The sequence below is a fragment of the Tachysurus vachellii genome, chromosome 26 (assembly GCF_030014155.1).
Source record: "Tachysurus vachellii isolate PV-2020 chromosome 26, HZAU_Pvac_v1, whole genome shotgun sequence".
Classification (NCBI taxonomy): Eukaryota; Metazoa; Chordata; class Actinopteri; order Siluriformes; family Bagridae; genus Tachysurus; species Tachysurus vachellii.
This window is the reverse complement of record NC_083485.1, coordinates 16,109,759-16,181,543: the sequence shown is the minus strand read 5'-3', so window position 1 is coordinate 16,181,543 and position 71,785 is coordinate 16,109,759. Positions and strand designations below refer to the sequence as shown.

The 71,785-nt window shown below is 41.0% G+C and overlaps 5 protein-coding genes across 7 annotated transcripts in view; 4 read left to right on the top strand and 1 right to left on the bottom strand.

Annotated features, from left to right (window-relative positions):
- Positions 1 to 2,781, bottom strand: part of zgc:175280 (cationic amino acid transporter 2 family protein) — a 10,854-nt gene extending 8,073 nt beyond the window's left edge. The window contains exons 1-2 of one of the 2 annotated variants that reach the window (XM_060862417.1): positions 2,653 to 2,781; positions 28 to 398 (exon numbers count right to left, since the gene is read on the bottom strand). In XM_060862417.1, coding sequence (XP_060718400.1) covers positions 28 to 397 — 370 coding nt within the window. In that variant the 5' untranslated portion in view covers position 398; positions 2,653 to 2,781. The remainder of the gene's footprint in view (positions 1 to 27; positions 399 to 2,652) is intronic. The other variant, XM_060862416.1, reaches the window with a different exon arrangement.
- A 4,037-nt stretch (positions 2,782 to 6,818) lies between these two features.
- eif4e1b (eukaryotic translation initiation factor 4E family member 1B) lies at positions 6,819 to 11,955 on the top strand. 2 transcript variants are annotated; one of them, XM_060863007.1, is made up of 7 exons: positions 6,819 to 6,910; positions 7,123 to 7,217; positions 7,340 to 7,435; positions 9,780 to 9,843; positions 10,078 to 10,191; positions 10,670 to 10,809; positions 11,685 to 11,954. In XM_060863007.1, exons 1-7 carry the CDS (start codon positions 6,887 to 6,889, stop codon positions 11,797 to 11,799), a joined length of 648 nt encoding a protein of 215 aa, XP_060718990.1. In that variant the 5' UTR covers positions 6,819 to 6,886; the 3' UTR covers positions 11,800 to 11,954. The 2 variants fall into 2 exon arrangements, with proteins under 2 accessions (XP_060718990.1, XP_060718991.1); XM_060863008.1 differs by lacking the exon at positions 7,123 to 7,217 and having other exon boundaries at positions 6,877 to 6,910; positions 11,685 to 11,955.
- Positions 11,956 to 15,828: 3,873 nt separating this feature from the next.
- Positions 15,829 to 21,119, top strand: casr (calcium-sensing receptor). Its single transcript, XM_060863190.1, has 6 exons — positions 15,829 to 16,016; positions 16,260 to 16,566; positions 16,652 to 17,491; positions 17,880 to 18,110; positions 18,727 to 18,850; positions 19,984 to 21,119. The coding sequence occupies exons 1-6, from the start codon at positions 15,829 to 15,831 to the stop codon at positions 21,117 to 21,119; spliced, it is 2,826 nt and encodes a 941-aa protein (XP_060719173.1).
- A 1,123-nt stretch (positions 21,120 to 22,242) lies between these two features.
- b4galt4 (UDP-Gal:betaGlcNAc beta 1,4- galactosyltransferase, polypeptide 4) lies at positions 22,243 to 28,821 on the top strand. The gene is made up of 7 exons (XM_060863189.1): positions 22,243 to 22,334; positions 22,739 to 23,193; positions 24,030 to 24,262; positions 25,328 to 25,515; positions 25,764 to 25,886; positions 26,590 to 26,694; positions 27,934 to 28,821. The coding sequence occupies exons 2-7, from the start codon at positions 22,926 to 22,928 to the stop codon at positions 28,073 to 28,075; spliced, it is 1,059 nt and encodes a 352-aa protein (XP_060719172.1). The 5' UTR covers positions 22,243 to 22,334; positions 22,739 to 22,925; the 3' UTR covers positions 28,076 to 28,821.
- A 4,177-nt stretch (positions 28,822 to 32,998) lies between these two features.
- On the top strand, positions 32,999 to 61,062 carry arhgap31 (Rho GTPase activating protein 31). The gene is made up of 12 exons (XM_060862524.1): positions 32,999 to 33,846; positions 45,374 to 45,476; positions 46,494 to 46,638; positions 47,659 to 47,741; positions 47,853 to 47,960; positions 48,432 to 48,577; positions 50,266 to 50,473; positions 51,897 to 52,021; positions 54,033 to 54,089; positions 54,504 to 55,253; positions 55,498 to 55,658; positions 56,941 to 61,062. The coding sequence occupies exons 1-12, from the start codon at positions 33,747 to 33,749 to the stop codon at positions 59,158 to 59,160; spliced, it is 4,206 nt and encodes a 1,401-aa protein (XP_060718507.1). The 5' UTR covers positions 32,999 to 33,746; the 3' UTR covers positions 59,161 to 61,062.
- Positions 61,063 to 71,785: the final 10,723 nt, after the last annotated feature.

Below are 71,785 nucleotides of genomic sequence, written 5' to 3'. Positions count from 1 at the left end.
AAGCAAGATGAGATCCTGATTTCTTGCCTATGACGTAAGACAGCAGCAGGTTCCATCCTGTAATGAAGGCCCAGACTTCACCCACAGTCACGTAGCTGTACAGATACGCAGAACCTGTTTTGGGCACACGGGCGCCGAACTCGGCGTAACACAGACCGGCGAACACGGACGCCACAGCGGCGATGAAGAAGGAGATGATGATGCTGGGGCCAGACACGGTGCGCGCCACCTCACCCGAGAGCACGTAGACGCCAGCACCCAGCGTGCTGCCCACTCCCAGTGCCACCAGGTCCAGCGTGGTCAAGCAGCGGCGGAATTCAGAGCTCTCATCATCCGGCTCCAACGGCTTCACCCGAGACAGACTCTTCAGGAAGGAGAGCAGCTTAGAGCAAGGCATCCTAGGAGAAAGAAAAACAATTCATCTGTCATTCCGTCAATAAAAAGATTGAAGTGACATAAAGCAACGAGCTGAATGAAAACGTGAAGGAAGAAGATGAGTGACGGTGTGATGTGATGAAGCAGAGATACTGTAACCACCATCAAGTGATTATTTCTCTCATAAAACTTTGAAGTAAATTTCAATATTTCAATATTCTTCAAAAAAATAAATCCCAGGTGCTTTTACTTTTTAACTTTAAATACTTTGAAGACACAAACTTTGATAAATGGTATTGCTATTACCAAGTGTTCAGGATTCATTAGTGAGCCATCATTATGACCTGCGCAGGACAAACCAGCACAAATCTTTAAATTCGAGTGTGATTTTGTGAATATCTTCATTACTATTAACTGTTCAGATGTCAGATGACAATTAAATATTTATAGTTTAATCCCAGATTGTTTCTTAATGTTATATACAGTTCTAATGTTATTAATGTCAACTAAAATCTTTTAAAGACCCCATAAGAAACGGCTTCCTTCACCTGTCCTCCACCCACCCACACACACACACACACACACACACACACACACACACACACACACACACACACACACACACACACACACACACACACACACACACACACACACACAGATTATCGTCAGGATCTTGACTTTGCAGCCGTCATTTCTGAGGCAGTAATAAAACTGAATAGATTGTGTATTAAAGATTAGAATATCTTCAATAAAACTACGCATTGATTTAAACAATTAAACCATAAAAACTGGAATAAATTTGTCCAGATAACGTCACTGACTTCCAAATCCAACATCTCTATGTTTAATGTGAAATAACACGATGAATAAATGTGAGTTCAGCCTTTGTTAATGAAATTTCGGTTCTTAGGATTTTACATGTTTTTATTTAATTATGTTTAAAAATCGGTCTAATTCTGATTATAATATTAATTATTAATATTTGGCTCAAGTTTTTATAATTTATTTATATAAATATTTGCATAGATAAACCTCTCAGATACTCTACATCCCTGTCACATCTCTTAAGTCTGAATCATAGACCCTCATCTTCTCATTTCTGTCTAGTCTTCAGTCACTGACATTAATAACACACTGACTGATTAATAACACACTGACTGATTAATAACACACTGACATTAATAACACACTGACATTAATAACACACTGACTGATTAATAACACACTGACTGATTCATAACACACTGACATTAATAACACACTGACTGATTAATAACACACTGACATTAATAACACACTGACTGATTAATAACACACTGACATTAATAACACTGACTGATTAATAACACACTGACTGATTCATAACACACTGACATTAATAACACACTGGCATTAATTAACACTGATATTAATAACACTCTGACATTAATAACACACTGACAGACTAATAACACACTGACATTAATAACACACTGACTGATTAATAAAACACTGACATTAATAACACACTGACTGATTAATAACACACTGACATTAATAACACTGACATTAATAACACACTGACTGATTAATAACACACTGACTGATTCATAACACACTGACATTAATAACACTGACATTAATAACACACTGACTGATTAATAACACACTGACTGATTCATAACACACTGACATTAATAACACACTGACTGATTAATAACACACTCTTACATTAATAACACACTGACATTAATAACACACTGACATTAATAACACACTGACAGACTAATAACACACTGACATTAATTAACACTGATATTAATAACACTCTGACATTAATAACACTCTGACATTAATTAACACTGATATTAATAACACTCTGACATTAATAACACACTGACAGACTAATAACACACTGACATTAATAACACACTGACATTAATAACACACTGACATTAATTAACACTGATATTAATAACACTCTGACATTAATTAACACTGATATTAATAACACTCTGACATTAATAACACACTGACAGACTAATAACACACTGACATTAATAACACACTGACATTAATAACACACTGACATTAATTAACACTGACTGATCCACATGTGTAGATTTATCTCTCTATATAGAGAGTAAAAGAAATGAGAATTCACTTTTACAGACGTCCCACACATTAGACAGTAAATTACTGTGTACTGATGTGATCGTTTAAAGCTAATTAGTATTTTGTTGATTATAAAGCGGTCTGAATAAATAGTGAAGCTTTAAGTGTGAGTTGTCTTACCTGAGGGCTCAGAGTGCAGTGTGGGCTGCGTCTGAAGGTGTGGCTGTGTGTGTGTGTGTGTGTGTGAGTGTGTGTGTGCGCGCCAACCTGATTCGACCACAGTCCATCTTCAGTGGCCCCGCCTGTCTTAGTTCACATGTTTAAAAATGTTCATGTGGAGTTTTTGACAGATTCTGTTACATTTAGGAGAAATGTGTGATTTCTGGGAACATGGACAAGGTCCTCTGCTTGTGTGAGTGTGTGTATGTGTGAGAGAGTGTGAGTGTGTGTGCGTGTGAGTGACTGTGTGTGTGTGTGTGTGAGTGTGTGTGTGTGAGTGGGTGTGAGTGTGTGAATGTGAGTGTGTGTGATAGTGCGTGTGTGTATGTGTGAGAGAGTGTGAGTGTGTGTGCGTGTGAGTGACTGTGTGTGTGTGAGTGTGTGTGTGTGTGTGTGAGAGGGTGTGAGTGTGTGAATGTGAGTGCGTGTGTGTATGTGTGAGAGAGTGTGAGTGTGTGCGTGTGAGTGTGTGTGATAGTGTGTGTGTGTATGTGTGTGTGAGTGTTTGTGTGTGTGTGTGTGTGTGTATGTGTGTGTATGTATGTGTGTGTGTGTGTGTGTGTGTGTGTGTGTGTGTGTGTGTGTGTGTATGTATGTGTGTGTGTGTCTTCTCTTTCTCATATTTAATCTGTGTGGAGTTTAGTTCAGTTTTCAGTAGGAACATAAATGAAATTCAGCTTAATTGCTGCTTATCGACACTTAGTGAGTGATAAAGTCCAGACTCTGATCCCACTCTGACTCCGTATCTCTTATCACACTGCTGTCTTCTGCAACCTGCCTATAAGAGACCTGCAGTTCCTAGAAGTTTCTGCTAACAGGATGTAATGAAGCTGCACCATGTTCTGTTTGGTCAGAAGGTTCTGATTACACCATCAGACCAGCAGCTCTGACAGTAGCGCAGGATTCAGTGACGTTTACATCGGACGTGTTTTGGCCTGAGAAAAGAGACACTGGTGAAGGAACGAGCTTCTGACCACAAAACCTGCATCTGCAACCTGTATTACCTGCTCACTCCTCTTCCTCCTCTATCTCCTCTCACTCCTCTTCCTCCTCTATCTCCTCTCACTCCTCTTCCTCCTCTATCTCCTCTCACTCCTCTTCCTCCTCTATCTCCTCTCACTCCTCTATCTCCTCTCACTCCTCTTCCTCCTCTATCTCCTCTCACTCCTCTTCCTCCTCTATCTCCTCTCACTCCTCTTCCTCCGCTCACTGCTCTTCCTCCTCTATCTCCTCACTCCTCTTCCTCCTCTATCTCCTCTCACTCCTCTTCCTCCTCTCACTCCTCTTACTCCTCTATCTCCCCTCCCTCCTCTCCCTCCGCTCCCTCCTCTATCTCCTCTCACTCCTCTCCCTCCCCTCCCTCCTCTCCCTCCTTTCACTCCTCTCACTCCCCCCTTTCCTCTCCTCTACACTATTTATTGTCTTGTGTATATATTGTTCTGTTCTGCTTGTTCTTTGTCCTTCACTCGTCTCACACTCGTCTCACACTCTTGTGCACTGTTTTGTGTTGCCCCGTGCTCCTGGAGAAACAACATTTTGGTCCATAAACTCTCTGGTTCTGTTGTTATTTTATTTTTTATATGTATTTTAAAGACATTTTCTCTTTATTCTGGGTGAAACTAATCAGTAACTCATGGAGTTTGTGTTGTACCGGGACACTCTGGGATCTCTGTATAATAACCATCATCAGATCTGAGAGCAGATGTACTTTACACAGGGTGAGCGAGATTTGGCTGATGTGACAAACTGACAGTCTCCAGACACTTGAGCTGACTACAATGACCATTAATTATTAATCTTTTAGCTTGCAATAAAGAAACTGGATCACGGGATCATTATCAGTGAAATATCTTTATTGTGTGCTGTAAATAAGAAACAGGTCTGAATTGCAGGTCTGAAATGTACCAGGATGTTAATGACTTTATTGTGGTTTAATAATGGAAGAGAACGTTGTGTGTTAATATGACCAACAATCACTGCTGCAGCACATTCCAGCAGAACTCCTTATTTCCTGATAGTCAAGGAATAAACCCCCATTTATCCTTCTGCTGTAGTAAAATCCTGAGTGACAGATGGAGTTAATGTTCTGTAAGAGCTATAAGAACATGTGCAGAATGTAATCCTCATGAGCTTTCTTCCTTTTCCTCAGTGTTTATTAAATAACAAGATGTTATCAGGAAGTCCGTTCCTGTTCTCACTTCCGTTATAGCATCAGTGACAGTCATTCCGTCACCAGCCTCAAAGCTCGTCATGTTACTGCTCTGTAACATGTCAGAAAGCTCCAGCTTTCCCTCTGACTCTTACAAAGTGCTGACGCTGGAGACTCCTTCCACACATGTTAAATAAAGATTTGCTTCATATCATCCATTATAGACGTTTTTAAGTTTATGTGAAACCTCCATCGTACAAGTCCCTGTATATTAGTTACTATGGAGACAATAATTAATTAGAGCAGGTTTACATAAACCTTAATCTACATCCTCTGACCAGTCCTGAACTCCTCAGTCCCATGCTATGTATAATGATAACTGCTGATATATGTACGGTACACGTGAGGTGGCAGAACGTGATAAATGCTGGAAGAGACATTCATTCATTCATTCATTCATTCATTTTCTACCACTTATCCGAACTACCTCGAGTCACGGGGAGCCTGTGACTATCTCAGGCGTCATCGGGCATCAAGACCGAAGGCAGGATACACCCTGGACGGAGTGCCAACCCATCACAGGGCACACACACACACACTCTCATTCACTCACACACTCACACACTACGGACAATTTTCCAGAGATGCCAATCAACCTACCATGCATGTCTTTGGACCGGGGGAGGAAACCGGAGTACCCGGAGGAAACCCCCGAGGCACGGGGAGAACATGCAAACTCCACACACACAAGGCGGAGGCGGGAATCGAACCCCCAACCCTGGAGGTGTGAGGAGAACGTGATAACCACTAAGACACCGTGCCCCCCTCCGGAAGAGACAAATCTGTAAAAAAACGCTGATGACAGATTAAAGGTCGAAGTGTTCAGTACATGAAGGAATTCACACTCAGCCCCTTTTAATGAAAGTTCATGACCTCTTTACTCATCAGACCAAAGAACCCGTGAGTTCCTGCTGCTGGTTTGATCATTACATTACGAGCTCACTCTGTTCCTGCTCCAATTCGGTCGACAATTTTAGAATATTTGTAATTTTATGTCTTCTGAATTCTGTGAGAAACAGTGAATAAATAAATAAATAAATAAATAAATAAATAAATAAATAAATAAATAAATAAATAAAAAGAATTCTTATAAACATATTTATATTTTTATAAGTTGAGGGGAGTGTATAAGACTCATTATTCATTATATGGATGTATGGAGCTGTAAAATTGACTGTGTTGATAATGAATGAGGAGATAAAGAGAAACCAGAAACAGTAAATTAAAGAGACACTTTCTATATTAATGAATAATTGTTGAACTGTAAATCACCAGGTTTTTCATATATATATATATATATATATATGTATATATACACACACTATATACCTTAACTTGTTGCTCTGCATTAAATGTTTTAAATGTTATTTGTCAGGTGAATAAATATATTATGTTTAAATGTCTCCACCTGGTGGTGGATTGAGGAAGTAACGCGATAAGGTCGTCACAGGCCATTGGAAACGTTACGGGTTTTTTTCTTCCGAATATAGTAAATAAAATGTGGTTATTTTAGCGTATGAACAATAGAATAATATAATTGTTTATTTATGATCTATTTTGTTTAGTTTTACATATTTATATCAAACGTAATGACTTTTCACATTAAATTACTTTAACATATTAACGTAAAAACAAGAAAACTCTGCTAAATATTATTGTCCTTGACACACAGATTAATTACAATAACTGTTTATTGTGCTGTAATGTATTTAAAACGTATGTAAACGCTTTATCACAGCCCTGCTGAGGTAAATAGCCTGTTAGCATGCTAACTAGCGGCTAAGCATTTCTGTCATTATAACGAGCCCAGTGGGCGACGTCCCAATCCGTGTGAAGTGACTATGTAGCGCGGACAAACCGCAGGTGGCGTCTGTGCGCTATTTAACGCGCTTTATGCGGTTTGGGACGCACCCCGTCACGAGCGCCTAAATGGAGGCGAATGGCGGGCTTTTGCAGGTGTGCGCGCGCCACGCTGTGTGATTCAACATGGCGACTTGTGCTGTTCACTTGGTAAGGTTTGGGGTCAATGGTGTCATTTATCACTAAAAAACTCACGACGTGTCCAATTTAATCATCAATTTTTAACTTTAGACACACAAATACGCTCTTTGTATCGTGTTTGGGCTTCTTTGTGGCCAATAGGCTGCAAAATAAGACAATAAACAACAACAACAAACAACAACAAAGTCTAATTGGAGTTAATTATTTTTCCCTTCTGACAGATTGACAAACGTCCCAGAAAAGTGATCGAGCCCAGAGAGATTTCTGTGGTAGTTGTGAGGACAGAACTGCATGTAAAGCATCCGTTACAAAACCGGTTTGTTAAACTGGAGACGTTTTCACACCAATTATTTCCTGACGTTTTGGTGTCTTTTGCGTGCACATATAAAGTGTTTTCTGGTGTTGTGACGTGTGTTTTTGTGTGTTTGTTTCACCAAGGTGGGCCTTGTGGTTCTACAAGAACGATAAAAGCAAAATGTGGCAAGATAATTTGAGACTCATCACCAAGTTTGATACCGTTGAGGATTTCTGGGGGTGAGTTTGTGGTGTCTTCACGTCCGAGACGTCTTCGTCTGCCGAATCCGCTCTGTTTCATAAGAAATGCTGATGTTCTGAGGTTTGTGTTGTGACTGGACACTGAGATGAACTTATTGAAGCAGAATTCAGTTGAAGTTTGGTTGTAATGAGACTTTAATGACGTGAGAGTTTTGCATCTGATCTCTGATTATTCCCCAAATTTGAAGCACATTTACTGCAGTTATAATGCAAAGTTTAACAAATTGGCGCAGGGAATTTTGGACACCAACAACATGGCATATGGATCTAAAAACAACACCCGCTGTTGATATTCATATATACATCGTTGTGATTAATTCAGATACCTTCACAGTTTACTCAGTAAAATATAAACTGAAACAACTCTGCAGCAGTAAAACGCATCATTTGTCTATGGGAAATGGTATCTCAGAGGTTAAGCTTTGGGCTGCTGATCAGAAGGTCGTGAGCTCTAACCCCAGGGCCGCCAAACTGCCCCTCCTGGGCCCCTGCGCACGGCCCTTAACCCTCAACGTCTCAGCTGTATTATTACGAGATAAATGTAAGTTGCTCTGGATAAGGGCATCTGCCAAATGCTGTAAGTGTTTTATGTAGAAACAGACCTTCTAATGATCTTCTAATTATGTAACCTTCTAATGAGGCCGCGTTCACACTGCAAGTCTTAATGTTCAATTCGGATATTTTGCTCAGATTTTTTTTGTTCGTTCACATTACCTTTTAAAATGTGGCCTATATCAGATACCAGTGTGAACTGTTTGCTGTTTCGAACTGACCCGCATGCGCAAACGAACAATAACAACGATGTCACACGCAGCACGCCGTTGTGCTAAAGTTCGTGAGGTTATGGAGGAAGTAAGCGTTTTCGCATTTCTTTCTAAATGTTAGTGTGATGGCAGCACAGAGACGCAGTGTTTTGAAAATTTTGGGATGTCGAGGGCAACTTTTGATTATTTGATCCATTTTGTAGGCGTAGTCACGTTTGTGTGCGAACTCGCCGGCGCATAATTGTGACGAATGTCGATGTAGATTGACGTAAAAGTCGCATCAAATCTGCCTCGGTTGTTCACACTGCGGCCACATTGGAAAAAAATCAGATTTGGGTCTGAATCAGGACCACATATGGAAGTGGTCTGAATCTGATTTGAAAAAATCAGATCTGGGCCAGATTTGAGTGTTCACACTACTCCTGAAGAAGTCTGACCTGGTCACATGACCCCAAAAAAATCAGATTTGGGCCACTTTTACCTGCAGTGTGAACGTGGCCTTTTACCTGCAGTGTGAACGTGGCCTTTTACCTGCAGTGTGAACGTGGCCTTTTACCTGCAGTGTGAACGTGGCCTTTTACCTGCAGTGTGAACGTGGCCTTTTACCTGCAGTGTGAACGTGGCCTTTTACCTGCAGTGTGAACGTGGCCTTTTACCTGCAGTGTGAACGTGGCCAATGTTAAATCTGAACTGAATGTCTGTCAACCAGCAGTAAGTTATTTTGAGATGTGGCTCAGTGACTGCTGAAGACTTTGTTGATGGGTTTACACACAATAAGGATGTTCATGTCCCCCAGTGAAGGAGACATACTCTCCAGAACTAGTGCTAATGGTGATTGAGTTGGGTTCAATAGATCAAACCAGTTTCCTGTGGCTTTGGAGAAGGAACTTAAAGTTTATTATTTGCTCAACCGCTCGCTCTGTACAAGTTTAGTGATGATTGACTTGGCAACTAGTGATGGATCTGACTGATTCGCTTGGAGTTTTTTGTTCTCTTAGTCGAATGCAATGGACAGTTCGTAATGTATGAGTTCGTTAATTGGCTCTGGACCCAACACACAGATTGATAATGCTAACACTGCTAACAATTTTGATTTACATGGATGTCTGACCAATTAATTACTGTTTGACCAATTAATTAAAATGAATCTGTTCATCCGAGTCTCGTCGGACGTCACAAACGCATTGAGCATGGCATTGAGCCAGCTCCTTCTCAGATCAGATCGAGATGTTGGCTGCTTCAGATGTAGCGTTCGTTCGTCGTTTCTTTCATCACGTGTCGAGTTCACACATGCTCAACTTCCACATTCAACAAGAGCGTGTCCCTTCATGTGGAGGTGGTGTAGCACCATAAGGCAGGAGTGAGTTGGCACGTTAATGCCAGCAGTCTGGCACCAGTGCGGGTGTTTAGAGCACTTGTTCCTGGCATTAAACATGGTGTCAGGTTTTAGTTTACACTTCATGGAGGAGGTAAAGAGAAAACCTTAAGGTTTTTAATTCTCAGCGTGAAGCGAGCGCCGAAATTCTCGGCTTTTATTCATTTGTTTTTCTTTTCTGCAGGTTGTACCATAACATTCAGACGGCTAGCAAACTCTCGTCAGGATGCGACTACGCAGTGTTCAAGGTGAATGGCGATTACAGTACGATTGCTCAAAACTTTATAAAATACAACTAAACCTCCTTGCTAAATTTTATAGCGTTATGTTAATGAAGGTGGAAGCTTTTACGTTATTAAACTGCTTTAGATGCTATGAATGTTTGTTTGTTTAGACTGTGAGGGTTTATATTACTCTTGACTCTTATGTTATGACATTGTTTATTATAAAGCAGGTGTGTGGCTTTTACCTTTATGATGCAGGATGGAATTGAGCCCATGTGGGAGGACAGGAGCAATAAATGTGGCGGCCGATGGCTCATTACACTCTCTAAACAGCAGAGACACTCGGAGCTCGACCGCTTTTGGCTGGAGACGGTCTGAGATGCATAACACACACACACACACACACACACACACACACACTTTTGACAATTTATTTGGACACAAAGTTTAGGAAATGTTTTGATGGATGCTAAGTGACTAAAAGTAGATCATGGATCGTACACGAATGTTTTTATGGCGCTTATTTTTATTTGAAATCAAATTTGTCTCCAAATTTGAGTTCAAACTTCACAGATGAAATGAATAAAACTAAGTATAAAACCAACCAGACAAACATCTGTGATATTATTGTTTATAGAGTGTGTAGAGTTCATGTCGGTGATCTGCCTGAGGTTTAAAAACATGTTGGTGGAGTTTATTAGCACATCCATATGTAACAGTCTGTCAGATGCATGAAGTCAGTGATGCAACCAACAGAAGATGCGTTAAAAATAAAATTTTTTTTTTTTTAGGCTGAACTTTGACCCCAACACTTGTAGTGATATTTTGGTTTAAACTGCTCCTCCTGCAGCTGTTGTGTCTCATCGGTGAGGGTTTTGGTCCCTTCAGTAGAGACGTCTGTGGAGCCGTCATTAACGTTCGCGCCAAAGGAGACAAAATCGCCATCTGGACCACGAACACCGAGAACGCCGAGGCTGTAACGTACATCGGGTGAGTTGGCTTCGGATTTAGAGTGCAGTCTCGTTAATGCTGCATTTTTTAAAATAGAAAACCCATCACACACTTTTTCCTTGTGCTATTCCGTGTTTCTGGATTCTGTGAGGTTTAGGTTTGAGCTTCAGCCAGATGTGTGCAGTTCATCGCTCATTCTGCTGTAAATAATGATCATGGAAAACAGATTTACTCTTAGCAACCTTAACAAAGCTAATTACCCATCAAAGCGGAGAGTGTAGGACACTTTACACACTCCAGCGCTGCTTGGAGATGTGATCTGGCCTTGGACTTCATCATGTGACCTCATGTGTTATTGCGTAGTATCAAAATCCCCTCGGACGCAAATGAAGGAAAGTTTCTGGGCCACGGGACCTCCTGTTTAAAACTGTTTAAAAAGGTTAGTGTGTAGGTGAATAAATGAATCAGTGGTGCATATGTGAGGCTGATGGTATGTGATACCCAGAGTAGCCCAGAATCCAAGCAGGAAGTAGGACATATGTCCTATAAAGTAGGACATCACTCAGATATGTACAGGTGATGTTGGGCCATAAAGGTGACGTCACTGAAACTCAGCTAAAGTCCATAAGTGATTCTGATATGTTTATCGTTTCCATAGTAACAGCTCAGTACTCAGTATGCGTGTGGAAGGAGTCTCCAGTGTCAGAGGTGAAGCCGTAACTTTAAGTTCTGCCGAGTTCTTCACGCTATTGTGTGGTTTTTCAGTAACGTGACGACTTATTTTATTTTTTTTTTTATAAACATTGAGTGAAAAACAGAAGTCGATAAAGGAACAACTGGACGGGGGCAAATGAATAAAACGATTGAACCATTGTTTACTGTAGTGTGTGTTTATCTTTTGTTTTATTTTTAAGCCGGAAGTATAAAGAGTGTCTCGGGCTTCCGGCGAAGCTCGTGATTGGATACCAGGCCCACGCTGACACGGCAACCAAGAGCAACTCCATCACCAAGAACAAGTTTATTGTCTGAACAGAAACCTCGCTGTATGTGGTTCTCACACTGAGCACTGACTTTCTCACAGTTTATTTTCTTTTGAATGCATTCGGTCTATGAAGTTTGTAAGTCGTGTGTGTTTGTTTTGTATTTTTGAGCATGTCGTCATTTCTGTTTGACTTTCGTTGCCCTTTTTTTTTTTTTTTTTTTCTTTTTTTTGTTCCCACAATAAAAGCTGCTCATGTTCTTGATGTACTCGTGGTCATCTTTTCACACGGACTGAGACGAACGGGATTCTTAAATCTGACGTTCTTGCAAGTAGATAATTTTAAGCAGTTGTTTTAAAAGTGAGTTCTTAATTACACAAGTAGTTGAAAATCCAGCGTTACAGAGTTTAGAATGCACTAATACACCATGGAAATAAAATAATATTAAAAATTTTGAAATTTCTCTGCATTATTAAACATGGGTTCTCTTTAGAGTTGAATCCTCAGTAGGTTTATGTTGCACTGCTTTAGGAAGCAAGAACCCAGGGTTGGGGTTTAAGGAGAACATGGTGGACTCCTCATTTACATATCATGCATATTCATGGTTCATAATTTCATTATTTCTTTCAAAGACTGTTTTTTTGGTCAGTTTTTTTTTTTTTTTTTTTTTTAATTTTATAAATAAGTATTTTGATTGTTTTGGACCCAGACGTCGAGCCGTGTTTACAGGCTCGGAGGTCGAGTTGTACTCGTCCCTCAGATTAGGAGGTGTGTAAGGAGTAAGTTTCATGGTGAGGTGAAACCGGAGCATGCAGAGGAAATAACCTGAGCAGCTCTGGTTAATGTACCACTAACACACGAAGAGCGAGATGCATTCATCCAACCTGCTCACAACGAATTCAACAACACAATAGATTTCAATTTGTGTCGAAGTTGAGATGAGCACAGAGAGAAACATGCTGCTGAGATGATTCTTCACACCGATTCTTCTTCCTAACGAGTTCTCAGAATCGATCTGTTCACCTTTTGTCTGTTCACGTTTGATGGTTGTTTGAGAAGGTAAGACTTCGGGTTATTCTCTCGTTCGTCGTGTGGTTTTAAACGATCTCAACTAGCTACAATTTCTAATTTGTTTGAACGGATCAGGAAGTTCTAAGTTTGTTCTCCGGTTCCTTATAGTGCATGTTGTCAGAAATGCTGCCGTTTTATTCTTTGTAGTTTTTGCTCAGAATTTGAGCGTAAATGTGAAACTACAAATGTAAGTCGTATAGACGCTAAAAAAAAAAAACAACTTTTGTTCCTTTTATGAGAAACAGATTAGAACTGTTGACTAATTACAAATCTGGATTAGATCGATATTTAATCCACTAAGACTTAGACTGAAAGTGTGCAGCCCTGTTTATAGATTAGATCTTCAAGCTGCTTTTTAAAAGAACTCACAACATTTTCTAAGCGTTTTATAGACACATGACCTACAGAAGTCATACATTTTATAGATGAACCCTTGTTTAGTGTGGTGTTGACGGCACTGTGCTGAAGTATTGGGACGATCTTGCATTTATTTGTATGATTTTTAATTCAGAAGCAGGGAAACTTTTTGTCCCCGCTGTATAATCAGCTCTCCATCTTTTTCCAGGGAATTGACCGGGGCTTTGCAGTGGAATAGCTCGACCCTGCTGCCGCATATTTCCAGGGTTAATTAGCGTGATGTTGGAGTGTTATTGCGGTGCAGTTAGATGAAGGAAGGCTGCTGTGACCCACGGCGTCGTACTCAGCGCTCGCAGTCAGGAGGTCAGTGATGTGGAACAAACCACTTTTTAACACAGATTTTCATCATTTTTTGTCGCAAGTGTCACTGTGGTCAACAGCATCAACAAATCCTCACGTCTGATTATTTCCCTTATTGTTTAATTATTAATACCACGTTCTATCCAGGATTTGTGTTCTTTTATGATGTCGCTTTGTAGAAGCCAACATTCTGTTTTCCTATTTAAGCTTAGACAAAAATTTATCAAGAGTAAATCCTCCTAGAGCTTTCGAGTAACATGCACCAAATTGTTGTATATGATATGTTGTAGACGCTGGTCTGAAGTTTGTTGCTATTACTTTTCTAAGCGATCCGAGTACCAGTACTTCCGGTACCGGGTCTCAAAGTGGCCTTTTTCCCCATAGACTCCCATTATAAACTTTGGAGGTTTATAACTCGGCAAGCTTTCGATCTATCTACACCAAACCCGACCAGCTCCTTTAGGGTGAGACTCTGAACAAAGGTTTAAATCGGTGTACCGACTGGCCTTTCGGTTGTCCCGCAGCCCCGCCCCCAATATATGCAAAATCAAAAAACTTTTTACAACATGGACATGTGACATATCAAAATACTCAGAACAATGAAGGGAACTGTCTCGCGGGTATTCTGATGACGTCACATGACGTCATGTGAAAATAAAAAAATTTGCTCAACATGGACATGTGACATATCAAAACACTCAGTCCAATGAGGGGAACTTCCTCAGGAGTATTCGGATGACGTCTCATGCTTGTCTCCACTTACCTCCAAATATTTTGCCACCCTAGCTTTCTGTCCACTTGCCTCCAAAAGTAACACTAACCCTTATGTCCACTTGCCTCCAAAAAGCACCGGCCTTTGCAAATACTTGCATCGTCAAAGCCAACATCAAAGTTTGTCGCGACAAACTTTACAAATCTAGTTCGTTATTGATATTTTAAGTGTCAGACCTACTGTAGTATCTGATGTTTCCTGAGGTAAAGTCTTGTCTCTGTCACTGTTGATCATGATATTTCAGTAGACGTACTTAAACCTGGAAACAAGTGAATAACAAAACTTATCCACTCGAGATAAAACATTACAGAATCTTGTCTTTCAAGGTTCTACTTTAGGTTCTTTTATATTCCTATTTATATTGTTTGTACGATGATAATTAGTACCGTTATAATTAATATCATTTTCCAATCATGTTTTTTGTGCTGCTTGATGCTGCTACTGATAAGGAAATGATTAACCAGTTGAGTTTTCGTCAGTCAGGAGAGCCACAGTACAGATGACCACCTCTGTTGATGCTAGTTGCTGTTATACGGTGTTCCTGATGAAGGTTTTGATGTTTAATCCGTACGGTGCTCACGTCTCAGTGCTCGCTGAACTGAAGTGCTCCCTGTCGCACACTTTTTTTTTGTTCTTACGCTTCTCTGAATGCTTAGGTCACAGTCTTTATCACACTGTTTTTACAGACTGTAAAGAAGATTTACAAGGTTATGTATAATGTTGAAGGTGCTGTAGTTTATCCTCTTTAGGATTTTAAAGAGCAAAGATGAATGTGAACGTGTCCAAGTTGCTGTCATGTAAAAAGCATTCCATGATTTAATTTCATTGTCGTTAACCTTCATTATATCATTAGATGTTCTGCATTGGTTCATTATTGTGCTTTATTTTTTTCATTTCATTCTTTAATCTCTGCGGTGAAGATGTAGTTTTTTTTTTTTTTGTGTGTGTGAAAATGTTGGGACAGGAAATTAAGGGTGTGTATTATTCAGGCCTAGATCATCATCATCATCATTATCATCAGCATCATCAACACTAAGTGTTTAAAGCCTGAAGGATTGTGTTAATGTAAAAGGTAAATGCTCTGAAGATCAAAGGTATAATTATCACATCCATGTTGTTTTTCTGTGTTTTTTAGGAATACACAGCTTTAGATTAACCCTCACTGTTCTGAAATTAACACGTCTTATTACTTCATGGAACGTTCTGTATTTAAAGCATCCCGCAGAACACAGACAGCATCAGAGATGAAGATGAGACTGACTGAAGACAGGACAAAGAGATCCATCGCTCCTCAGATAGACCCCTGGTGAAAGAAAAAAAACACAACAACAATTGCATCTTGTACCTTATTAGATAATGTCTAGGCTCTTCGGTTTCCTGAATTTATACTGAGAGCAAAAACCTTTCTGTTTATTTACCAGATAGTTTTTATTCAAAGTTTGGATTCCAGAGAGTCCTGGGAATCGAACTGTGGACCCTTTCCGTCTATGACCTAGAAACCTTCAAAACACTGAGACGATGAGGTTGTATTTAAAAGTCCACTTGGTGCTGTTGGCTTTAAACTGTGGAGTTTTATCGTACGGTCCTCGTCAGAGAGCTCAGAAGACCGGGGACATTCTGCTGGGCGGTTTGTTTCCGATACACTTCAGAGTAGCTTCCAATGACCAGGACTTGGCTGCTAAACCAGAATCCACCGAGTGTGTGAGGTACGTGGGGGTAAATACAGAAAATAAACTGAACTTTTCCAGCTTTGTCCCACAGAGATGTGTTCAGACTTGGAGATATCTGAGATGTAATCAACATTCAATAATGGATAAATTCTTTTGAAAATATGAAAAGCTTCATGTCTGTGATTAGATCCGAAATAGATTCTGTCCTGTAAATACGAGTGCATTGGGGTAGAGCAGCTTCAGAAACATTTCTTTCCTCTGTGCCGTCTCATTTCTCAGGTATAACTTCCGTGGATTTCGTTGGCTCCAGGCCATGATTTTTGCCATTGAGGAAATCAACAACAGTTCTACACTTTTACCCAACATCACTCTGGGGTACAGTATATTCGATACCTGTAACACTGTCTCCAAAGCCCTGGAGGCCTCGCTGAGCTTTGTGGCTCAGAATAAAATTGACTCGTTGAACTTGGATGGGTTTTGTAACTGCACTGGGAACATCCCGTCAACCATCGCCGTGGTCGGGGCGTCCGGATCGGCGGTGTCTACAGCTGTCGCTGATCTTGTCGGTCTCTTCTACATCCCACAGGTGAGCAGGGAATTTTCTGTAAAGAGTAATTTTTTTATTAAGAAAATGTGTTAAATTTTTTGAGCTTTTGGTTTTGCGCCATCAGATCAGCTATGCTTCTTCAAGTCGCCTGCTGAGCAACAAGAACCAATACAAGTCTTTCATGAGGACGATTCCGACTGACGAGTACCAGGCCATCGCCATGGCAGCCATCATCGATCACTTTCAGTGGAATTGGGTCATCGCCATAGCGTCGGACGACGAATACGGCCGTCCTGGTATAGAGAAATTCGAGAACGAGATGCTTGAGAGGGACATCTGCATCGACCTCAACGTGCTGATCTCTCAGTACCTGGAAGAAGCCGAGATTATCCGCATTGCAGACCAGATCCAGAACTCCACTGCTAAAGTTATCGTCGTGTTTGCTAGCGGGCCCGATGTCGAGCCTCTGGTTAAGGAGATGGTGAGGCGTAACATCACAGACCGCGTGTGGTTAGCGAGCGAAGCGTGGGCTCTGTCGAGCCTCGTGGCCAAACCAGAGTACCTGGATGTCATGGGTGGGACGATTGGCTTCGCGCTGCAAGCAGGACAGATCCCCGGATTCAATAAATTCCTGCAGCAGGTACATCCGAAAAAATCCCTACATAATGAGTTTGTGCGAGAGTTTTGGGAAGAGACCTTCAACTGTTACCTGGTGGACAGCGTGAGAAAGGAGGACAGCGAGAACGGCAGCGCAGGCTTCAGGCCGCTTTGCACGGGCGAAGAGGACATCACGAGCGTTGAGACGCCGTACCTGGACTACACCCACCTGAGAATCTCCTATAACGTCTACGTCGCAGTTTATGCCATAGCCGAAGCGCTGCAGGACATCCTCACCTGTACGCCTGGGAGAGGACTCTTCGCTAATGGATCCTGTGCTGATATTCGAAAAGTGGAGGCGTGGCAGGTAAGTGAGCAGGAAGTAGACTGTAAATTCTGGGCTGTAACAGGTTCGGTTTGTACAAGGGGTCTTGTGTGTTTTTGACGTGCTTGACTTTATAATCCACAAATATAAACAGTAAAGCAAAGTGAAACATGAAGTTCAGTAATTGTCACGCTGATAAACCGATGATTCTGTGGCATGAAGTGAGATTTGATCCTCATCATCATGATGGACATTCAGAAAAATGTACTTACTTTATTTATCTATTTAATTGTGTTAATTATTGAGATTCCAAATGAATACTTGAAAAGAATGAATTGACTGTGTAGGAAGTAAAACGTATGGTTCAATACACTGTAATGCCACACTACTGTGATCGTGGGATAAAGGAGTATTTATTTTAACTTTTCAGGTATTAAAGCAGTTGAGGCATCTGAAGTTCCAGAACAGTCTGGGCGAGAGAGTGCGCTTTGACGAGAGCAGTGAACTCGCTGCCAACTACACCATCATGAACTGGCACCGTTCACCTGCAGACGGCTCAGTGGTGTTCAGGGAGGTCGGCTACTACAGCGTCAGCGGCAAGAAGGGAGCCAAACTCTCCATAGACAAAACAAAAATACTGTGGAATGGGTATTTGACTGAGGTGAGGCATTTTACTGAAGCCAGTTGCCTCAAGCACTTGACTAGAACAATTCCTGTATATATTTAACGCATATAATTGACACATTATATATAATTGAAATAAATTCAATGCAATAATTTGCTGTGTATTTTCTGCACGACCGAATCACAACTCATTCGTTTAGATTTTTTTTCCTCTCGACTCACGTCACTAAACACACACAAGTTGTATCTTATGTCAATAAGATTTTTTAAATATTAATTGATTCCTACTAAAAAAAAGACATTAATAATTACAGAATACTCATTAATTAATGATTAATTAATGAATAATCATTGTATGTATTTATAGTGTATGTGTTTTATGTATAAAAAGTTTACCATCAGATTAAAATCTTATTTTAAATCTTTTAATTTAAGACTTCTTAGTTCACATGTTTGTGTATTAATCTAATTGGTTATTAAAAAATGTTTTATTTAATTAATTATTTAATTAAGTAAGTATTATTTAAAAAAAAAAAAAACTTTATTACTGAAGTTTAAATTAAAGTGCGTGATTAGTTGTGTAAGTGATTAGTTGAGCAGTTCAGTAACTGGTCACATTTCATTTTCGTTTTCTCCTCGTGGTTTTCACTCAGGTACCGTTTTCGAACTGCAGTGAGGAGTGTGAGCCTGGCACCAGGAAGGGCATCATCGAGGGCAAACCCACCTGCTGCTTCGAGTGTACTGAGTGCTCTGATGGAGAGTATAGTGAGCATAAAGGTGCATGATTTATTCACTACACCTGTTTATTATTCAGCATTATTGTAATAACTTAAAACCAATGAGGTTATAACTTCTCTATAATTTACTATACATAATATTTATGTATAATTAGTAAAAATATATAAATATTAGATATTTAAATAAACATTTACAACATTTTTATAGAAATGACTACAATTATAATACATTGTATTTATATATATGTGTGTGTGTGTGTGTGACACAGAGAGAGAGAGACAGAGAGAGACAGAGACACAGAGAGAGACAGAGAGACAGAGACAGAGAGAGAGAGACAGACAGAGAGAGAGAGACAGAGAGAGAGAGAGACAGAGAGAGAGAGAGAGAGAGAGAGACAGAGAGAGAGAGAGAGACAGAGACAGAGAGAGAGACAGAGAGAGAGACAGAGAGAGAGAGAGAGAGAGAGAGAGACAGAGAGAGAGAGAGACAGACAGAGAGACAGAGACAGAGAGAGAGAGACAGAGAGAGAGAGAGAGAGAGAGAGAGAGAGAGAGAGAGAGAGAGAGAGAGAGAGAGAGAGAGACAGAGAGAGAGAGACAGACAGAGAGAGAGAGACAGAGACAGAGACAGAGACAGAGAGAGAGAGAGAGAGAGAGAGACAGAGAGAGAGAGACAGAGAGAGAGAGACAGAGAGAGAGAAAGAGAGAGAGACAGACAGAGAGAGAGAAAGAGAGAGAGACAGAGAGAGAGACAGAGAGAGAGACAGAGAGAGACAGAGAGAGACAGAGAGAGAGACAGAGAGAGACAGAGAGAGAGACATAGAGAGACAGAGAGAGACAGAGATAGAGAACATTAGTATATTATACACTCACTGTCCACTTTATTAGAAACAGCTGCAGTTTTGATGTAAACAGTAACTGAAGCTCTTGATGTATATCTGCATGATATTATAGATTGTGCTGCTGCCACGTGATTGGCTGATTAGATAACTGCATGAATAATTTCCTAATAATGTGACTGGTGAATGTTATGCTATAATAATGCTATAAACGCTTTTTACTATGATGTCTTTAATGGATTATTTATTAAATTAAGTATGTATCTGAATAATAACTGATATGAATTTTAATAGTTTTATTATGTTTTATGGCTTATTTTTATTTCCTGTCCAGATGCCAGTGTTTGTACCAAATGTCCCAGCAATTCTTGGTCCAACGGGAACCACACGTCCTGTTTCCTAAAGGAGATCGAGTTTCTGGCATGGTCGGAGCCGTTTGGGATCGCTCTGTCCCTGCTCGCCATATTTGGTGTTCTCCTGACGTTCTTCGTGATAGCCGTGTTTGTGCGATTTCGGAACACACCCATAGTCAAGGCTTCCAACAGAGAGCTGTCCTACCTGCTGCTTTTCTCATTAATCTGCTGTTTCTCCAGTTCGCTCGTGTTCATCGGGGAACCTCAGGACTGGACGTGTCGTCTGCGTCAGCCTGCGTTCGGAATCAGCTTTGTCTTGTGCATCTCCTGCATCCTGGTGAAGACCAACCGGGTTCTTCTGGTGTTCGAAGCCAAGATTCCCACCAGCCTCCATCGAAAATGGTGGGGTCTGAACCTACAGTTTCTTTTGGTCTTTCTGTTCACCTTTGTGCAGGTGATGATCTGCGTGGTGTGGCTGTACAACGCTCCACCGGCGAGTTTCAGAAACTATGACATCGATGAGATCATCTTTATAACCTGCAATGAAGGCTCCATGATGGCTCTTGGCTTCCTGTTCGGCTACACCTGCCTCCTGGCAGCAGTCTGCTTCTTCTTTGCCTTCAAGTCTCGGAAGCTGCCAGAGAACTTCACAGAGGCCAAGTTTATCACCTTTAGCATGCTCATCTTCTTTATCGTCTGGATCTCCTTTGTCCCCACCTACTTCAGCACTTACGGGAAGTTCGTCTCTGCTGTGGAAGTCATCGCCATCCTTGCATCCAGCTTCAGCTTGCTCGCATGCATTTTCTTCAATAAGGTCTACATCATCTTGTTCAAGCCTTCCAGAAACACCATTGAGGAAGTTAGATCCAGCACGGCGGCTCACGCCTTCAAAGCGGCCGCCAAAGCCACGCTGAGGCAAAGCTCCGCCTTCAGGAAGAGATCCAGCAGCGTGTGCGGGTCCTCTGCTTCCTCACCATCCTCATCCTTCTGCATGAAGACGAATGAGAATGAAGCAGCCACGCCCACCGGGCAGAGGCGGAGCCAGAGGCCCAGGGTGAGCTTCGAGAGCGGGACGATGAATCTGTCGCTCACTTTTGAGGAGGCGAGAAAAAACTAAACTTAAATCATGAAACATCGTCATAAAGAACAACTACATTCAGTTGATTTACACTGCAGATCACATTATATACAGTGTACAGTTAGCAACTTCATCTCATGTAGGATGGCATAAAGTATTGGCACCCTATCTACATACTGAACAGATACAGTTTGGGTGGTGGTTCATTCCGTGTTCGTTAAAAGTGACATTTGGGAAATTCTGATTTACATGAAGCTTAAAATGTGGCGTGATCCTGGAATCATTCACTCACAGTTAATACAAATGCTTATAGTTTTGTTACGGATCTGCGTTTAATACTATTACCTGCATTGTTGTGGTGTTCCAGACAAAAGAAAAAGCTTTTAAATGTGTGTGTTTAAAAGCTTTCTATAAAGCTGTGTTTAAAAAAAATATGTAAAGCCTGTAGTTACTGTAATACATTATATTCCCTCATTTTGTGGTTATACTTTGATAATGATTGATTTATGCTTATTAATGTCTTTCAATATGTACAATTAAAATAAAAATGTCACGATATATATATATATATATATAATCATGTGACATTTTTATTTTAATTGTACATACAAAAGACATTGACGTGTGTGTGTGTGTGTGTGTGTGTGTGTGTGTGTAGTTATGCGTGAGATTGAGAGAGAACACACACCCACATACACACCCACACCCACATACACACCTACACACACCCACATACACGTGTCAATATGTCTTTTGGGTGTAGCTTTACTTTTTCATACCCGAGACAAACCTAGAAGATAAATACTGATGAACATCATGAGGTTTGTGGTCATTGTGTGTTGTGTATTTTGCTCTTTGTAAATAAAAACCTGTCATGGCTGAGGTTTTTATAATAGTGATCATATTTGATTAAATAGATTTAGCCTACAGAAGTGTAATTTCCCGGTAATTTCCCGGTACTTTGCCGTTTGATGCCCTAAAACGTTACACGCCTTTGGCTACAAACTACTGTACATATCGAGTTACAAAACACGTTTCGGTCTCGTTCGTTTTCCTGTTTACGTCACCGTTACTGTGCACGTGACTGTGGTCCTATTGGCTCACGTGGATGTTTGACTGACCGTCTCTTTATCCAATGAGCACAAACTGCTCGCTGGTATCAGCCAATCCTGGCTCAGGAAGCAGTATAACTCGGTATACAAGTCAGAGCTGTATCACAGGTTGGAGATCAGTTTCGTTTATCAGACGCCTCAGGTAACGTTTATTATTTATCGAGTTTAGATTTGACTTGTATGTGCTAAATTAACCAGTTATCTGATTAACGACAGGTTTGTGTAGCTAGCTGTGTGTGTATAACGTCACTTCCTTGCTAGGTCTGTTTAATGCAGTGCTAACTGTTTATATATTTTTTTACTCTGTTATTTTAATATGGGACTTAATCATTAATGTTTGTTTTTGTCTGTTATTAAATAAATGGAGTCGTTAATGTATAGTAAAGTGTTTAAACAGAAGTCCAGAGAAAGTTCTGTTCAGGAAGTAGGTTTTGTGTGAAAGACAATAGACATGAGAACAACAAGCAGGGGCACAACATACACCCCTGTGGTATGCCCTCGGATTTAGACATCTCAATGTCTGGCTCTCTGTCCTGTTCCTTTCAGCTGGATCTTTAGTGAATAAAGCTGAGTTCATATAACAGTAAAAACAATTGGACACAATCCGAGGGATCCACGACCTCCTGACGTCTCAAACTGTTTCCTGTGTTTTGTGGCACAAAGCGAGACAGATGTTCCTCCACTGGCCTTGTTTACGTGTTCAGCGTGTTGTTTCTCCCTCTGAGACGAAGCCATGACCGCGTGTCCCGTCGTGTCCAAGCTCACATGGAGGACCAACTATCTGATCCTGCTGGTGATCTGTGCTGGCGTGATCATGTGGATCACCTCCCTGTCAGAGAGCCAAGTGAAGATGCGTTTGCAGGTGCCAACGTCGGCCGAGGTTCAGAAGATAAAGAACGAGCTGCAGATGGAGACGGTGAGGGATGTGGAGCAGCAGGAGGAGGTGGAGGAGGTGGAGAGAACGCTGAAAGACCTTTGCCCTGAGAAATCACCACTGCTCCGTGAGTTTTATTGTGAAATAACCTTATTGACACTCTTCTCTGAGACCTGAACAGTAAAGTTTATTTTGTTAATGATTATTCACGTTATTTCAACACCCATAATATTGCAGTCAGGAATTATTTAAAAAGATTAAAAACAAAGTTTACAGGTAAAAAATAAAACTGCAGTATTTTTCATCTCCGTGCTGAATCTCACGTCTCCTGATCTGGTCAAAGTGTTTAAACATCACACTCCAGTGTGTGAAGCTCCTCAGTTACAGAGTACACACTCCAGGGTGTGTGTGTGTGTGTGTGTGTGCGCGTGTGGGTGGGTGTGTGTGTCTTTATATTTGATCTTTTTTATTATATAAAGAGAGGGATAATGGAGCGTTAAGGAAACAAAAAGACAGGACATGGACAAATAGAGATGGGGTAGAGATAGAGAGAGACCAATGGAATAGGACGAACAGAGAGCAGGACAGAGAGAGAAAGGCGAAAGAGAGGTGGATGTAAAGGTAGCTGGCTAGATAGATAGATAGATAGATAGATAGATAGATAGATAGAAGGGTGGATGGAGAGTGGGATGGACTGACAGCACTAAGGAGACTGGGTAGATGGACAGGGAGAGAAAAAAGAAGGAGCAAATGATGGACTGATAGATACAGAGGTAGGAATGGAAGGATGTTGTAAAGAGAGAAAGTGAGAATTAGAGATAAAGAGACAAAGGATGTGTATGTACAGACAAATGGGGGGAGGGAGGGATGGATGGATGGATGGATAATGCAGGATGTGAATAAACAGCATCATATAGACAGAACAGGAACAGGAGTGAAAGGAGGTCTGTGTTGACGCCGCAGACGGAGCTGATCGCTTGGAGTTCAAGGCGTCTCTGACTCTGGAGCAGGTGGAGGAGGAGAATAGGGGTGTTGTGGAGGGACAGTACGAACCGGAGGAGTGTAAAGCGAGGCAGAGCGTCGCTGTTCTCATCCCTCATCGAAACCGAGAGAAACACCTGCTGTACCTACTGCACCACCTCCACCCCTTCCTGCAGCGGCAGCAGCTTCACTATGCCATCTATGTCATCCACCAGGTAAACACACACACACACACACACACACACCACAAACACAATAGAAATATTAATGTCTACTTTTCAGATTCCCCCCCCCCACCCCCCAGTAAAATCATAAAGGCTTTGCAAACAAACCTTTGCAGGCAAAAGAACATCACTTGCATTTTTCTAGAAGGATAATAATACTGTGTCCCCCCCCGTGTCCGTGTGTGTCCCCCCCCGTGTCCGTGTGTGTCTCCCCCGTGTCCGTGTGTGTCCCCCCCGTGTCCGTGTGTGTCCCCCCCGTGTCCGTGTGTGTCCCCCCCGTGTCCGTGTGTGTCCCCCCCGTGTCCGTGTGTGTCCCCCCCGTGTCCGTGTGTTTCCCCCCCGTGTCCCCCCCGTGTCCGTGTGTGTCCCCCCCCGTGTCCGTGTGTGTCCCCCCCCGTGTCCGTGTGTGTCCCCCCCGTGTCCGTGTGTGTCCCCCCCGTGTCCGTGTGTGTCCCCCCCGTGTCCGTGTGTGTCCCCCCCCGTGTCCGTGTGTGTCCCCCCCGTGTCCGTGTGTGTCCCCCCCGTGTCCGTGTGTGTCCCCCCCGTGTCCGTGTGTGTCCCCCCCGTGTCCGTGTGTGTCCCCCCCGTGTCCGTGTGTGTCCCCCCCCGTGTCCGTGTGTGTCCCCCCCCGTGTCCGTGTGTGTCCCCCCCCGTGTCCGTGTGTGTCCCCCCCGTGTCCGTGTGTGTCCCCCCCGTGTCCGTGTGTGTCCCCCCCCGTGTCCGTGTGTGTCCCCCCCGTGTCCGTGTGTGTCCCCCCCCGTGTCCGTGTGTGTCCCCCCCCGTGTCCGTGTGTGTCCCCCCCCGTGTCCGTGTGTGTCCCCCCCCGTGTCCGTGTGTGTCCCCCCCCGTGTCCGTGTGTGTCCCCCCCCGTGTCCGTGTGTGTCCCCCCCCGTGTCCGTGTGTGTCCCCCCCCCGTGTCCGTGTGTGTCCCCCCCCCGTGTCCGTGTGTGTCCCCCCCGTGTCCGTGTGTGTCCCCCCCGTGTCCGTGTGTGTCCCCCCCTGTCCGTGTGTCCCCCCGTGTCCGTGTGTGTCCGTGTCCATGTGTCCTCCTTCCAGGCTGGTGAAGCTACATTTAACAGGGCAAAGTTGTTGAACATCGGTTACCTGGAGGCTCTTAAAAACTTCAACTGGGATTGTTTCATCTTTCATGATGTAGATCTCGTCCCGGAAAACGATCACAACCTCTACACGTGTGCAGAACAACCGAAACACTTAGTGGTGGGCCGCAACTCCACCGGCTACAAGTACGTCACAGACACCTCCTGTATACAGATTGTCTAAATACACTCACTCGTACGAGTATAAATGAATTATTACCATCTTATTTTTAATCCTTTGATGCACAGTGTTGCAGTAAAGTCCATTAAAGCCTGGATTTAGGACAATATAGGATATAAATCAGCATCAGATCACTACAGTGTGTGTGTGTGTGTGTGTGTGTGTGTGTGTGTGTGTGTGTGTGTGTGTGTGTGTGTGTGTGTGTGTGTGTCAGACTGAGATACAATGATTATTTTGGAGGTGTGACAGCGATGAGGAAGAAGCAGTTTTCCAAAGTTAATGGTTTTCCAAACACCTACTGGGGCTGGGGAGGGGAAGACGACGACCTCCGGTTAAGGTAACACACACACACACACACACACACACACACCACGAATTAGTCAGGTTTTTTAAACAATATGTCAAGTACATAGCATTTAATGAGTAAATAGTAATTACACATAAATACTGAAACTCATTCAGCGTCTAATCAGATGCACCACTAAAGTGCATTAATATAATTCACTTAATATAATTCCTCCTCACTGCCATCAGAGCTGCTGTTATAGAGAATTAATCAACACCATCTGACCAATCAGAAGGTAGAGTTCAGTCAGCGCTGTGGTGTGTCATAATAGGCTAAAATCCCAGGACTGATGTGCTAATGCTAGCAACAACATCATCTCACTGAAATGGTGTGCAGATGTTCAGGATGTGAGGAAGAATGGAAAGAAAACCAGTTCAGGAAGGAAATATTCACTGTGTGATGAGAAATCAGATGTTTTTTCTTCCTGTAGGAATCTGAAATGTATTAATCTGAACTGGCAATGATTGAAAATCTTACCGAATGCTAACTGCTTTACTGTATGTAAGTTAAAAAATAAAACTAAAAATCCTCCAGTAAAGGAAATGAAAGTACATCTGTTTATATCCCACATGACATTGTATCCTGTTCACTTTGTAGTCCACTGCTTTGGCCTTTTGTCCTCTGAGTCTAGTGGAGACATTGTGGGATTGACTACGAGACTTTCACCACAGTCTGGTGGTGGTTGTTTGTTTAGGGTGCGGCTGCTGGGGATGAAAATTGTGCGTCCGCCTGCAGAGGTCGCTCGCTACACCATGGTGTTTCACAACAGAGACCACGGCAACGAGGTCAATAAGGACCGGTGAGGATCTTTCTTCTTTTATTAAAGTGACGTGACATACGGCTAAGTACGGTGACTCAGACTCAGAATTCGTTGCATTTAACTCATCTAAAGTGCACACACACAGCAGTGAACACACACACCGTGAACACACACCCGGAGCAGTGGGCAGTCATTTATACTGCGGCGCTCAGGGAGCAGTTTGGGGGGTTCGGTGCCTTGCTCAAGGGCACCTCAGTCGTGGTATTGCCGGCCCGAGACTCGAACCCACAACCTTATGGTTAGGAGTCAAACTCGACTTCTTCGTCATGTAGCAAACGAGTCACACTTTCCCTAAAGGTTCACGTCCACACACCACCACCACCAGGTGCCTAAACTTTTGCACAGTGCAAATATTTAACATTGATTTGTAGCAGAATTCTGACTGTAACTGAGCGCATTACGAACACCACACGTTCTCATACTGTACACAAAGCTGAGCTGCTCATAACCTTTACGTTCATGTACACACAATGCACCTAAAGTCCGTTTAATCATTTTAGTTCTTAATTTCACTCATTTATAACCTTATAATGTGTTTATTTATTTATTGTGTTATTTATTAATGTATGATATTATTTTGTCTTTTTAATGTATTTCATTCTTCTGGTTAAAAGCAGGCGTATTTATGAGGTTTCATTTCGTTTTTCCTTTGAAACCTAGAAAATAACCATCATATGAACAAGTTCACTGAAGAGCTCAAACATATCATTGTTTTCCCTTAAAAATAAAAAGATGTTTTTAACAAAATCTGTTTACAATCAGTGGAGGTTTGTGAGGAGCATCTGCTGTACACGTCTGTAGATGAGCTGTTGCCATAGAGACGATAAGATACGGTAGAAATTTAAGAACTGCGGCATTACATTTACATTTACAGCATGTGACAGACGCCCTTATCCAGAGCGACGTACATAAGTGTTTAAATCTCTAACATTGAATACATTAATGCTGGATCACTAAGTTACATACTTAAGATACCATGAGTTTAAAACATTTGTTCAAAGTTACAATGAAAAAGTGTCAAAGGTGTTTTTAAATAATGTGAAAGTTGAAGTTGAACACTTAGTTGAAGTGTTTCCTGAATAAGTAGGTCTTCAACCTACTGCATTAATACGAACTTGTTCACGTTACAGCCAGAAATATTCATACAAAAATAATACGCACGTTTTTTTTTTTTTGAGATTTGAGAAGCCGCCTGTGACTGACCTCTGTTTCCTGCAGGATGCGTTTACTGGGTCAGACACCTAAGATGTGGAGGAAGGACGGTCTGAACTCATGTAGGTATAAAACTCTGTCAGTGGAGCGACCTGCGCTTTACATTAATGTCACGGTGGACATCGGGACCCCGCCAAACTCGCACTGAGAACGACCTGCACTGGACGACACTACAACACTACAAACGCAAACCGAGAGCGACGTCACTTCACAACGAGTCCTGGTTCCTCTGCTTGATCTCTGCCTTGAGCCTCAGAGCCACTCAGGAGACTCGGGTTTAATGTCAGGAACTTGAGCGATGTTTATGTTACTTGGCTAGAACTTACTGATATGAGCGATTCTTTATGAAGAGGTTCTTAGACCCCACTGCTCACTGCTTGAAACTGTTACAACCTATAGTAATGATTATAGTGTCATCAACATGGACAGGACAAGACGCTGCTGTCTCTCTCTCAGAATGTAAAAGTCATGACTGATGGTTTGGGTGCATTTCAATTTAGAGATCTTTACAGTACAGAATTGCATGAAGGATGACGAACATGTTCTACAAACTACATGCAAAAAAGCTTCACATGTCCTTATTCCACTGTGTATTAAAGGGTCAGTGCACCGGGAATATGGACAGCCTGGTGATCTGTGATGGCTTCAGATTAAACGTAGAATAGTTTAGATTAACTACATTTCAGCTCAATCAAAATGTTTACTTTCAAATTTGACCTAGTGAGTCTAAAGGGTTGGAGAACTAGTTAAATGGCTTTTATAGACCATGTAGCATGCACTAGTGTGTGTGTGTGTGTGTGAATGTGTGTGTATTCTATATGTGTGACTTTTTTTTTATTGTCATTGAAAAATTGAGTGTAATTGGAATAAAATAAACCATCTATAACGAATAAATGTTGTAATAGTTATGTTATTATTGGGATATTGTCGCAACAGGAATGTATCCAGCAGGTGGCGCCTCTTCATCAGTAGCGTCGCGGCTGCTGTGCTTTAGCGCCCTCTAGCGCCAGGGAGTTCATGCATTTATAACTGCAACCTGGAGTATAAACATAAAAATATAAATGAACCAGTGACCTGAGTTTTTATTACAGATTATTGATGCTCTTTTATTTATCTCGGCGTCTCTTAGCTGTAAAATGGAGTGTGTGTGTGTGTGTGTGTGTGACAAACACACTGAACACACCCTTTACCTCAGCAGTGAGAGACGAAGCTAAAGTTAGCTAAAGTTAAAACACTTAGTTTCAACTTTATAAATCAATAAATACTTTATTTCTGTATTTGATACAAACTGCTTGAACCCTAAAAACCACATGTAGCGTTCACCTGAGGCGTGTAAAAGCCACCCAACTGCAGCTAATGCTAATATTAACGCTGTGTTATTGTGCAAACAGCAGGTGTGTGTTGTGTGTATAAGAGTTAATAAAACACTCTGTTTCCTCCTCAACGCTTTTTCTCTTTCTTTTTTATTTGAAAGTACAGGAGCGGTTTATGCTATAAATAAAACAAAATGTCTGAGACTCCTTTATTGACTAGACAGAAAGTTTGTCCACGCTGACATCTGGGTATGAAAACCTACATGCAGGAGCTGTTTACATGCTACACACTGAACTGACGTGTATATATTTATACAAAAAGAAACCCGTGTATTTATTATGATCTTATCAGGGTGAATATTAATATATATAGAAATCAAATGCAGTTACATGGTTAATTATTCAGGGTTAACAATAACATTATTTCTTTACGCAGCTGAGAAAAACCTTTCAGTCTTTATAATCTGTTCGTTTCAGGTTTCTGTTTCTTTTCTTTTTCTTTTCGTCCAGAGTTTCACCACCGAGTGAAACACCTACTGAGTCTTCACTTTTTAAATCTGTGACTTCATCACTGCTCACTTTAACACTCCATCTGCTGGATGGTAAGGAATCCTTTTTATTTAGAGATTCAGCTGGAAGGAATCTGCAGGTTCTACAGGACCAGTGCTGAGGTACTGCTCTGATCTTCTAATAAAAAACACTTCTGACACCTAAAAGCGTTCAAAAGTTCAAGTCTCTCTAAAGGCAAGTGAGACCTTCATGTGCATTTTTTGCTCTCTTTCTGTCTGTTTGTCCAACATGACTGCTGATGCTCCTGAATCGCCCCTTTGTTGAGCTTGTCATGTGGTCATGTGACCCATGACCTTCTGCACATATCACGAGGCCTGGACGTGAAGATGGACGCTTGGTGAAGAACCCGTTTCTCATCTCACGCTCTGTAAACACTGCTGTGTTTTTACTTCTGTGTGAAAGAGTACTTTCTGTGTTTGTGCTCTGAGTGTGTGTGTGTGTGTGTGTGTGTGTGTGTGTGTGTGTGTTTTTTGAGGGTGGAACAGTTCAGATCACAAGTTTAACAGACAGTTAAAAATGTGTTCCTGATAGAAGTGGTTTCCTCTGAGGGTTTTTTCCATTAATTTTTTTATTTTATTCATACAGCCCACATCAAGTCTTATAGATTCATATGAGACGTTCTTCTGATCTTTAATCCTGCTCAGAGCTGTTCTCAGATCAGTGTGGAGTAGCTGGAAATGTTCTGCTGTATGTATGACATGATGAAGTCATCCTTCATCCTGCTGTGAGCAACAACCGCTCATTGTTCAGCCCTGAGAGAGAAATCGAACCCTCGCTGCTTGGTGAAGCTCCACCCCATCGATCCTTCCCCCAAGATCAGATTGTAAATGTGTGAAAGTTTTAAGTGTTGTGTTTAATCCTATATCTGTAACCAGATACTGCATGTGGCATAAAAAAACTTGTGTACATTCTCACAGAGCAAGTGATTTAATGACAGTCTGATTACCGATCACTCCGTCTGACAGTCTGATTACCGATCACTCCGTCTGACAATCTGATTACCGATCACTCCGTCTGACAGTCTGATTACCGATCACTCCGTCTGACAGTCTGATTACCGATCACTCCGTATGACAGTCTGATTACCGATCACTCCGTCTGACGGTCTGGTTACCGATCACTCCGTCTGACGGTCTGGTTACCGATCACTCCGTCTGACGGTCTGGTTACCGATCACTCCGTCTAACGGTCTGGTTACCGATCACTCCGTCTGACGGTCTGATTACCGATCACTCCGTCTGACGGTCTGGTTACCGATCACTCCGTCTGACGGTCTGATTACCGATCACTCCGTCTGACGGTCTGGTTACCGATCACTCCGTCTGACGGTCTGATTACCGATCACTCCGTCTGACGGTCTGGTTACCGATCACTCCGTCTGACGGTCTGATTACCGATCACTCCGTCTGACGGTCTGGTTACCGATCACTCCGTCTGACGGTCTGATTACCGATCACTCCGTCTGACGGTCTGATTACCGATCACTCCGTCTGACGGTCTGATTACCGATCACTCCGTCTGACGGTCTGGTTACCGATCACTCCGTCTGACGGTCTGATTACCGATCACTCCGTCTGACGGTCTGGTTACCCATCACTCCGTCTGACGGTCTGATTACCGATCACTCCGTCTGACGGTCTGATTACCGATCACTCCGTATGACAGTCTGATTACCGATCACTCCGTCTGACAGTCTGATTACCGATCACTCCGTCTGACGGTCTGATTACCGATCACTCCGTCTGACGGTCTGATTACCGATCACTCCGTCTGACGGTCTGATTACCGATCACTCCGTCTGACAGTCTGATTACCGATCACTCCGTATGACTGTCTGATTACCGATCACTCCGTCTGACGGTCTGGTTACCGATCACTCCGTCTGACGGTCTGATTACCGATCACTCCGTCTGACGGTCTGATTACCGATCACTCCGTCTGACGGTCTGATTACCGATCACTCCGTCTGACGGTCTGATTACCGATCACTCCGTATGACAGTCTGATTACCGATCACTCCGTCTGACGGTCTGATTACCGATCACTCCGTCTGACAGTCTGATTACCGATCACTCCGTATGACAGTCTGATTACCGATCACTCCGTCTGACAGTCTGATTACCGATCACTCCGTCTGACGGTCTGATTACCGATCACTCCGTCTGACGGTCTGATTTCCGATCACTCCGTCTGACGGTCTGATTACCGATCACTCCGTCTGACGGTCTGATTACCGATCACTCCGTCTGACGGTCTGGTTACCGATCACTCCGTCTGACGGTCTGATTACCGATCACTCCGGCTGACGGTCTGATTACCGATCACTCCGTCTGACGGTCTGATTACCGATCACTCCGTCTGACGGTCTGATTACCGATCACTCCGTCTGACAGTCTGATTACCGATCACTCCGTATGACAGTCTGATTACCGATCACTCCGTCTGACAGTCTGATTACCGATCACTCCGTCTGACAGTCTGATTACCGATCACTCCGTCTGACGGTCTGATTTCTGATCACTCCGTCTGACGGTCTGATTACCGATCACTCCGTCTGACGGTCTGATTACCGATCACTCCGTCTGACAGTCTGATTACCGATCACTCCGTCTGACAGTCTGACTCTTGAGCTCATCTCTCTCTCTCTCTCTCTCTCTCGTTCTCTCTCTCTCTCTCTCTCTCTCTCTCTCTCTCTTCCAGAGATGTTAATGATAAATAATTACAATAATTAATTTTCTTTGTGATGATTCTGTAAACCCGTGTTTTATCAGTCAGCTCCTCCTGAGACAAGCTGCACTTCATTAGTGTTTGATTTATACTGAGATTCATTTGGACACAATTAACAACTACAGCTGTAAAGTTCTGTTAAAACTTTAACCAAGATTTAAATCTGTCACATGGGGAAAATAAATCGTTTGAGTGCTGTGTTCATGTCTCATTTATATGATTAGTGTGTGATCCTGAGGTGCTGGACAACTGTGTGTGTGTGTGTGTGTGTGTGTGTGTGTGTGTGTGTCACAATCCTTTTAGGATTTAGAAACTGTGAATTAGGAAATGTCAGATTTATAAGTAAAGAGAAGGCAACTAACGGGAACCATGTGTGCTTCTGCCATCTGTCTCTCTCTCTCTCTCTCTCTCTCTCCCCCCTCCACACTTCCCTTCTCTCCCCTGTCTGTCTGTTTTTGTTTTCCAAACAAAGAGCCCTGTACAGGAAATTGTGGACTCTGGGAGCGTTCAGGAAGGCAGAGAGCAGATTTCCTGTTCAGACCCTACCTCAAAAAAAGAAAAGCCTTAAGGGAGCAGGAGAACGAGGGGACTAGAGAGGAGAGAGGAGAGAGGGGATGAGAGAGGGAGGGTCACTAATGTGTTAAGCATAGGAGAAAACACACAGGCTGTAATTTCTCTCGCCTCCCTGAAGCAAGAAAAAAAAAGGGAAAAAAGTTTGAAGCCTTGTGTCTTGACCATGAGTCGCAGTAAAACATGGACGAGCTGAGAGGAACGGAGACGAGGTGAAGGAGAGAAAAGCAGAAGCTCTGGAGGTCGGGCTGAGTAGAAAGTTTGAAGAGGAAGACGAAGAGAGGAGAGAAAGACGAGGGTCAGGAGGGGCTGAGGAGTGAAAACCGCCTACAGGAAACCGACTCACTGAGTCTCTGAGTTACTTTTCTCTCAGCTTTTGTGTCTCTCGGGCTGAACAGAGGAGAAAAAAGTGTCCGATGTGGGGAGTGACGTCAGCCTGGTGCCGCTGAGCTCCAGAATTCCTCTCCCACTCCAAGACTCCAGACTCTCAGCCACCATGTGAGCCCGATGTGACTTTTTTCGCTCCAGAATTTTTCTCCAGTTTTTCTTTTTTTTTTCTCTTTTTTTTACCTCGACTCTGTAATTCCTCTCGGCTCCAGCGCTCGTTCTTTCTGATCTGGATAAAACCTTGAGCTCCTGATGAAGAATAAAGCTGCCAAGCAGAAATCCAAGAGGAAAGGAAGTGAAAATGCGTTCGGCTGTGACCTGAGCGAACACCTCCAGAGCTCAGGACATGATGGTAGAACTTTTATTTTGTCTCTTACTTTCTTTATTTAACACATTCTGCTTGTACTTTTTCCTCTCCTGCTTCCTCTGTGATGATGATGATGATGATGATGATGATGATGAGTTCTGACATTTATACGTTGACAAATAGCAGCTAGTTTTTAATTTAGATTTTTATTCAAGTTTTATTGGTTTACAAGTTGAATAGAATTTACACCTACATTTTACAGTCAGTGAGATTATTTTTTTTGTGCATCGTACTGTATAATAATAGACTTCACTTCTGTCAGATTTCAGTTATTTGGGAATAACAGAGAGGTTATAAAGTCAACTGGAGAAAAAAAAAGAAAAGTGTTTCATGAGTTGTTTTGAGTAAATCTTAACATCAAGAGCTGCAACAAGAACAAATGCACATTATTATAGCCATTTTAGACTTCCTGTGTCAGTATACACACTCATACATGAGATTTCTGCTTAGGCTCCCTAAGGAGGGTGAAAAATAAACAAAAAAGAAAATCCATAAAGGAGGAGGAGGAGGAAGAGGAGGAGGGAGAGGCCGAGTACTCAGACAGAAACGGAGTGAGAGTGTTAAAGTGTTTTTGCTGCATGTCCTGCACCCTGATTGTCTTTTATTCTGGTTATTGGCTATTTGTGGCATCTCGGTGCGGGCGACGCCCTCGTCCCCTCCCTTCGGCTCTGTGCTGCATGAGCTGCCTTCCCTTCCCTGCTGAATTGTGGGACGGCCGTCATAATTGCAGGAAAAGATGAGAGGGTCAGAGCCGCCATTTCAGGCTGAACTCAGATCAAATCTCTGTAATTGTTTGATGTTTATATGAGAAACAACCACGAGGCAGTGATCTGACCTGGGATCAGTGAGCAGCCCGGCATGGCTGTGATTGTGGTTGTGATTGAGACTTTTTTGTTCTAGATCCTGTCTGCCCACACACACATATGCACGCATGCACACTTTTTTTGTCTTGGCAGCCACTCAGGACTTTTTTTATTCAGCACAGAATGATGTGCCAAAAAAATAACACTGGTCCTTTTTTTAGTCAAACTGTTGGTGTAAGTACAGTTATTAACATGAGTTCTATCACAGTGGCATGTGAGACACCTTTACCGTGTGATACATTAGTCACATTGTCCAGGTTACTGATGTATAGCATGTTATATAGTGTACAACCTGATATCACGTAGATTAGATTTTATTTTATTGTTTCTGAAGCCTCAGATTGTAAATCAGTCCACGTCACCAGCAGGAACAGAACGTCATAACATATTACTTCAGTCTTATACATGATACACTGACTGTTCCACATGAACTACAAAGTTGTGCTTCAGACATTTGAATGGTTTTACTGACTGTCTATATTCTCTCTCTCTCTCTCTCTCTCTCTCTGAGGTCCTCATGTGTGTATACTGTGGTTTGAATTTTTTGGATGTTCCAGGAGGACAGTGGGTCGCTCTGTTGCAGAAACACAGTGTCCTTATTTTACAAGTACACGACCTCCACACCACACAGCGGTGTGAGTATAGTGCTGTGAGTATACCAGTGTGAGTATAGAGATGTGAGTATAGAGCTGTGAATATACAGCTGTGAGTATAGCGGTGTGAGTATAGAGCTGTGAGTATAGAGAGGTGTGAGTATAGAGCTGTGAGTATAGCAGTGAGAGTATAGAGCTGTAAGTATAGAGCTGTGAATATGCAGCTCTGAGTATAGCGGTGTGAGTATAGTGGTTTGAGTATAGAGCTGTGAGTATAGAGCTGTGAGTATAGATGTGTGAGTATAGAGCTGTGAATATACAGCTGTGAGTATAGCGGTGTGAGTATAGAGCTGTGTGAGTATAGAGAGGTGTGAGTATAGAGCTGTGAGTATAGCAGTGCGAGTATAGAGCTGTGAGTATAGAGCTGTGAATATGCAGCTCTGAGTATAGCGGTGTGAGTATAGTGGTTTGAGTATAGAGCTGTGAGTATAGAGCTGTGAGTATAGATGTGTGAGTATAGAGCTGTGAATATACAGCTGTGAGTATAGCGGTGTGAGTATAGAGCTGTGTGAGTATAGAGCTGTGAGTATAGAGCTGTGAGTATAGTGGTGCGAGTATAGAGTTGTGAGTATAGAGAGGTGTGAGTATAGAGCTGTGAGTATAGCGGTGTGAGTATAGAGCTGTGAGTATAGAGAGGTGTGAGTATAGAGCTGTGAGTATAGCAGTGCGAGTATAGAGATGTGAGTATAGAGCTGTGAATATACATATGTGAGTATAGCAGTGTGAGTATAGTGGTTTGAGTATAGAGCTGTGAGTATAGATGTGTGAGTATAGCGGTGTGAGTATAGAGCTGTGTGAGTATAGAGCTGTGAGTATAGTGGTGCAAGTATTGAATTGTGAGTATAGAGCAGTGTGAGTATAGAGCTGTGAGTATAGCAGTGCAAGTATAGAGCTGTGAGTATAGAGCTGTGAGTATAGAGTGGTGTGAGTATAGAGCTGTGAGTATAGAGAGGTTTGAGTATAGAGCTTTGAGTATAGAGCGGTGTGAGCATAGAGCGGTGAGTGTAGAGTGGTGTGAGTATAGAGCAGTGAGTATAGAGCAGCACATTTCCCTGTTTCAGCATTTTTTAACTTCATTAGGTTTTAAATTATTTATGAAAGTGTAATGTGTCAGTACCCTGGATTGAATATACCAGTTTTAGTATACTGGTGTGAGTATAGTTTTCTGAGTATAGTAGTCTGAGTATAGTGGTGTGAGTACAGTGATTTGTGTATATCGGTATGGGTACAAAGTTTGTCAGTGTGAGGATAGTGGGTATAGTGGTGTGAGTATAGAGCTGTAAGTATAGAGCTGTGAATATAGTGGTGTGAGTATACAGCTGTGAGTATAGAGCTGTGAGTATCCCGGTGTGAGTATAGAGCTGTGAGTATACAGCTGTGAGTATACCGGTGTGAGTATACAGCTGTGAGTATAGAGCTGTGAATATAGTGGTGTGAGTATACAGCTGTGAGTATAGAGCTGTGAGTATACCGGTGTGAGTATACAGCTGTGAGTATAGAGCTGTGAGTATAGAGGTGTGAGTATAGAGCTGTGAGTATACCGGTGTGAGTATAGAGCTGTGAGTATAGAGCTGTGAGTATAGCGGAGTGAGTATAGAGCTGTGAGCATAGCGCTGTGATTATAGAGCTGTGAGTATAGAGCTGTGTGTATAGTGGTGTGAGTATAGCAGTGTGAATATAGAGCTGTGCGTATAGAGCTGTGAGTATAGAGCTGTGTGTATAGAGATGTGAGTATAGCGGTGTGAGTATAGAGCTGTGAATATAGTGGTGTGAGTATAGAGCTGTGAGTATACCGGAGTGAGTATAGAGCTGTAAGTATAGAGCTGTGAATATAGTGGTGTGAGTATAGAGCTGTGAATATAGAGCTGTGAATATACCGGTGTGAGTATACAGCTGTGAGTATAGAGCTGTAAATATAGAGCTGTGAGTATAGAGCAGTGAGTATAGAGCTGTGCGTATACCAGTGTGAGTATAGAGCTGTGAGTATAGAGCTGTAAATATAGAGCTGTGAGTATAGAGCAGTGAGTATAGAGCTGTGCGTATACCAGTGTGAGTATAGAGCTGTGAGTATAGAGGTGTGAGTATAGAGCTGTGAGTATAAAGCTGTGAGTATAGAGCTGTGAGTATAGCACTGTGATTATAGAGCTGTGCGTATAGAGCTGTGAGTATAGAGCTGTGTGTATAGTGGTGTGAGTATAGCAGTGTGAATATAGAGCTGTGAGTATAGCGGTGTGAGTATAGAGCTGTGAGTATAGAGCTGTGTGTATAGAGCTGTGTGTATAGAGCTGTGAGTACAGAGCTGTGAGTATAGAGCTGTGAGTATAGCACTGTGATTATAGAGCTGTGCGTATAGAGCGATGTGAGTATAGAGCTGTGAGTATAGCGGTGTGAGTATAGCGGTGTGAGTATAGAGCTGTGTGTATAGCGGTGTGAGTATAGCGGTGTGAGTATAGAGCTGTGTGTATAGCGGTGTGAGTATAGCGGTGTGAGTATAGAGCTGTGTGTATAGCGGTGTGAGTATAGCGGTGTGAGTATAGAGCTGTGTGTATAGCGGTGTGAGTATAGCGGTGTGAGTATAGAGCTGTGTGTATAGAGCTGTGAGTATAGCGGTGTGAGTATAGAGCTGTGAGTATATAGCGGTGTAAGTATAGAGCTGTGAGTATAGAGCTGTGAGTAATGTATGACATCTGTAATAAAGCAGGAATGATATAAATCAGAATGTTAATCATGCTGATTCTTTATCCAAGTGGAGACATTTTTCTGTTTTTTTAAACTTCCAGCTAGCAGCAGTGACTAATACAGCTATCATCTGTATCAATATTTTTGTGCAACTCTGACATCCTACAGCTACGTTAGTCATTATCTTTTTTTGCAGCAATGTGAAGCGTGTCACACAAATGTTCACAAGAATAAAATGTCAGTAATACATCAGTACATGGAAGTCTGTCTGTCTTGCCATAGTTCCTCTGAGGCAGAGTGACTGTGACGTGAGAGCAGCAGCTTGTGCCGAGTTGTGGAATTATTTTCCCTATGACATCAGTGAGAAGCCGTGGCTCTGTTCAGCTTTTTAATCCTTTTAAAATTCAACATATTTTTAATTACCTGCATTCAGTTATATTATCATTGATAAACATGGTGTATAAAGCAATAGCAGGAGCAACAGATTTAGCTCTTATTTTCCTTCAAATCCAAAATTTATTCTATAAATACATCACTGAAATGTTAAAGGAACCCAACATGCTAAAGACTATAAATAACATGAGCAAGTATGTTAGTTATTTACACTAAATTAAATCTCATTAACTGTTTAATAACTAGAAAACACTTTAAGCTATTTTACACATCACCTTCTCTATTTATATCCACAAAATCTCTGCTTATGTGTTACAAATTCTTTTAGATGAAAGCGTGCTAATTTTTTTCTTTGCTGCACATTGGAAAATTTTCAAAACTTTTTGGTACAAAATTTACACTTTGCCTCCTCCTGAGACTCGTCTTAGCAGTGACTTAACTACAGAACTTCATTTTCTTTATTTAAAGTCCATTCTAAAAGCTGTGCATTTCTTACACACCAGTGTTGTAAACGTTCACTAATTAGCGCAAATTTATTGCCACAGTGTTATGAAAGCTCTGTGATAGCATACACACACAAGTGTACCAAAGTGTTCAGCATTCTGTACATTAACACTGCAGCACCACAAACTGAGCAGGAAAAGATCTTAAGTGCAAAGACAATAGGTAAAGATGGTGTCCAAACAAATCTGTAAAACTTTATCGAAATGTAATGTAGACATTAGGAGACTGAATATAACAGTGATAAACAAAGCAAGATAATTTCTATAAAATGCGATTAAATATAAAATGTAGAACGTCTACAGTACGGTGATTTATCTCCTCCCAAACCATTCCAAATAAATGAGTGATGGTGAGAGTTATACTCAGGGTAAAAGAATGTAAAGACTTGATGTAGTGTTGATGCAGTGTTGACCTTAAGGAGAGTCAGTGTAGAGTGTGTGTAGAGTGTGTGTAGAGTGTGTATAGACTTCACACTTTGTGTGAAGTTAGTCTAGATGTTGTGTAGACGTTATCTAGCCTGTGTTTACTTCTTGTGAACGTCACAGCTGTAAGTGTGTGTAGGACACAAGCGAGAGCACAGTGGCATTTTTCCAAACACACTATTGTATGAGAGGAAGCGTCACCGGTAAGAGCAGCACCAAGGCCTCTGGGTGTGTCGACCTTCCTCTGAAACAAACAAACCATTCTGAACTTCCTGCTCTGACCTTCTGCAGGACCAAACGCACAAAGACACACTGTGTTACATCTACACAACTCACACACACAACTCACACACACGGCATTACAACTTCACAACTTACAAAGACATGCAGCATTATTACAGTTGGAGTTTGTATTAAATCACTTGATCTAATAACTTGTCGTTGTTATAGTAATAAACAGACTGAAATGTAAAACATATAAACACTAAAATGTAGTATTTTGTGAGATAAAATGGTAGCTGTTGTCATGGTAACAACTGCTGTTTTTATAAATCAGGAATACTACGTGACTGATAGTAAAATCACGTCTTGTTCATGTGTGACAGCTAGCTGACTAGTTTAATTAGGTAAATGTGATATTATTATGGGATGGCAAGAGGCTATGGGGGTGTGTCTAAGCTACAGATTCATGCATATTGATACAGAAGATTCTGGAAATTCTGAGTGCAGGTAAAGGTGTAGAGGTGATCTACACACATCATACACACAATACACACCATACACACAATACAAATCATACACACAATACACACCATACACACAATACAAATCATACACACAATACAAATCATACACACAATACAAATCATACACACAATACACACATCATACACACAATACACACCATACACACAATACAAATCATACACACAATACAAATCATACACACAATGCACACATTACACACAATACAAATCATTCACAGAATACAAACAATACACATCATACACACAAAACACATCATATATACCATACACACGACACACACACAATAAAATCATACACAGAATACAAACAAAAATCATACACACAATACACACCGTACACACAATACACACAATACACATCATATATACCATACACCCACAAAACACACACAATACAAAAAATAAAAATCATACACAGAATACAAACAATACACACACAATACACACAATAAAATCATATACACAATACACTGAACACACAATACACACAATACACCTAATATATACCATACACACCATACACACAATACACACCATACACACAATACAAATTATACACAATACACAAACAATACACACAATAAAATCATGCACGCAATACACATCATATATACCATACACACCATACACACAATACACACCATACACACAACACACCACAATACACAGAGTATTTTTCTACTGTCCAAGTTTATTTTATTATAAATACATTTTAAACTCAAACTTTCAATGAATTCAGAACTGTAACACTTTTATACGTCTCTGTGTCTGCTCACTTTCTGTTTTATTCTTATTTATTTATTTATTTATTCATTCTATTATTTATTTATTTTTCTCTATAAAGAGCATTATATTCTGTTGTACATTAGCAGTCTGATGATCTTCAGATATAAAGTGATATCCAGTGATACAGAAAAGTCCAGGATTTTTTTTAAACACTCATTCCTGGCTAACAAGTGTACAATTTTCTATATTATTTCAATAGAATTAAAATGCATTTTATGTTAAAACGTGTAACACTCAGACAGCTACAGTAACATCATCCTGGTTCTTTCACTGTCTGCATCAACACCGGTGTGTGAGCTGAAACCAGCTGCTTTATACAGGCCTTTATTTCTCCCAGCACAATATTTGAATACCGCCACTAAACTTTAAACACTAAACCTCAGAGAGTTCACACTGTAATACACACGGCCAGATGGGAACAAGCATGCGGCCATTTTACATATTCAAATGAGAATCTTTTCCGAATAAGCGCTCAGAAGATAATAGTGTTTTCAACAATTTCTCATAAATATAAAACAAAACAAAACAAATGTCAGTCAGGTGATGAAACATTTTATTTTGACCCTTAACCCCACATTTACACTATAAAGGTAAGAGAAATATAACATCGGTCTAAAGCAACAGTGCAGCATCTCTAACATTTCATTTATTATTATTGCTTTTCTTTATTTTCTGGGTTGTTTTATTACAATTGTTTCCTCTGTTTACTAACTGACAGAATTACAATACTGTATTTGTAAAAAATTGATTCATCACCAAAACATTATTCTTCACTGACAGTCTCAGATGTACCACAGCGTTTTTTTGCTTATTTATTGATTTATTAAAATTTTTTATTCGAATACTGTAATTCCCTTTTTTAATCTCAGCTCAGAGGATAATTGCAATATTGCTTTTCTGATATTATTACATCTAGAAAAGATTAGTCCTCCATCACAGCATCAGTCCCACCTCCATGTTTTTTTCTACAAACCCCTCGTCTGGTGTAATTTATGGGCTCGTCGTCTCCGAGCGGGACGCACCATATGCTAAATCTGATGAGACTCGGGAGCACAAACGGTCCAAAAAAGAATTCATCAGTAGACACTGTAGGTTTGCTGGAACTCGGGGAGAGAGACGTTATTTAGAAATGCTCACTGTTCACAAAAGCAATATTGTGTGTGAGGAACATTGAAATAAATTACAGCTAATTATCACCACACGCCTGCACGTGAATAAAACGGTCTGTAAAGAGGCTCTTCGGCAGCTTCGTGTTTAAGAAACAGACAGAAAGTGCATTTAGGTGTTTTTAGCAGCTTTAAAGCAACGACGTCGTTTCCAAGATTTCTGAGCAAAATTTCTCTCCAAATTTAATATTTCCTCAACAATCCTGGAAGATAAATGTAGACAAACAGATCTGCCTTTTTTTAAAACTATTAAAAAACCTTCAGTGATTTAAATGTCCACAATCAACTCTACACACACACACACACACACACACACACACTATGTAAATAAAACAGTGGTGTGTTATATTGGACTCATCTCAGCTCCAAGCTCATGCTCTGTGTCACAATCAGAATTTAAACACAAATAATCATTACTTAAAGTAAACTTGACAATATGACAATAACAACACGACTCCATACGACGTCTGATATGGAACTAACATCACATGAACACACAGGATCTGAACTGTACTAGAAATGGAAGAAATGTGAAACATTCAGGATAAATCTTTATTAGAACGTAATTATTATTGGGTAAGATTGCAGTAAGTCCTCTGTGTTTTGTGTAGAGATTAGAATATATTTATTCTGTATATTTAGTATATAATTATATATATTTGCTGTAAAATGTTTGTATTGTAGATAATTGTGATATTTCTGACTTTTTGTAAACAATGTTGACTTTCTCACACACACACACACACACACTTCTTCATGTGTGCATTAATATTACTATAGAGTAGATTTGAAAAAGAAGAAGGAAATATGTCTAAATGTTGTTAACTTTGGCCTCGATTTCTTTTAGATATTTTTTACATTAATTTTTTTAAACATCTGTTTTTAAACTCTTTATACTGACTTTCACAGTTTCACTTGTTATTTATTTTATTTAGTTATTTAGTTATTTATTTTAGAATTTCAGTTTTCTTCTGTATTTTTGTCGCATTGTTTCCCGGGATTCTGAGGATGACTGTTATAATGTTAATTGTCTGTTTTCTGAAAATGTTTCATGTGTAAAAATGGCATTAATTTTATTAACCGATAATATCATTATGATCCTTTACCTCATTTGCATATGTTAATAATAAATGTTTATTTAACAATTGCATGTGTTAAACTAAAATATATCAGGGAGATGAATCTGTCCTCTGTTACTATTATTATTAATATTATTATTATTATTATTATTGTTGTTGTTGTTGTTGTTGTTTTTGCCAAATTCTTTTGGATAATATTTGATACACATTTTTATAATAATAATAATAATAATAATAATAATAATAATAATAATAACATAATTTTTTATCTGAGGTCCTGAGCTAAGAGAGTATTTTAGAGAGTAATGAGCTAAACCAATGTTACAGTTGTAATTAAGGGCACACACACACACACACACACACACGGTTTGTAAAGCAGTCTAAGTGCTTTTTATCATGGACTTTATTCCTCGTGCATTTACTCCTCCTTCCTTTCCCTTTATTGCTTTATTCCAGCTGCTCTCACATCCTGCCCTTCCACACACACACACACACACGAGTGCTACCTGTTTGGTCATGAACCTGAGTGCCTCTTCACTTAACCCTGAGCTGTACGGGTGTTGTGGAAGCAGAGAATGATGATATTTGTTTGATCACAGTTTAGAAAGAAAATACTGAATTTATCACCTATTTTACAGCAGAGCCTTCATCTCTCTCTCTCTCTCTCTCTCTCTCTCTCTCTCTCTCTATATATATATATATATATATATATATATATATATATATATATATATATATACATACACATATGTATATATATATATATATATATATATATATATATATATATATATATATATGTATATATACATATATACACGTATATATGAATATATACATATATATATATATATATATATATATATATATATATATATATATATATATATATATACATATATATATATATATATATATATATATATATATATATATATATATATATATATATATATAAATATTAATCTATAAAATATGCTAATAGCAGGTGAAATAACAGATCTGTGTATTTATGTGTTTCTTTTGAGACTTTGCTCAGGGAGGAAAACTCGATGATGAAATGATGAAGCAAGAATGATGAGAGATTTTCTGTTATTTTTAATTCCATGTAACGATGTTATACATTTTTAACTTAATGTGACACGTGAAATACCTTTTAATTTTGCTCGTTAGTTTTCAGTTGAAGAGAGCAAACAGCAGGTCTGTCAGTCACAGTGGATGTTCAGCTCAGGCTGAAAAAAAGTCTTTATTTATTATTGGCGTTAGATGTCACATATTTTGAGCGTATTTACTTGCAGAACATTAACATCAGCCTGATATGTTGCTTTGAGTTAGCTTCTCCTCACTAGATCAGCTTCTGTGTGCTAATTAGTTGCTCTTAGCGCATTAGCTTTTGTTCGCTAGTTTAATTTCACTCACTGGGTTCATGTTAATTTGTTAAGATTTTGGTCAAAAAGTTTAGTTTTGAACAAAATAAAAAATATCATCATAGTGATTGGCCAATAATAATGAGCTCCACACACTTTACATCTGGAGGTTAATGTTAAATTAAAGTCATATTGAATAGACTCAGTTTCTCTCTGATGTCTGTGTTATTTTCGTTCTCTTCACGTTTTTCACTACGTTAACTCTTATTATGTTGGCTTTGTAGAAGCCAACGTTCTGTTTTCCTATTTAAGATTATTATTATTACATGTGGCATATCAGAACACTCAGAACAATGAGGGAACCTCCTCACGGGTATTCTGAGGACGTCATGTGACGTCACGTGATGTCACATGAAAACTAAGAAATTAGCACAACATAGACATGTGGCATATTAAAACACTCAGCCCAAGGAGAGGAATTGCGTCACAGGTTTTCTTATGACATCACATGCTCGTCTCCACTTGCCTCCAAATGTTTTGGCACCCTAGCACGCCACTAGATTTCACAAGTTTTATGTCCACTTGCCTCCAAAAGTAACACTGACCCTTATGTCCACTCGCCTCCAAAAAGCACCGGCCTTTGCAGATACTTACCTCGTCAAAGCCAACATCAAAGTTTGTCATGACGAACTTTACAAATCTAGTTTGTTAATCATGTTTACAGTCCAGTGATAAGATCCATCCAATCAGAACAAGATTTTGTCCTGTTATTATTGATTATTTATTAATGTGCTGCTGTCACTGTATGAAGCGTTTCTTTATTTGTGTCTCAGTTCCTCAGGTTCTAAAGACATGTGCAGAGTTCATCGAGAAACACGGCATTGTTGACGGAATCTACAGACTTTCAGGAATCACCTCCAACATCCAGCGCCTGAGGTCAGAGGTCACGGTTAAGGCTAACAGCCGCAAATTTCGTATACTTTTACTATTTACCTGAGGTTAGGTTAGCTTTCACTCACGAGACTTTAACTTTGCTATAATTAGCTAACTGACAAATTACAGGAAAAAAAAATTTTTTTACACATTAGCCTCATTAGAGAGAAATGTAATAAATTTAGGTTTTTATTTAGTTTCCTCAGGTGCTAATGCTGTTAGCTTTAACTCGTGGAGTTTAAATGTACTTAGTTAGCTTTTACTCACTGGGTTTGTTTTCATTTGCTAGTTAAAGTTCACTCACTGGGTTAGCGTTAGCTCCATAAATGAGTGTTTACTGACTTGTTATTTGTTGATTGTTAAGCTTATTTTTCAGTACAATGATTGGTCAACATTTATTAGCTACATTAGCCATGTCCCATTTACATTAACAAATGTCATTAGGGAGAAGTCAGATTAACAATTAGCATTTTCTCACTGTGTTAGCTTTGGTGTGATGTTAGCATTCTCTCACTGTGTTAGCTTTGGTGTGTAGTTAGCGTTCTCTCACTGTGTTAGCTTCAGTGTGATGTTAGCTTCTCATGCTGTGTTATTCAGTGTGATGTTAGCGTTCTCTCACTTGTTAGCTTCAGTGTGAAGTTAGCATTCTCTCATTGTGTTAGCTTTAGTGTGATGTTAGCATTCTCTCATTGTGTTAGCTTCAGTGTGAAGTTAGCATTCTCTCATTGTGTTAGCTTTAGTGTGATGTTAGCTTCTCATGCTGTGTTATTCAGTGTGAAGTTAGCATTCTCTCATTGTGTTAGCTTCAGTGTGATGTTTCCGTTCTCTCACTGTGTTAGCTTCAGTGTGAAGTTAGTGTTCTCTCATTGTGTGAGCTTTACGTTGCTATTTCCTTTAGATGTTAATGTTGTCGTTTTCCCGTTGTGTCACTGCACAGTAATTTGTAGTGAATGTTGATCTGCACCTAAACAAATGTTTGAGTGTGTCACATAAAACTGAAGTGAACTAACGTGTGTGTAGGCAGGAGTTCATCTCGGAGCAGTGTCCTGACCTCACTAAGGAAGTGTATCTACAGGACATCCACTGCGTCGGCTCGTTGTGTAAACTGTATTTCAGGGAGCTGCCCAACCCACTGCTCACCTACGAACTTTACCAGAAGTTCACGGTGAGTCAGGACACGATGGAGACGTCGCGTCAGATCAGAATTACGCTAATTACAGCTTTCTTTCTTCATTTAACGCGTAATTACTCAGTGGGATTTTCCCCCCTGAAAATGTGTGATGTTACATTATAAACAAAACACAAACAAAACATCGCCAGTTGGTAAAATCAGACAAGACACGTGAGGAGTGTAGAGTCACAAAAACACCACAAATAAACTGTGTAGCATAATTAGCAGATTAGATTAGTTCAGATTAGAACTTCAAACTATGTCCTGAACACTGAATTACTGCTAATTCTGGAACTTCATCTTCTAGTGCTAATGCTTGTATTATGTTATGTTATTGTATTAATGTTAGTATGATTTCTATATCTTTTCCTAATATCTGTTAGTTCTGTAAAGCTACTGTTTGTATGTTTATGCGGATCTCCACACTACAGGACGGCTAACACAATGTTTGTATATTTGTTCACTTTTTGCTAATGCTGCTTTTCAAACACATTTAATTCTTGTCAATCTCCTTGGCTTCTGTGAGTCATTAGATGTTCTTAAATAATTAACTAAATTAAATTTGTATATAAAATGTATTCATGAGATTTTAATTTTATTTTGTTCTTTTTGTTATTAATGGCTAATATTGTTATTTAACATTCTGTATTCATTTAATATTTATACTTTTAAAATGACAATTTAGGAATTATTCCATGTTTGAATATTATAGGCATTTGAAATTTTTTTATATCTGTATTAAACATTTTGTTCATTTTGAACATATTCGTAGAGATTTTATACAGTTAAAACCTCTATGTGTAGTGAGTTATTAATTTTTACTGTGGATGTTTATAGGTACGTTATTCTTTTTTCTTCAGAAAAAGCTTTGTTAATGTTTATATATCTCGTATCTTTAAGCTGTATGCTGATTTATGTAAATGAAGCAGTGTGGAGATGTTGTGTACGACTGTGAAGTAGAAACCGCAGCCTTAGTGTGAATACGTGTGAATACGACCTTTATTGTGCATTCAGGACGCCGTGTCAGTGAAAGAGGAACATGAGCGGCTCAGGAACATTCAGCACGTTATCAAAGAGCTTCCCATCGGACACTTCAGGTAAAAACACCTGTAACATCTTTCTGCTGTTTCACTAAGGACACAGCGCTGTGTTAACTCCTGCTGAGTGTTAGTGTGAGTTCTCTGACATCGCTCTCTCTCTGATGTTAGAACTCTGGAGTACCTGGCCAAGCACTTGGCTCACCTGGCCACCCTCAGCCACCAGACCAACATGCACACACGTAACCTGGCCCTGGTCTGGGCTCCTAACCTGCTCCGGTCAGACAAACACAATTATTTATACAAATTGAATTTTCTGTTATTATTGATATCAGTTCATTTTAATATCAATAAATTTGATTACGTTATTAATAATTTATAATAAGCAATAATTTGCTTAGTTATTTTGCCATTTAAACAGGTCACACATTCTAAAATAACACATTTTAATAATAAATTTAATTAAAAGAAAATTAAGAATTTAATTTGATTTTAAATGATAACTGAGTTTTAATCTAAAATATTATTTTTAATATATTTACCTTTGCTTTCTTTTCCTTTATTTTTAAAATTAGTTATATATTATTATTTGAATATTTTATTATATTATTTATAGAATATTATTTTTATTCTTTTATACTAATTCTATTCTACTTTATGATATTAGTCGCCTGTTGTGAGATGTTAGCGTGTGTGTGTAAGGGGTGGAACAGAAGTAATCATGCTGCTGTTGCTCGGTGATGTGTGCAGCTGGAAGGAGATCGAGGTGTCAGTGTGTAACGGTGACGAGGCCTTTCTGGAGGTTCGGGTTCAGCAGTCAGTGGTAGAGTTTATCCTGAATCACACAGAGCAGATCTTTAACCCCGGAGCTGATCCTCCGAGACCCCTGAAAGAAGGTTTGTTCACAGCTTAATTTACAATAGATCCATCTTATAAACATTTACATTTATTCACCTGGCAGATGTTTCTTTTAATGTAAAGGTAAAACCGCTCAGTTTCACGAATAGCAGGTCAGGATTCAGGGCTTTGGGATTTGGGACCCTACTGGTCAGTATCACACAGCTCAGAGCCTCAGAGTCTGACTCACTGAGTCGCCGCCTGCTGCCTCTGTGATTATGACGGTCGGAAAAGAAAAAAGGCTCCTTAAGGGAGGAGATCAAAACACAATGAAATTAGACTCAAAGCCAAAAATACAGCACAAAAACACTGGGCTGAGATCCAGCAACTGCACAAACTGCTCGTGTCTGACTGTCTGAGTCCAAGTACGAGGGAATGGGAACTCATGACTGTGTGGAGATTTAAATCAACATGAAACGGACCAGGACTCATCATATAAACTGACCTTCATTACATCATCATCATCATCATCATCATCATCATCATAGCAATGTACATAGAACTTTGCAGCTTCTACAAACAGTTTAGAAAACAACAATAAAAATACAGTCCAGTGCAAAAGTTTGTACACCCGTAAAAGAAATGTATTTATGAGCAGGTCGGTCATGACATTAACTTGTTTTCTGTCCTTATGTCTGTCTTGTTGCAGAACTTTAGCATATTGAAATATATTTTGTAAAATAATTGTACACACAAGGGGCACGGTGGCTTAGTGGTTAGCACGTTCGCCTCACACCTCCAGGGTTGGGGGTTCGATTCCCGCCTCCACCTTGTGTGTGTGGAGTTTGCATGTTCTCCCCGTGCCTCGGGGGTTTCCTCCGGGTACTCCGGTTTCCTCCCCCGGTCCAAAGACATGCAAGGTAGGTTGATTGGCATCTCTGGAAAATTGTCCGTAGTGTGTGATTGTGTGAGTGAATGAGAGTGTGTGTGTGTGTGCCCTGTGATGGGTTGGCACTCCGTCCAGGGTGTATCCTGCCTTGATGCCCGATGATGCCTGAGATAGGCACAGGCTCCCCGTGACCCGAGGTAGTTCTGATAAGCGGTAGAAAATGAGTGAGTGAATGAATAAATTGTACACACACAGTAAAGTAATTACAGTTAGAACCATAAAAATGACAAGCTAGTATTACTAAATAAATAGAGGAATCTTCACAGGCTCTCTTCTCCTGTTTGTTTGTGAGCTACTTATAGAAAGAGTTTCTCTTTTATTACATTTACCATGAATAAAAAAAAGGAACCTTTTAATATTTTTAGTATGATTCCACCACTTTTCTACTCAAATATCTGTGCGTAAAATGAAAAGTTGTTAAAGAGCTCTGAAGTCGCAGTGTCCTGAGTTATTGATTTGTTTAATAAAGTCGTTCGAGCAGGATTCATCAATCACAACACTTATTATTGTTTAAATCAAATAACTAAAGCGTGAGTTATTTTATTACTGCAGCGTTGATGCACATTTTCATTGCATAACCACTGCTTTGTAAAATATTTTGTCCCATGTCCTGGAATCGCTTCCATTCCTGTGCAACGTTCCGCTCTACAATCCTGTTATCATTATCATTAGATATTAATGTTATTGTTTGTCACGCTGCTCTGAAGGATGTGTTTCAGAATGTTCAACGAGTAGAAATTACACTCTGTGATATAACAACAGTTCATTCTGACACTTTGTGTGTGTGTCTGTGTGCAGGTGCAGCTGTAATGTGTGTGGAGAAGTACGCTACGCTGCCAGCAGTGAGTCAGTGTCCGCCGATGAAGCTGATGAGTCTGGAGGAAGCTCAGGCTCGAACACTGGCTCCCAATCATCCGGCGAGAACCGAACGACTCAGAGAGAACAGCCTCCCTGACACGAGCACCGCCGCCATGTACCACACTGTCATAGAGCTTAGTGAGAGCAAGTAAGCCTCACACACACACACACACACACACACACACACACACACACACACACACACACACACACACACACACACACACACACACACACACACATCCAGACCACGTTTCATGATCCTGGTGAAGGTGTCTGTGCATTCGGAGCTGATCCTGGGAACAACAGCGAGCACTTTTGTTTTTATCATTACAGAAATAAAGGTTGATGGTTAAGATATACAACTTTTGCACAATAGACAGTACACAGGACATGACTGATTACCAAAAAAAAAAAAAACTGTCCCCATATTTATATATAGAGACCTTCCAAATGTCCCTTCAAATGGTCCTCAGTTGTGTATAATAACGTGTACAGTGTTACAAGTGCCTTGTTCTTCATAGAGTTTACATAACATATATAACATTTAAGAACAATTAGTGTACACACACACACACACACACACACACACACACTTAAAAAACTGGTTCCACTTCTCTTGTTCATTATAAGTGCACTAATATTTTCCCTTTGCATGTCAGTGTTATTTTAAACTCTTTGTTACACCCACATAACACACACACACACACACACACACACACACACACACACACCTGTCACACAACATACACACACTATATGCACAAAGCTACAGCTTTATCAGGTGTACTGTACATGCCACACGGGTCACTATGTAGGTGTAAAATTACCAACCGTGGCCCATTTGTTGCTCGACACAAAGTATTGGCCCCCTCTTTACCCTGACAGTTAATAAAAAAGGCTTCAGTATCCAAACCATATCTGTTCAGCTGTGGGTTAAATCCTTTCTATTTAGAAACCAAAATCAGAAAAGCTGCTTAATATGAAGCACAAATAACTTTACAGAAACAATTAATTTAAAAAAAAAAATGAAAACGGTGAATAATCGTATATTAAATAATTATATATAGAGATAAATACTGATCTGAATTTAAATGCATCTATAGAGCTTTGGAGCATTTGTAATGTTCAACAATAAAAGTAATCTCAGCTTATTGCATTTTATCCAGTGCATGTTTTTATCCAATGGTATGTTAATTACATTCTGCAAAGGTGATGAAGGATAATATTTCTCAAGAGATCATTAGCAAAATGCAGTTTTTAACGTTCCTCTTCTACTTTGACTTCCACACTTCCACTTGACTTTGTTCTTAGTTTATTGTGAGAAGAGGAAGAAAAGAATCTACCTTCAAGGTCTCTTTCCCATCGTGTGTGTAAAACCGGCTTGTGCCTGAAACGCGTTAACAATTTTTTCACACCTGAGTGCAGCTCAGTGTCTGCTCACCTGAACAGGAGGGAAAAAAAAACAGAGGTTTCAGCATCTCTAAATATTTGACATATTGAGCTACACACGTGAGCTCGGTGCCTCGGTCGTCTTCAGAGGTGTAACAACATGTTTGTCTCCACAACAGGAGGAAATTCTCTGGAAAGTCAAAGAAGTGGAAGTCCATCTTCAGTCTGGGGCGATCCGTTGCTGACGGCAAGGGGAAGTTGAGTCGCAATGGGAGCGTGTTCATGAGAGCGCAGAACGTCTCGGGTACGGTGCTGCTGTTGTGTGGATGTGACAGGAATTTTAAGGAAAAGGAGAAAAGACCTACGGAAAAATATCTTGTTATGTCAAGGATTTTTTGTCTTGGCTGTCGCCTCAGGCTCGTTCGCTTCGGGGATCTAAATATACACCCGGATTTCTGTAAAGCTGCTGTCGCTTGTTAAACGTACTACACGAATAAAACGAAATTAAAAACGAAAAGAATAAAACGGAGGGAAATGATTTTAGTTTTAGTTTCTACGTGTTGATATGGAATAAAATTCACTTCACTAAATACTCAGGCTGCTAAGAGATATCTGAAGCTAAAGCATCGCCCAAAATGGAGCCGATGATTGAATTTCACTCTGATATTTGATTAATACCAACAGATAAAGTGTTCGGGTTCAATACCCAAGTGGTGTCGGGTGAATAAGTGAGGAAATGTGAGCCACTACAACTAAAGACATAAGTGTAATGTAAATGTAATGTAATCTTTTATATTACTTAAAACACTAAGCGCATCTGATCACAGAACCTCTTCTAATCTAATCTAACTGCTTTAATTAATTTCATTACACTTCTGTGCAGAAGAATCTCACAGCCTGCTGTGTTTATAAAAAAGAACGTGTAGTAAAAGGAAGGAGAAACCTACAGTAGTCCATGTGCTGAAAGGAACAACTTCATTAGACTAGAGTTAATGTGTACATTCAGGTGATGTTTTAAATGAAACAGAGTCTCAGATCAGGGACACGTACTGTTCATCAGGGACACTTTGTGTACATCAGGGACACTTTGTGTACATCAGGGACACGTCCTGTACGTCAGGGACACGTCCTGTACATCAGGGACACGTCCTGTTCATCAGGGACACTTTGTGTACATCAGGGACACGTCCTGTACATCAGGGACACGTCCTGTACATCAGGGACACTTTGTGTACATCAAGGACACGTCCTGTACATCAGGGATACGTCCTGTACATCAGGGACACTTTGTGTACATCAGGGACATGTCCTGTTCAATCAGGGACACTTCGTGTACATCAGGGACACGTTGTGTACATCAGGGACACGTCCTGTTCATCAGGGACACTTCATGTACATCAGGGACACGTCCTGTTCATCAGGGACACTTCATGTACATCAGGGACACGTCCTGTTCATCAGGGACACGTCCTGTTCATCAGGGACACGTCCTGTACATCAGGGACACGTCCTGTACATCAGGGACACGTCCTGTACATCAGGGACACGTTGTGTACATCAGGGACACGTACTGTACATCAGGGACACGTCGTGTACATCAGGGACATGTACTGTACATCAGGGACACGTCGTGTACATCAGGCACACGTCCTGTACATCAGGGACACGGCGTGTACATCAGGGACACGTCCTGTACATCAGGGACACGTCCTGTACATCAGGGACACGTCCTGTACATCAGGGACACGGCGGGTACATCAGGGACACGTCCTGTACATCAGGGACACGTCCTGTACATCAGGGACACGTCCTGTACATCATAATAATAACATCTTTATTACATTGCATTACATTTGATGCTTTATGGCTATAATAATAAGAAAATCACAATGTAGAAATGTGAAGAAAAAATAATCCGGTTATCTGAGTTGTGAATATTTCCGAGTCCATTATTACCGAACGCTGGACGCTATGTAACGTTTAAACACGTGGAGATTTGAGTGTTAATGAAAATGAGAACATTTCTGTAAAAAGGAAAGAAGTAAACACAAGTTTTTGATTGTTACGACGTTTTAAATTACACTTATCTGATGTTTTCCTTTTTATCCACCGTTTCCTTTCCGTTCGACTCCGTATCTGAGCGCTTCAAGGGAGAATTTGACTTTCATTACTCAATGTTAATGGCGTCTAAAAATCTAATAAGATGTGCGGTCACACATCATTATCGAATTCATAATGTGTAATTTCACACGGCGTTAAACAGATGTGCTTTTGAAACATAAAACGTTGATGTTTTTTTTTTCTTCCTTCCACAGAAAAGACTGGGATCCGTCCGTCCAAGAGCATGGACTCTCTGTGCTCTCTGCCAACAGGTGGAGCTACAACACAACACCATGAGCACCAATTAATCCACACTCTCCATTGTGTATATGTTTAAATACTGGATTCTGTATAAGTGGGGAGAAAAAACGTTAAGTGCAGAGTGTACGGTTAGCGTTTGTACGTGTGAAGTGGTACAGAAACAATCACCGGAGCATCAGGTGTCCTGTGAAAAGCCTAATTTACACACATCACGTCTGTGCTCTAGTCATTATTTTGTAGTACTCTGAACTGAAGCAATGCAATATTTTTTACAGTATAGTACCAGGACTTTGGCTGTATGTTTAATCAGGACTTTAGTCACATATCCCATTTATTTAATGCAACAAAAATTTCATTTTAAATCCTTAAAATCTGTCTGACATAAAACTGCAAAATGGTAACCAAGTCATTCCAATCCCACTCAGATGAAGACAGAGCCGTGTCAGGCAGAGGGAAAAACGGATTCTTCGCTCCTGTGGTGAAATCACGAACCCTGGGTTCGGATATCAACTACGATCCGAACGAACAGGATCCTAACTGGGAATTTGAATTGCGAAAAGCCAGCGGCGAAACCGGACACAGTCCGAGCGTCAAAACAATCAGAGGGACTCAAAACATCTCGTCGACATCTCCATCTTCTTCATCTGCCACTTCATCTCCGTTACAGCGTGCTCTTCCTGAGCAGCTGAAGGTGTTCAAAGGGGACGAGTTGACGACATGTCGGCCTACGTCCCCGAAAAACCGCCGGATGTTGTATTCCGGTTCCTCGCACAACGGTCCGTCACGGCCGTCTTTTCCGGGCAGCTTGTTCCCCTTGGAGTCGTCGCCGAGGCATCAACGTAAGGCGCTCAACATCTCAGAGCCGTTCGCGGTGTCTGTGCCGTTGCGCGTGTCAGCGGTCATCAGTTCCAACAGCACCCCCTGCAGGGTGGCAGGGATAGAGCGGGAACGCAGCATGGGAAGCTTGGGAAGTGCTAGCTTTAGAGAGCCACACCCCAGCAACAGTGGGAGCTTTGATTTCCGAGACAGGGAGAGACTATTTGGGGGCAGAGAGAACCCGCTCGGCAACAGCGGCGGATACGGTATCTATAGCAACAGCAGCTCCGTCCCCACAGAGGAGAGTCAAATGAATGAGAGGAGCACCGGGGTGGTCCCCTCCGAAACAGCAGCACAGAGTAAGATAAGATTGTGTGTGTGTGTCTGTGCATGCAAATGTGCACATAAATGTGTCTCAAATAATCCTCCATTTACAGATAATGTATTCAATGTAATGAGATGCTTTTAAACGTTAATAAAACATTTGTTGGGCGCACTAACGGCAAAACATCTTCAGTGTCCCTGTAAGAGCAAGTCATTATGACCTGGAGAGAATGTAAATCTCTTACTAACGATGATGTTCTTCCCTGTTCACTCTTTCAGGCGGTGATATGGAGGTAAAGACTTGTGTAGAAATGTCAGAGAACTTAATGCCATCTCAGGCTAAAGCAACAGAAAACCACAAAGAAATGCCTCAATCCTCTGGGAAAGAACTGGATGCCTCATCAGCGCAGCTCACTGAGCCAAAAAAACTGGACCAACTGGTGAGAGTGATAATATCATCATTTCTATTCAGGAATCTACTAGTCTTTTGGTCCTAATTTGCCTGGCATGAGTCAGGGTGAAATGAATACTGGTCAGTTTATAGAACCATTTCCAAGTATTTCTTGGTGCCAATTTACACATTACTCCCTCGTTGTTTATAATATAAGAATAAAACAGTGTTACACTCCCTGTCGACCGTCATTAGCTTTCTGTTATACTCGCCATTTTCTTATATTCATTTCCATAACAAAACCTAATAACAGGGAGGGATTAGTAAATCCTGGACCCTTGAGCAGGAACCTTAACCGAGCTCTCCTCTCCAACACATGCAAATGACTACATCACACATGCTTTATGAGCTTTTCTTTTTTACTTTTCACCACACAGACTTATCCACCAAATCCAGCTCTTTTTAACAAGATGGCCAGCAGAGACCACACAAAAATGGACCAACTGCCCGTTTTAATTAATTCATTCATTCATTCATTTTCTACCACTTATCAGACTACCTCGGGTCACGTGGAGCCTGTGCCTATCTCAGGCGTCATCGGGCATCAAGGCAGGATACACCCTGGACGGAGTGCCAACCCATCGCAGGGCACACACACACTCTCATACGCCCGTTTTAATTCACAGTTTAATTCATAGTTCATTTCCTATCACATTTCCAACTTTTGTTTCGCTGAATTTAATTCACTTCATTAGGATTAGGATCATTTTTTAGGTTTGAGATTATTTGTGATTCTCTCTTAGCCCCGGTGCCGTGTTGTCTATTAATAATGTTTATTAACTTTATTATCTAAAACAATTAATGAATGAATTATAGACATTAGAAAAATCTAGAGGGTGCACGGTGTCTTAGTGGTTATCACGTTCGCCTCAAACCTCCAGGGTTGGGGGTTCGATTCCCACCTCCACCTTGTGTGTGTGGAGTTTGCATGTTCTCCCCGTGCCTCGGGGGTTTCCTCCGGGTACTCCGGTTTCCTCCCCCGGTCCAAAGACATGCATGGTAGGTTGATTGGCATCTCTGGAAAATTGTCCGTAGTGTGTGATTGTGTGAGTGAATGAGAGTGTGTGTTTGCCCTGTGATGGGTTGGCACTCCGTCCAGGGTGTATCCTGCCTTGATGCCCGATGACGCCTGAGATAGGCACAGGCTCCCCGTGACCTGAGGTAGTTCGGATAAGCGGTAGAAGATGAATGAGTGAGTGAGTGAGAGAAAAATCTAGATTAATATCTAAATCACAAGTAGACTAATCACACCATTTTTTTGTCTTGTTCAGGACATAGAATCGATCGATCCGGAGCTGTGGTCTGATCATGAGCTCAGGATCACTGAGCCTGAAACAAACGTTTCGAAGGACCTTCTGAAAACCAGTGGCTCTATGAGTAAAATCACTGGACATGATGGTGCTCTAAATCGTACTGCTCAAGCTAAAAGAAGAAGCAGTTTACCTACTCACCCAGTGTCTTCGAAGGAGCACTTCAAAGACACCATAAAAGGTCTCACGTTGGACCGTTCAGGTGCTACACTTTTTAACACGACGTCAAGGCTCTCTCTGGAAACACCTCCCAACCGTGGTGTTGACTGGAATTACCTAGCCACTGAAAATAAGGATCATAAGAGCTTGGATTCGTTTGAGTCACTGGATATTATGGCAAACAAGCTGCAGCACTTACCCTTCCTTCAGTTGAAGGAGACAGATATTCTCCAAGATGCTGATCCCTGGCCTTCAGTTTCTTCATCTGAAGATCCTTCAGCCAAGAAAAGCAACGATGCCATTGCTTATGGTTCTAGTCTCGATATCAAACCATGTGTTGTAATTCCTAGTTTGTCTACAGACAAGAATGTAGACTTACCAGAGAACCATGATGAGAATAAAAAGGACATGAAGAAAACTAGCAGTATTACTGTTAATTTAACAAGCAGGGTAAAGGGTAACATTGTAAGGCTTTCGAAGTGCTCAGATGAAAGACGCCTCACTATAGAAATTCCAAGTCAAGACGATGATGATATTTGGGGGAGTCATTTGGCAGGACTGGATCAAGTGGAGCCCTGGGAAGACTTGAGCACTACCAAACAGTGGGTCACGAGCCCGCTCCACTCAACAAAACTGGAAGATCTTTTTCCTCTGTTTAAAACACCAGCACAAGCCAGAGGATCTGAAATCAAAACATCTCCTGAACTGAGCACCAATAACTTGCAAAAAGACATGAAGATTGTAGATGAACAACCTCCTTCAGGGAAAGTACTAGAAAATGCAGCCATAATCAGTGAACCTGGTCTCGATCTCTATTCCAAAGTCAAAAAGTCAGATGAATCGGGTTGTGAAAATATAACTGAGCTCTTACATGTTGATAACTTTGAAGAGCCTGGAGAGAAAGTGGAAACGAACCAGGAGCTTCCACAGCCTGCACAGACCAAAACTACCATCCACCAAGATGAGACGACCAGAATCCCAAAGAGAAACAGTGGTGCTCCGAAACCAAAGACTTCTGTCCTTTCCCAAAGATTTCACCGACAGGTCTCTCATGAGCCCTGCATCGCAGAGAGGAACGAGGAAAACATTGCTCAAAAGCACAGACCATACTCACTTAACCTGGATTTGGGAAACCGTTGCATTAGGGACATATCAAATCAGCAAAACCTTGACCTTGCAGATCATTCCTCTGTCCAGAGGGGGGCAATAACCCCTTCTGGAACAAAGTATGATAGGTTGTCTGTGGAACTGGAGATGTTCCTGAGGGACCGACAAGCACCCATGCGACGCAACTCTGCACCAGTTAGCGTGTCTTCAGTGCGCACTGCGTTCATGATCAAAACGTGTCAGGCCAAAGCGGTCCCTGTTATACCTCCAAAAGTCCAGTACAGCCACATACCACATCTGGTTCATCCAGAGAAAGGCAGCCAAGAGCAAGACAAAAGGGAAAGGGGACCTGAGAAGCTCAAAGTAGAGAAAGCAGATTCTTTACCTCCTCTCCAGGTGGTAAAAGATTCCAAAGAGGAAAGAGAAAACTGCAAACCAGTCACAAGGATCCAAAGACAGGCGTCCATGGAAAAAACGGCAGAGACGTGCAAGGCAGCACCTGCCCCTGAGTTTCCAGTACTGAGGAGGAAGCGGTCTGCCAACGGGGACTCCTTTATGGACTGTCCCAGACCAGAAAGATCTACTTTACTTCAACGGTCTTCCTTCCGGAATCGTCCGAGACCTCAGAGCCTGATTCTCTTCAGTCCTCCCTTTCCTATCATGGACTATCATCCTACAGGGGATGATGGAAAACTTGTCCTGTCACCAATCAAGAGTCCTGCTGAAACGTCTCCTCTTGAGGTCCTTACGAAGGAGCTTGCAGAGAACCTTAAAACCCCTGATGGGGTCACCCTGCGAAACAAAATGACTTTGCCCAAGAGCGGACAGAGATTAGAAACCTCTACAAGCTGCTTTTACCAGCCCCAGAGGAGGTCTATGATTTTTGACAACAGGAGCAGTCGGCAGATCGAGTGAGCTGTCTGTTAGACTCGTGAATGTTCACGTCATAACTAGAGAACAGTCGCTGAATGTAATACGTCTCCGTTTATTTTCTGCACCATGTTCTTCTTCTTGCTGGCCAAACATTATAACAGGTTCCATTTCATTCTACAGGCGATAAATGAAGGATTTTTTTTGTTGGTGTTGATGTAAAATGCTGCTGCTAAGGAACTTTATCACATCAAGGAGCCGTTGAAGATAAACGAAAAGCATTTATTTGGTAAAGGAGCATTAAAGGTATGTTTAGTGCTAACTGCTGTACGTTTCTGGCTCACGTGGTCTCGGAATGGTGAAGAAGATGAAGATAAAGTTCCAGTGAATTACAACAAAGTGTTACACAGAAGTAATCAAATAATTCTGGGGATTTTTGTTTGGCTCAGATTTCTAGTGTTAAATCCAGGCGATGTGTACATTGGTTTCATACCCGTTTCAGGGATTATGGGATGGGAGCCAAAATCCGATTGGATAACTGATAGCTGATATTAAATAGAACGATTAAAAAACATCCTGCTTATAGTGTACTGTTGTCATGTCTGTGTTTTAGGAGGGAAATCCAGGGAGAAAAAGACATTTACAAGCTGAGATTTTTTTTTTCCTTTTTAATATTTTCCGTGTAGTAAACATGGGATGTGGCAATACGTCAGATATTCAGTGTTATAACAATGGTGCAATTAATACGTAAGGTGTCAATGCACAGATTTTCATACAGCCGTAAAACCCTGAAGTCTTTATTCACAATCATTATTTTGTATTTTACTTTTGTGTACTGTACAGTATCGCTTTAACTGACACAAAAGTCTCGTCATCATGACACTGTCAAGGACAGAGTTTAAATGTTGAATGCCCATATTAAATATTCACAATGTGATAAATGCCTTTTCATAGAGGTTACGTAACTAGAAGAGAACCTTGGCTGCACTGTTTTGATGCTTATTTTTTAAAAGTCCATGACAAAAAAAAAAATACATAAAATGCAAATGCTGCCCAAAAAAATGCTGTCTACATTAATCACCTCCTTCCTCATGGAGCTCTGAAGCTCCCACGCCAACAGTATTGTGTGTGCTTATGTTACCGTATATTGTGTGATATAATATATTACTGGGACAGGACGTGTTGTCGATTAAAACTAAATATCTATAAGAAAAATGTTATTGATTGTACAAAAAAAATGCCTGAAAATTCATCAAGTGTGTATTTATTTATGCAATTTGTCTCTCATGACATTCACTTTGTTAGTGTTGAGAATATCACTGTTTTTGTATAAAAATAAGATTGTTGCTGCGATTAGTCTTGTGTTGAATTAGCAGGTCGGTATCTGGAGGTAGGTGTTTAGTTTGAGAGAAACAGAATGAAGGAAAGCGAAAGGATGCGAAGGTTCTGAGACTGATTGAACACCTTCTCATCTGCTTCATGGCTTAATGCTGCAATCCAGCGTAGTTACGGTGCAGATCTAAACGCGGTGCAGTTCTCCGGCTCGGATATATCGCGGGCACCGGGAGCGTGATCGTGTTAGAACGGCTGTTCTCTGAATTCAGATGAAGATAGGTCAACAGTCTCGTTCATCTTTGCTCATATAAATACAAACGCTTCATGAATCTGATGCAAATGAAAATGTTTACTGTGGAAGGTGTGAGACGTACAAACTGAAGATCTGCCAGGAAAGATAAATACAGTATTAAACACAGGATGTTTCAGAAAAAGACACAAAGCACAAATGTACATTCTATATGTTCCTGTATGGACAGAAAGATATTTTATGTTGTCAGTGACTGTAACCAAAGAACACTAACTTTGTAATGTATTTTTTATTTTTTTGCCTAAACTGGCTTTATTATATGTATCCACTGTAAACAACACAATAAATACACTTAATGTTTACTGTTGTGATGTGTGTACGTGCTTCACGCTGGAGATTAAGTAAGAATCCTGAGAATAAATAAGGTTTTTCACTGGGACACAGATTTCACGGTTAGGGTTAGGGTTAGGGTTAGGGTTAGGGTTAGGGTTAAGGTTAGGGAAGGAGTCTCCAGTGTCAGTGCTCACAGAAAGCTGTAACTCGATGTTTTTCGACTTCTATGGGACAGAGGAGTTTACACTTCGATGTGGTTTCTCTGTAACATGATGAGAATTTTGTCTTGGTGATGAAACGACCGTTTAAAGCTGCTGAGTGATAACAGGAACTGACTTGTTGCACAACATTAGATTTAACTGCAAATGAATAAAAAGTGTGCGACAGACTTTAGACACAGAAACAACTTACAAATCGATGAAATGTACAATTATAGAATACATTTTTTTTTTAATTTCAGGATTTGATTTATCCATGACAGCTAAGATTTGATATGAATGTTCTAAAGTCGGGTCCGTTCCTGCGACCTGACTGATGAGCGACGACGGTCGGGCTTTTTAAGATTCATGATGTTCCTGAGTAACAGCGCGTTGTCAGATGCGCTTATTCTGCGTGGAAAGAAAGAGAAAAAAACAAACGCTCTGTTCTAACCTTACACACTGAAATCCAATTCTCATTCGTGCTTAATCCACCAGGACGGAGAGACGTCTCTTGTTTTTCAGCCCTGTGCTTCTGGCTCCCCTTAAATCACAGAGAAAGGATGTACTTAACAGGGCTTTATGTGGCGCAGCTGAAACAGCAGATGCAGCTTCAAAGCGCAGGATGATGAACAGAGCGATACACTGAAAGGTAAACCTACTACAAACAAAGACTTCCTTTACTCCTACAGCCAAAATACCCTCATGCAAATCTGAATACCGTGTGTGAGCCAGTGTTTGTTTTCATTGAAAACCTAAAGCCAATTTCTTAGTACAAATCTACTTTCATCGATTTTTCCTCATCACCTGAAGGACTTTTACTGATTTACCGATCTTGCTCTTATTAAACACAAAACTATATGGTTTTATAAAAGATTCTGCTCTCAGGATGTTTTCCCCCTTTTTACTGCTTACCGAATTTCCAAAATGATACTGCATGTGCGTCTGATGAAACGAGCCTCTTAGATGCCAAGCCAAATATCATCTCAGAAAAGAAACTAAGCTGGATTGTCAAAATAAAATAGGAAATAAATCTTTTTTTTTTTTTTTCAATAGGAGCTGCGATTATGACTGCATCAGAGGAAAATAATGCCAATGTGCCAATATGTGGCCAATATATTTTTCATTGTATGCTGCACAGAAACCATTCAGCTTTCGCAGCTTCGTTCGACTCGTGCGTCTGGATCGTCTTCTGCACCTAAACACAGAGTAAATAAATATAGAACTGTGTAAAAAAATAAAAAGAAATAAATTATCCAGTCAGGGGGTCACGGTGTCTTAGTGGTTAGCACGTTCGCCTCACACCTCCAGGGTTGGGGGTTCGATTCCCACCTCCACCTTGTGTGTGTGGAGTTTGCGTGTTCTCCCCGTGCCTCGGGGGTTTCCTCCGGGTACTCCGGTTTCCTCCCCCGGTTCAAGGACATGCATGGTAGGTTGATTGGCATCTCTGGGAAATTGTCCGTAGTGTGTGAGTGTGTGAGTGAATGAGAGTGTGTGTGTGTGCCCTGCGATGGGTTGGCACTCCGTCCAGGGTGTATCCTGCCCTGATGCCCGAAGACGCCTGAGATAGGCACAGGCTCCCCGTGACCCGAGGTAGTTCGGATAAGCGGTAGAAGATGAGTGAGTGAGTGAATGAAATTATCCAGTCTCACATTTACAAGGTTTATGCCATGCAGGAACATATTACAGCTTTAATTAAAATATAGTAAATATGTATAATCAAGTTTAAAGTGATATTTTTTTTTAACAGACTATCAGTGAAGTTGGACAGTTCAGACGTCTGTTGTCTGGAATTATTTTCTTAACACAAACACGACCTTGCTGAGGGCTTCCGTGTTATTTTTATTTCGTACTGGAGCTAGAAGATTAATGTAGCTAACAAATAACAGAGTTACTAATAAGACAATCTAATTAGGATGATAAAAAAAAACAAACAACAATTTTGGCACACAAACCCCCAAAGAGTCTCGTATTCTCGTTTTCTACAGGATCATAAAATGAGGCTTGTGACTTGACACATCAAAGTTCACAGAAATGAAGCCAAATTAAGAGCTACAAGAAAAAAATCATACGTACATCATGCTTCCTTTCTGCTCTGAGAAATCAGTGTAAGATTTCTCTCTGTTTCTTTATCTGACTGCTGATTTATCTGAGAAAGCAGAGAGTCGTAATTTTTGGTGTCTCCTGTATCACCATAGCAACAGGCCAAAAATCTTAAAATGCCACAGCTGGCACCTCTGGCATTCATATCCGCTTCAAACCACATCCAGTTCTCCAGATGTTCTGATGTGGTTTAGGACACAGTGGAAATTTCTGTCATCTATAAACATCAACTGAACTCATTGTGTAGCTGAATGCTGGAGTGTTATTTATAGGACAGCCATCTTAGTTTTCCATCATTCACTACTCTTCTGTAACATCTTCATCCTGGTCAGGATGGCAGGGGATCTGGAGGTGGGAATACACCAGTCTGAACCACACACGTTCACAAATAGATGTGATTCGGTTCCACCGATCCAGCTGCTTGGGAGGAGAGAGAGGAAACCAGGAAATAACGGATGAACCCCATATGGACACAGCAAGCACATGCACAGGATTAAACTCTGCCGAGACAGTAACCCGAGCTCAGATCTGCAGACTGTGGAGCAGTGAGGAAGTAGGGCTAGACTTCTCACGAGTGCTTTTGTCTTTAGATCTGAGGCTGTGTGATATAGCAGAGATATCATTCGTATGTACACGATATGTATTATGACATAGAGGCCTGGTCACCAACTGCAGCACAACAGCATTATTTTCATGATGCATGATACTTTTGACATCTTGCTGTATTAGTGTATTAGTGTATTAGTGTATTGTGATAGTATTTAGGAGGATATCTTTTATAACATCATGTCACCCAGATCTATATAGCGCTGTAAAAAGTACCAACACTTAATAATGTCATTGGTGGAAATTGATCTGTGGAGGAATCTGGACATTGTAGGAGAGAAACCTGTGCAGTATTTGTTAGATGCATTAATCTCGAAGCGCCACTGCAAAATTAAACAAGCTAACACCAAACATGTCTGAACGTTTCTGCAGGACTTTTTCTCAACCGTTTGTGCTATTAATCACCAACTGTCTTTGTAAAGTTCCGCCTCCACCTTCAGGCAGAATTCAGATTCTGATGAAACGGAGCTGATCTGGCTAAACAGGAAGTGTTGGCCTGGGGTTGCGTTGTGGATGTTTTGGCTAGTAATGCTGCATTTTTTGCACAATTAAGAAGTAAATTATGGGCTAAATCACTGGGCTGGTGGGCATCCATCACTGCAAATTCTTTTTTGATGTACAAATAGCTGAGCTGCCTGGGAAACTCATAACACATCCATGTGTACCTGCTCTAACATAAACCGCAGGGGGTCATCGGGTCTGTCATAAACCAGGCTCTCTGTGATTTCCTGATAAGAGGGAAAAAAAAAGAAAATGAGAAAATGAGATGAGTAATAACCCGCGCTCACTCGGCACACACACAGCAGACCTGCTTATGCTCTCGCTGATGATTTCTGGCTGTGATGTCGCTAGGCTGTCTCGCATGCTGGTAATTTCCTACGGTTGGTTCTTAGACTCTATTGTTGACACGAAATTAAAATTTTAATTTTAATAACCCGTAACTGAAACCAAGCTTAAAACCCTCGTGAAATGGCTTGAGAGTTGTGATCTGATACAGTGTGTTTCCTATGAAACATTAAGTCAGCGTGATGGTGGGTTGAAGTGTTCGACTGAGTTCCACATCAGTCAGAGATACTCCACAGATACCCCGCCCACTTTAACAGATACCCCGCCCACTTTACTAGATACCCCGCCCACTTTAAACACACCTGACTGCAGCTTATTGAAATAAATATATATGGAGAAGATTTTCATCAGAGACTTTTCTCATCTGTGGAAGATTCCTTAGTGCTGATTTCACTTTAACAAGGACAGTCATATACAGACCCCAATAAATGAAGAACAATAATTCCACAGATTTATTTTATGAACATTTATGAATTTGTCACAGATACCTAGGTGTTCCTAGACTCCGTTTTGAGAAGCACTGTCCTAAACAAGGCGACAGTGTATGTCTTTGGAATCGCATGAGTTGTGTCAGAGAAGTCGACGGTGACCGAGAACCGCAGTGTCGTCACAGTGAGACTCTCACTGATGGAGAAGACGTGATGATGTACGAAGACCGATATAGTCTGAAGTACTGACATTCTACACTAAACAGCCTCAAATGTTCCCATTAGATACGCACTACACCGACTCCACCATCTTCCAAATAAATAAACTCCAACCATTTATTCTAAGGTGGGAAGTGAAGAAAATGCAGGAAGTCCACAGCCAAAAACACCCTAGAAGAATATGACGAATGTTAACACTTTTAGTGGGATGTTCATGTTGGGTTGCATGTACAGTAACTGGGGGAAAACATGACTAGTGATTAGTCCTAATGGCTTTGTTTTCCCTGAGGTAATAACTAGTTATTAGGCATCCAGCGATTGTACTGTACCAACTCCAGTCGTGTTCTGCTTCATGAAGTATTCAGACCTTCTAAGAGGAGATGCCAACTACGTGTGGTTGAGGACAATAACCTCCTCATCAATACACAATTCCCAAATCCCTCCAAATGAGGGTGAGGTTCCCTTTTATCTTCCTCTTCCATCTAAAAGCTTTTTCCCTCACCACAGTCTCCTTAGTCACCTCAGGCTTGTTCATTGTGAATAAACACATTTAGATATAAATCTAATAATAATCTTTAATTTTTGTACGATATTAATCTCCATATAATATTAATTTTGTTGTATTATGTTTCTTATGGGGGACACGATGTCTTAGTGGTTAGCACGTTCGCCTCACACCTACAGGGTTGGGGGTTCTATTCCCGCCTCCACCTTGTGTGTGTGGAGTTTGCATGTTCTCCCCGTGCCTCGGGGGTTTCCTCCGGGTACTCCGGTTTCCTCCCCCGGTCCAAAGACATGCATGGTAGGTTGATTGGTGTGGGAATTTTTTAATAAAATAATGCAAAATACACCACGGACTAGGGGAAAGGTGAGAGGGGGAAAAGAATCATACAGTGAGAGTCAAATGTTATAGTGTACACAGGCCATTAGAAGCGAGCAGGTCGTAGGCATAGGCCATTAAAGTTAAAGAATAATTAACCACCCCTATAGGCTAAGAACACACAGAAACCAACACACACACACACACACACACAAAGGATACGTGTGCACACAATGTTAAGGCCCAAACCTGAACATAAGGTTTTTAATAAGAAGATGCAAAATCAAAAAGAGACACATCTTAATATAAAATGGTTTGACAGCATAATGAGGAGGATATTGAGTCTTTTTGTTAACACGCCATGAAGCTTGAGTATCTTCTGTGCTTGTGGATGGGGCTGAAGGACTTTGAGTAGACTTGGTAGCAACTGTGGCAGTCTGAGTTGAAACATCAACCCTCTTAACAGCAGATGTGTCACTGGGCCGACCACGACTCTCCATATCCTGGATATAATGAGTAATGACCTCAGTGAGAAGATCAGCATTAGGCGACAGTGTAGAAAGGTCGGTTTCATCCAAACGTTGTGCAACCCATGCGGAGATTGAAGCTAGAACACGACACAAATAGAGCCTCAGCAAGCATATACATACTCCGGCCACTGGGTTAATAAGTAAACCAATGGCTACTGCACACCGTATCCAAAGAGACAGAACAGTAGAAGAACAGGTTTGAGTCATATAGAAGAGACAAATGTTGGTAGGCAAGAGTACAAGACGATCCATACATACCCATGAAAAAGTGTGTTATGTTGAGTTGTGTTGAAGAAGACCTCAGAAAAGAGAAGCTCCATGGCCTGATGACGTAGGCCAAAGAACTATGGGAACGGGGCCCCTCGGTCGGAAAATAATGGGAATTTAGATGGCCTAATGCATGGGAAAAATATTGACCCAATGTATGGGCAAAACATTCCAATCTGGAAATAATGGTAATTTTCTAAGCGGGCGAAACTGTGTACGTGAGCGGTATTATGATTGGATAACAAGGGTATGGCGAAAGAGGGGGGCATGTCAGAACTGTATATAAGCTTACTGTGATCAGCAGTGCTTCGGTGCAAATATCGTCTAGTGGACAAACTTGTATCCCTGGTACCAGCTGGTTGATCGCTGTCTATACGACTGTCAATAAACCTTCCTCAACTGAATCCAGTCTTCGTGAGTTTGGCTGATCGTTTCTTCTTTGAACTTTAACTTAGAATTATTGTTTAAACTTATAGTCAGATTGCAGGAGCTAGTCTGGGCCAATGTAGGTTGGAGGCGATTTTCTCCTACAATGAGAGTGTGTGTGCCCTGTGATGGGTTGGCACTCCGTCCAGGGTGTATCCTGCCTTGATGCCCGATGACGCCTGAGATAGGCACAGGCTCCCCGTGACCCGAGGTAGTTCAGATAAGCGGTAGAAGATGAATGAATGAATGATTGTGTGGGAATTTTTAATAAAATAATGCAAAATACACCACGGACTAGGGGAAAGGTGAGGGGGGGGAGAAGAAGCATACATTAAGAGTCAAATGTTATACTGTGCACAGGCCATTAGACGCGAGCAGGTCGTAGGCATAGGCCATAAAAGGTAGAAAATAATTAACCACCCCTATAGGCTAAGGACACACAGAAACCAACACACACACAGTAAGGCAGAAAGGACACATGTGCACACAATGTTAAGGCCCAAAACTGAGCATAAGTTTTAATAAGAAGATGCAAAATCAACAAGAGTCACTTCTTAATATAAAATGGTTTGACAGCGTAATGAGGAGGACATTGAGTCTTCTTGTTAACACGCTATGAAGCTTGAGTAGCTTGTGTGCTTGTGGATGAGGCTGAAGGAGTTTGAGTAGACTTGGTAACAACTGTAGCAGTCTGTGTTGAGACATCGACCCCCTTAACAGCAGATGTGTCACTGGGTCGACCACGACTCTCCATATCCTGGATGTAGTGAGTAATGACCTCAGTGAGAAGATCAGCAGTTGGTGATGGTGTAGAAAGGTTGGTTTCATCCAAAAGTTGTGCAACCCATGCGGAGATTGACGCTAGAACACATCACAAGTCCATAGAGCCTCAGTAAGCACGTACAGCCTCTGGTCACTGGGTTAATAAGTAAACTAATGGCTACTGCACACCGTATCCAAGGATACAGAACAATAGAAGAAATCATATAAAGAAAAGAGATGTTGGTAGGCACTGTTTCCAAAGTACAAGAAAGCCATACATACTGTACCCATGAAGAAAGTGAGTTGTGTTGAAGAAGACCTCAGAAAGGAGAATAAAGGCTAAAAGCACATAAAACCAACTTATAAGCTCCATGGCCTGATGACGTAGGCTGTAGGCTAAGAACTATAGGAACGAGGCCCCTCGGTTAGAAGATGATGGGAATTTAGATGGCCTAATGCATAGCCTAATGCATAGGTAAACATTAACCATCTGGAAATAATGGTAATTTCCCGTAAGCGAGCAAAACTGAGTATGTGAGCTGTATTATGATTGGATAACGAGGGAGGGTATGGAAAGAGGGGGGCATGTCAGAACTGTATATAAGCTTACTGTGATCAGCAGTGCTTCGGTGCAAATATCGTCTAGTGGACAAACTTGTATCCCTGGTACCAGCTGGTTGATCGCTGTCTATACGACTGTCAATAAACCTTCCTCAACTGAATCCAGTCTTCGTGAGTTTGGCTGATCGTTTCTTCTTTGAACTTTAACTTAGAATTATTGTTTAAACTTATAGTCAGATTGCAGGAGCTAGTCTGGGCCAATGTAGGTTGGAGGCGATTTTCTCCTACAATTGATCTTTATGTGAAATGTTAGAAATTATGTTAGAAATGACGCCCAAGTGGGGGGCACGGTGTCTTAGTGGCTAGCACGTTCACCTCACACAGGTTGCGGGTTCGATTCCCACCTCCACCTTGTGTGTGTGGAGTTTGCATGTTCTCCCCGTGCCTCGGGGGTTTCCTCCGGGTACTCCGGTTTCCTCCCCCGGTCCAAAGACATGCATGGTAGGTTGATTGGCATCTCTGGAAAATTGTCCGTAGTGTGTGATTGCGTGAGTGAATGAGAGTGTGTGTGTCCCCTGCGATGGGTTGGCACTCTGTCCAGGGTGTATCCTGCCTTGATGCCCGATGACGCCTGAGATCCGAGGTAGTTCGGATACGCGGTAGAAGATGAATGAGTGTTTCTTATGTTCTGTGGAGCTGCTTTGAGACAATGTCTGTTGTTAAAAGCACCATAGAAATAAATTTGATTTGATTCGAATTGAATTGAAACAGCGGTTTTGATGTCAGGAGAACTTTAATGGTCTACAGGACTCGTGTTTCAGGTAATAACATTTCTGAGTAATACACAGACATTATAAGGATAAAGTACTTTAAGCATCATACGGTTGGTTATCTCTGGATTAAACCTTTATCATCAGGATAATCCTGATCATTTTCCTTCCTGAAACATCTGCAGAACGTTTTTAGATCTCCAGCTTCTTCACTGTTCTCTCATAAGGTCTGAAGATCTGTCTGCTGTTTCTGCTCTTCTTCGGTCCGAATCCAACACCATGAACATAAAAAGTCAAAAGTTATTTAGGAAGTGATTTAAAATAATGTCAATGCAAACATGGAGCTGAGAACTTTTCATTTGAACACTCAGAACTTAATAGTTAATTGTAACGTGTTGTGTCAGTGTCTCGTGGTGAAGCAGGTTTACCCTTTTAGATGAATTATAATCGCTTTAAAGCGAGCAGTTGATTCCTAAATTAAATAAAACCACAGAAACACGGTGTTCTTCACAGTTTGGCTTCCTGCAGGTTTGTTTATAGCGACTGAAATGTCAGGCTGTAACCCCTGGCAACCGCGCACGAGACACTTGGATGATGTCATTACTGTAATAAGATACCGGCCTTTTTTTTTTATTTTCAAATCGCACAACCACGTGCGCAAATTTAACGGTCGACACTGTAGTCATGAGGAAGCGGAAATAAAACTAAAATATAATAAATTAAATTAAATTAATATAAAATTCAGCGCCTTTATCTGAGGTCTGAATTTTGCATTTGTAAAAAAAACAAAAAACGAAAAAAAGTGGCGTTTAAAATCTACTGTATTAAATACTATAATGATGTAATATCACATTGTATTCTATAATATTATATATAAATAGTCTGAATGAATGTGTTTAAGTTTATATATAAGTGTTTATATAAGTTTATATATATAAGTGTTTATATAAGTTTATATATATAAGTGTTTATATAAGTTTATATATATAAGTGTTTATATAAGTTTATATATATAAGTGTTTATATAAGTTTATATATATAAGTGTTTATATAAGTTTATATATATAAGTGTTTATATAAGTTTATATATATAAGTGTTTATATAAGTTTATATATATAAGTGTTTATATAAGTTTATATATATAAGTGTTTATATAAGTTTATATATATAAGTGTTTATACACTCAGAATAAATACCGAACATTTATGTCTCTGCCCACAAACAGCTCCATGACACATGAGTGAAACCACTGAACACTGTGTCTGACTCAACACCACTGAACACTGTCTCTGACTCAACACCACTGAACACTGTGTCTGACTCAACACCAATGAACACTGTCTCTGACTCAACACCAATGAACACTGTCTCTGACTCAACACCAATGAACACTGTGTCTGACTCAACACCACCAAACACTGTCTCTGACTCAACACCACTGAACACTGTCTCTGACTCAACACCACTAAACACTGTCTCTGACTCAACACCACTGAACACTGTGTCTGACTCAACACCACTAAACACTGTCTCTGACTCAACACCACTGAACACTGCGTCTGACTCAACACCACTGAACACGGTTTCTGACTCAACACCACTGAACACTGTGTCTGACTCAACACCACTGAACACTGTCTCTGACTCAACACCGCTAAACACTGTCTCTGACTCAACACCACTGAACACTGTCTCTGACTCAACACCACTAAACACTGTCTCTGACTCAACACCACTGAACACTGTGTCTGACTCAACACCACTGAACACTGTCTGACTCAACACCACTGAACACTGTGTCTGACTCAACACCACTGAACACTGTCTGACTCAACACCACTGAACACTGTGTTTGACTCAACACCACTGAACACTGTCTCTGACTCAACACCACTGAACACTGTCTCTGACTCAACACCACTGAACACTGTGTCTGACTCAACACCAATGAACACTGTGTCTGACTCAACACCACTGAACACTGTGTCTGACTCAACACCAATGAACACTGTCTCTGACTCAACACCAATGAACACTGTCTCTGACTCAACACCAATGAACACTGTGTCTGACTCAACACCACCAAACACTGTCTCTGACTCAACACCACTGAACACTGTCTCTGACTCAACACCACTGAACACGGTTTCTGACTCAACACCACTGAACACTGTGTCTGACTCAACACCACTGAACACTGTCTCTGACTCAACACC

Coding starts and splice junctions, on each gene's coding strand:
- eif4e1b (XM_060863007.1), top strand. CDS start 6,887: ATGGCGACTTGTGCTGTTCACTTG. Junction 7,218..7,339: donor AAGCATCCGTTACAAAACCG/GTTTGTTAAACT, acceptor TGTTTCACCAAG/GTGGGCCTTGTGGTTCTACA. Junction 9,844..10,077: donor GCGACTACGCAGTGTTCAAG/GTGAATGGCGAT, acceptor TTTATGATGCAG/GATGGAATTGAGCCCATGTG.
- b4galt4 (XM_060863189.1), top strand. CDS start 22,926: ATGACCGCGTGTCCCGTCGTGTCCAAGCTCACATGGAGGACCAACTAT. Junction 23,194..24,029: donor TGAGAAATCACCACTGCTCC/GTGAGTTTTATT, acceptor TTGACGCCGCAG/ACGGAGCTGATCGCTTGGAG. Junction 25,887..26,589: donor GACGACGACCTCCGGTTAAG/GTAACACACACA, acceptor TTGTTTGTTTAG/GGTGCGGCTGCTGGGGATGA.
- casr (XM_060863190.1), top strand. CDS start 15,829: ATGAGGTTGTATTTAAAAGTCCACTTGGTGCTGTTGGCTTTAAACTGT. Junction 16,017..16,259: donor GAATCCACCGAGTGTGTGAG/GTACGTGGGGGT, acceptor CTCATTTCTCAG/GTATAACTTCCGTGGATTTC. Junction 18,851..19,983: donor AGAGTATAGTGAGCATAAAG/GTGCATGATTTA, acceptor TTTCCTGTCCAG/ATGCCAGTGTTTGTACCAAA.
- arhgap31 (XM_060862524.1), top strand. CDS start 33,747: ATGAAGAATAAAGCTGCCAAGCAGAAATCCAAGAGGAAAGGAAGTGAA. Junction 52,022..54,032: donor GAGAGCGCAGAACGTCTCGG/GTACGGTGCTGC, acceptor TTCCTTCCACAG/AAAAGACTGGGATCCGTCCG. Junction 55,659..56,940: donor CAAAAAAACTGGACCAACTG/GTGAGAGTGATA, acceptor TGTCTTGTTCAG/GACATAGAATCGATCGATCC.